The following is a 66,738-nucleotide window of genomic DNA, read 5'->3' as shown; positions in this document are numbered from 1 at the left end:
AATATTGTTTACTGCCAGAAGTTATTACAAGAATATACAGGGTCATTATTAAATCAAATTGTTTTTTATTTAATTATGTATATATGTATATGAATAACATAAAAATGAAAACTTGTTATAATAAAAGAGCTTGATTAATATTTGTTATTATTAGTCTTCTTATTAACTTTTTCTAGAGTAGGTTATAGTTATCATCCAAAAATCGATATAAAAATTTGTGATTTTATATCATACCATTTACTTTTCAAAGGTTTTGACATATTTGTTTCTACCGTTAGAAAAAACTGGTTGTATATATTGGAAACAGAAATTTGTATTAATTTATTTTTAATGAAAGGAAAACCTTTAGTTTGGAAAAAAACAGTTGAATATTTCATTCAAATAGCAAAACTCACGCTTTATTGTGTTGAGTACAGTATAGATTGTCCAAACAAGTTAGAGAGTCAGAGAGAGTAACATCAAAGTAACAAGATGTTACCTCAGACTAGTCCTGTGATAGAATAAGCAGAGATTCTGTCTGTCTGTAAATTTGTAACAAGAAAGAAGAATAAACTGTAAAATTACTCAAGTTGGACTTTTTATTCAACCAGTGTGCTAGAACAATCATCTTTCAGCTAATACCTAAATTGAAGTTCTCATGGATCGAAGAGACAGAGACAATACATACCAGTAATTCAAATTAACATGTACTGCTCGACCCAAGGCACCAGGTTAAAATAGGAGTTGGAAACATTTTACCAATTGGGACAATGGATCTACCAGTGGTCACATCATTAACTTCCCATAGGGTAAGTTATTGTAATCGTCCAAAAATCGAAATTGAAAATTTTTGCATTTCTCGACGTTTTGAAGGTTTCTGAACATTTTGACATACCTCAGAAAAAATGGATGTGCGTGTGTTTTGTGTGTCCGCATTTTTTCGTTCACATTTTCGGGCGCACGGATCAACCGATTTGAATGGTTCAAAAAACATTCGATTCCTATTGATAGGGAGATATGCTGATTAGTTTTTGGCAAGGGCAGGTCTAGCAGTTACGGAGATAAAGAGCAAAGAGTGCAGAAAATAGAAATCGAGTTTTTGAGAGAACGGAGCATCTGATTTGAACGATCTCTAAACATTCAATTAGTAATGATTGGGAGAAGTGGTTATTAGTTTTTGGCAAAGGCAGGCCCAGCCATTACAAAAATACAGAGCTAAATGTGCAAAAAATGGCAGTTTTTGAGAGAACTAAGCGTACGATTTAAATTATTCAAAAAACTTTCTGCTTGTTTTAACAAAATAATTGATTTTGGAAAAAAAACTATATCAGATTTTTTTTGTATATCGAAAATAATTCAGATTTTATTTTTAATTCGGACTAAAGTTCTAATATACTTTAAACAAATAATTTCAACTTTGCAATTCAGTTTATATAATTCTTATAAATATTAGACAATGTTACAATATTTATAATAATCTATTTGAAAACATTTAATATTCCTCGAACATTTCGTTACGGTACGGGAAGTTCCAGCAATTTGCCTTAAGGCACGATGCCATACACCCCACTAGTTGTTCTATTGGTAATATACGAGGCAGACGACAGAACTAGAACCTACTCCTATACCACAATGAAATTCATTTCAATGTACTTTTATCATCATTTTCATGTTGATTTGAAATATGAATAATTGTGTTTACTTTTTTGTTATTGTGTATTTAATCCATTCCACTCGGATGCCGCCGAGAAATTAATTAATTAATTTCATATCAATTACCATGTGCTAACTTAAGTTACTGTGTCTTATTTTTATACAAACAGTCATGTTATTTACAAAGGATTCAACGCTTACAATATTTATATTTATTCATTTATTTATATGTTTTAACACTCCATCTGCTTTATTATAAATATTTCATTTTAACTTCCCGTAGTAAATTTTGCATGTCTTCAAGTTTTAGAAGTTTCTGAACATGTTGGCATACCTTAGAAAAAATGGTTGTATGTATGTGTGTATATTCAAAAAGCAGTCGATTCTTATTGATAGTGAGACGTTGCTGATTAGTTTTTGGTGTGCTGATTAGTTTTTAGCAAAAGTCGGGCCAGCCGTTAAGGAGATAAAAAGAAAAAAGTGCAGAAAATAGAAATCGAGTTTTTGAGAGAACGGAGCATTCGATTTGAATGATCCAAAAAATATTCAATTCGTAATGATATGGAGGAGTAGTGATTAGTTGTTGGTAAAGGTAGGTTCAGGCGTTTCGGAGATACCGAGCTAAATGTGCAAATATTGCAGTTTTTGAGAAAACTAAGCATCCGAATCATTCAAAAAACATTCTGCTTGTGAAGAAGTGAAGAAACGATTAGTTTAGAAAAGCAAAAAAAAATTTCCCAAAATTTTAATGAAAAAAAATTAACTTCCCGTAGAGTAAATTATGGTAATGGTCCAAAAATTGAAAATAAAAATTTTTGAATATCTTCACGTTTTAGAGGTTCTGAACATTTTGGCATATCCCAATTCTGCAATTGGGAGCAGTCTGCAGTCTGCAATTGTTCGTACATGTTTTCGGGCGCACGGATCAACCGATTTGAATGGTTTACATAACATTCGATTCCTATCGATAGAGAGATGTGCTGATTAGTTTTGGGCAAAGACAGATCCAGCCGTTACGGAGGTACTAAGCAAAGAGTGCAGAAAATAGGAATCGAGTTTTTGAGAGAACGTCGTAGTTTCCGATTTGAATGATCCAAAAAACATTCTGCTTGTGTTGGCAATCCAATTGTTTTGGGGATTTTTTGTTATTTTAATTTTTTTTCACATTTTTTTTTGTATATCCAAAATAATCCAGATTTTAATTTTAATCCTGATTAAAGTTCTGATCATTTATGCTTATTTATCTATGGTTCTGATGCTTTGGCATACTTATAAATCAACAGAAAGTTTTAATTTTATAGAAAAGTGACTTTAGTTGAGTGTGAAAGTAAGAAAATGAGATAGAGCGAGCGAGAAATACAGATAAAACCAAAGAGAAAAATAAGAGACAGCGAGATAGATAAAATAGAGTGCGATAAAGATAGTGAGGGATAGAAAAAAAAATAGAGAGATATGTTGAGAGATGAGAGAGATAGGGCGGGAAAGAGGTAGTAAGGGATAAAGAGAGATAGAGTATAATAAACATAGAAAATTAATGTTAGATATTATGAGAGATAGAGACTGAATAAAAAATAAAGACATATAGTGAGAGATTAAGAAAGATATAGAGAATAGTGAGAGAAAGGGATAGAATGACATTTAGAAAGATATAGTAAGGAATAAAAATATCTCTTAAGAGATAGTCACATAATCCAATATGAATTCCTAACTGTAGATAGGAATTAAATAATTAATTTATATAATTTTTATAAATATTATACAATGTTACAGTATTTTTAATAATCTATTTGAAAACATTAAATATTCCTCGATCATTTTGTTAAGGTACGGGAAGTTCTAGCAATTTACCTTAAGGCACGATGCCATACATCACTAGTTTTCATTTTTTTTAAATATCAAAAATGATTCGGAATTTGATTTTAATTCAAGCTAAAATTCTAAATCTCTTTATATATGTACTATATATAATTCCTAAAAATATGAGATAAGTTCCTTCATTCTGTTCAAATTTAAATGTTTTCATCAAAAAATTCGATTCGCTAATTTTATGTTTTCTCGACGTTTTAAGCCATTCTGAATCGAATGAAACCAAATTTGGAAAAAGTATGTATGTATGTGTGTGTGTGAACAGATTTTTTGCCGTAAATCGACGTTTTCTCCGAAACGGCTGGACCGATTTCAAAAATTTAAAAGCCATTCCATGTATCTCGACAAGGATTAGCGTTTATCAATTTTGCGCGATGATCAGCAAAGCCATTTCTTTGTAAATCGCAGAAAAGTGAAAACTTTTTCGTCCACGTTTTAGCTCGCAATTCTGAATAGTAAAAAAAAAAATTTCGACGATTTTCATGATTTTTTTTGACGGTAAATACCATAGTCTTCTAGATCATACTAAAATATTACAGCCCTACGACAAGTCGTTTAATTTTAAAAATTCGTCAAAATTTGTCATTAGTATCGTTTTTTTGGCGTTTGTCAAAATTAGACCTGCCATCGACGTTTGCTCAGAAACGACTGAACCGATTTCAGAAATTTAAAAGCCATTTGATGTATCTCGATGCGGATTTTCGTTTCTCAGTTTTGTGCGACGATCAGCCGAGCCGTTTCTTTGTAATGTGGAAAAAGTGTTGAACTTTTTGTTCACATTTAAGCTCATTCCACCGAATCGATTTTAAACAATCAAAAACTGTTCGAAAGATATTAGTTGGGAATGATACTGATTAGTTTTAGGTGAAAATCTACCGAGCCGTTTTCTTGTAATTAACTGTTGATTATATTTTATAATATACTTAATTAACTATATAGCAATGTGGTTTAAATTGTATTTTGACATGAAGTTTGTCAAAATCAAGTTTGGGGACAAACGGTTTAGAATAACTTGAAACATCTACAAAACTCAAAATTAGCAAACCGTATTTCTTGGGGGGGAACATATACTTTGTACGAGTACATTTTAATATTGTCTAGGACGTTAATAGAAAAGTTAATAAACACCGTCACCGTAGACCGTCACTGTTGACAGTTTCAAGTCTACTAACATAAGAGTGCCAACATCAAGAAAACATAATTTATCTAAATCAAATAGATGCATCAAGATAGCTAATCTTCCGCTTATTTGAGATATGCGTTTCCAAGGAGACAAGTATTAATAAATAATATTGTTGCCCAAAAATTTGTCTATATACGTGAGTGATAAAATTTCACTATAACAAAATATTAAATTATTGATAAATATTGTGAGTGATATCTCTAAGAGTTTGTGAAATGTCTAAAGAGACTCCAATTACGATTTTAACAAACTTTTGCGTGGCCAGCAAACTGCCATTGCCTGAATTCACCTTGATTCATGACGGAGCGGGCACCAGGAACCCCATTTTCAAATTTGAAACGCGTCTGACATTGAAGGATACTAAAATAACAGTAGTTGGAAAGGAACTAGAAAGCAACGAGCTAAACATAATTCCGCAAGATTAGTAATCGAGAAGCTATCGGAAATGAATTTAAGTCACCCAAAAAAATTGGAGGTGAAGGACACCGTTGAGGTTAGTCCACCCACCAGTGCTAATTCGGCAGCAGTGGGACTGTTAGCTGAGTTTTGTGATAAAAAGGATTTACCAAGACCTAAATATAGTTTGGTCAAAGATAGAATTCCAGCTCATGCCAAAATGTTTACTATGCAATGTTCAGTGGTGGATTTTAAAGAAACTGCAACTGCTCCTTCCAAAAATGATGCCAAGCAGTTATCATCCGAGAAAATGTTAGATATGTTAGAAGCTTTGGAGCTTGACAATGTTAATAAGTATATTGATGAGGAACCAATCAATGAAGCAAAGGGTCCTTTTGACAATGTGGCGAGGAAAATTGTTAAACTTGCTATGATGATTTTGAATGATAAGTTTGCAGGAGAAGAAGCAAAATTTAATTTAGCTATGAATGCATTAAATCTAGATTATGAGATTACGGAACTGCCAGCAATAAATAATAACATCATCTACTTATTATCAATATGTGAAATGGAGCCCAGAATAATAGTGCGGGGCGATACTTTGCTAGAATTGTACAAAAAAACAAATGATTGTTTGAGCGCATTTTTGAAGTGATGTATATTTGTATATATATATATATATATATATATATATTACATATATAATAATTTTCTTACCATTATTATATAAATATAATATTGCTGAATTATTATAGTGTTTTTTTTAATGAGTTTTTCTTGAGTTTTTATATGATATTCTGAAATAGGTTAAGTTTATGCCTAATTAAAAAAATCTTGTATATAATTATAATGTATATATATATATATATATATATATATATATATATATAATATATAAATATAGGGTGTTTGTAGTGTTCCACACCTTGACGAAACTGGGTGACAGTATTGACTTTAACTGTCTTGGAAAAAATTAGAACTAGTGGTGCATGGCATCGTGCCTTAAGGCAAATTGCTGAAACTTTCCATACTGTATCTTTACAAGTAATTTGTTCAATTTTTCTTAAAAAGATATTTTTTTGGAATTCTTTTATAATTTTTCTTAAAAAATTGTTTTTTTTTAATTTTTGGAGAATTTGTATATTCTTTAAAATATTCGATTTTTTTTTTAAATTTGTGGGGCGCATGGCATCGTGCTTTAAGGCAAATTGCTGGAACATTCCGTACCAAACATTATTTTTTTTTAAAAGATTAACATTTTTGAAAAAAAATTACTCTGAAAAAATTAGAGAAACTATAAATTTTTGACAAAAATTTACTTTTTTTGAAAAAAAAAGACTTTTTGAAGAAAAATTTATTTTTGAAATATTTTGGAAACTGCTTAAACTGCATAGAGACGAAATATCCAAGCGCGTAAGCGACGCATCGCCGTCTAACGGATAAACATTGGTATGGAACCATAGGAATGTAAACAAAATTTATACTTATTGTTAAAATCTCTATAAAATATCTGATAATTTGATGTTCATATGTCTAATGATCATTTTTGACCGCCAAATGGCATTTTTTAACTTCCCGAAGGAGAAGTTTATGTTTTCATCAAAAAATCCGATTCGCTAATTTTATGTTTTCTCGACGTTTCAAGCCATTCTGAATCGAATGAGACCAAATTTGGAAAAAGTATGTGTGTGTGTGTGTGTGAACAGATTTTTGCCGTAAATCGACGATTTCTCCAAAACGGATGAACCGATTTCAAAAATTTAAAAGCCATTCGATGTATCTCGATTAGGACTAGCGTTTATCAATTTTGCGCGACGGTTAGCCAAGCCGTTTCTTTGTAAATAGCAGAAAAGTGAAAATTTTTTTGTCCACGTTTTAGCCCGCAGTTCTGAATCGATCTTGAAAATTCAAAAACCGTTTGAAAGATATTGATTGGGAATGGTGCTGATTAGTTTTTGGTAAAGATCGGCCGGGCCGTTTTCTTGTAATAAAGTGTTAAAAAAAATTTTTTTCGACGATTTTTATTATTATTTTTTTTGACGGTAGATACTATAGTCTACTAGATCATACTAAAATATTACGGCCCTACGACAACTGGTTTAGCTTTGAAAATTTGTCAAAGTTTGCAAAAATTGGTATCGTTTTTTTGGCATTTATCAAAATTAGGCCTTTCATCGACGTTTTCTCAAAACGTCTGCACCGATTTCAGAAATTTAAAAGCCAATTGATGTATTTCGATGAGGACTATCGTTTGTCAGTTTTGTGCAACGATCTGCCAAGCCGTTTTTTTGTAATTTGAGAAAAAGTGTTAAACCTTTCGTTCACATTTAAGCTCATCCTACCGAACCGATTTTAAAAAATCAAAAACTGTTCGAAAGATATTAGTTCGGAATGATACTGATTAGGTTTAGGTGAAAATCTACCGAGCCGTTTTCTTGTAATGAACTGTTGAAAAAAATTTAAGCCGATTTTCATGGAACCTTTTTTGGCGATATGGGTCATTCTTTTACAAACCGGACACTAATTAACCTTGACATTTTAGAATTGTCTGAAAATTTGTTTACAGATACTATTCATAAAATCATTTGACACGTATTTCAGGATTTTGCTGAAAAAAAATTTTTGACGTAAATATTTACGATTGAAATATGGATTTTTTGCTCAATTTCTATGAACATCATCTGCGGTAAATTAATTATCTCCGGATGTGCTGATCCGATCAGTATTATTTTTTTTTATTACACTCATATTGAAGTGAACTTTGTAATGATTAAACATTTTTTTTTTGTTTTTGAAATTTTCTTAACAATAACAACCCTTAAATATTTACAAAGGTTTTACTCGGCCTTTACCCGAATTGAATCGATCCAAAATAAAACATATAATTTCTTTTTTTCTCTGCAACAAAATTCTTTTTACAATTTGTTGGAGGTTTTGTTACATCGAAAGATATTAAATATTTTAAAGCGCGAGCCGCGCTTTTCACGTCGTGGACCTCAAAGACTTGTACTCATTTGTCACTTTCGAATGATGTTAAAAAATTTCTAACTTTACTTGTTTTGAGATATTGGCAGTGGATCTTTTTACCCACGAACTTTTAAGCTCCGCTCTCCCCTAATGTTTTTTTCGACTATATGTTCATTTTTCGCCAGAAGCAAAATTATAAAATATTTTTCAACCGAAAAACAATAAGATTGTCATTCGAAAGTGACAAATGAGTACAAGTCTTTGAGGTCCACGACGTGAAAAGCGCGGCTCGCGCTTGAAAATATTTAATATCTTTCGATTGTAACAAAACCTCCAACAAATTGTAAAAAGAATTTTGTTGCAGAGAAAAAAAGAAAATATATGTTTTTTTTTGGATCGATTCAATTCGGGTAAAGGCCGAGTAAAACTTTGTAAATATTTAAGGGTTGTTATTGTTAAGAAAATTTCAAAAACAAAAAAAAATGTTTAATCATTACAAAGTTCACTTCAATATGAGTGTAAAAAAAAAAATAATACTGATCGGATCAGCACATCCGGAGATAATTAATTTACCGCAGATGATGTTCATAGAAATTGAGCAAAAAATCCATATTTCAATCGTAAATGTTTACGTCAAAAATTTTTTTTCAGCAAAATCCTGAAATACGTGTCAAATGATTTTATGAATAGTATCTGTAAACAAATTTTCAGACAATTCTAAAATGTCAAGGTTAAAAAGTGTCCGGTTTGTAAAAAAATGACCCATATACGAGTACATCATGGTCTTATAGAACTTACTGAAATATTACGGCCTTACAACAAGTAGTTTAATTTTAAAAAATCATCAAAGTTTGAGAAAATGAGTAGTTTTTTTGACGTTAGCTAAAATTAAAATTAGACGATTTACTTTGTATAACAATATAGTACTTGGTCTTAATAAACATACTAAACCATTAAAATCCTACCGAAACTGGTTTAAATATAATAATTGTTGATTTTTGAAAATACTCCTAGTAAACGTGTTCGTTCGTTTTCAATTATGTGTAATAAATCCACTCATAAATCAATTTATTTTTTATTGATTAAGTCGATTATTTACACATATCGGGAAGTTCATGTAACTTGCTTAATTCAAGGCTAAATACCAAACGAACTAGTTTCTACTTTTTTTACTAGATCTCCGAAACCGCTAGGCCTGCCTTCATGAAAATTTGATCAGTTTTTGAATTATTCAAATCCTTAAAAACTGAGTTACCGTTTTTGGCACTTTTTGCCCCATATCTTCGGAACGGCTAGACCTGCTTTTGCCAAAAACTAATCAGCACCTTATCAATACGAATCGAATGTTTTTTGAATTATTCAAATCGCTTCATCCGTGTTCCCGAAATCGTCGATTGTATCCGAACACACACACATACACGCACATACACACACACGCGCATACATCCATTTTTTCTAAGGTATGCCAAAATGTTCAGAAGGTTTTGAAACGTAAAGATATATAAAAATTTTCATTTCGATTTTTTGCGTTTACTATAACTTGCCCTACGGGAAGTTCATTATGAAATATTTCGAAAATTTGATTTTTTTTTTTGAAAGTTTTCAATATTACGAAATTTCCGGTAAATTCATTTTTTTCACACCGTCTAAACAAGAAAAATATTTTTTGAATTAATCTAATCGGATGATCCGTTCTCTCAAAAACCGACAGACAATTTTTACACCCTTTGTGTTTCATTCCTCCGAAACGGCTAGACGTGCCTTTTGCAAAAACGCCTCGCGATCGAGTACAAACCAAATGTTTTCGCTCGTCTCCCTATCAATACGAATCAAACGTTTTTTGAATTACTGAAATCGGTTGATCCGCGTTCCAAAATTGACGCAAATTTGTATCCGCACACACACACACATACATTCATTTTTTAAGGTTTGCCAAAATTTTCAGAAGCGTCAAAGGTTAAAATATCTTTTTTTATACCGAAAATAATTTGGATTTTAATTTTAATTTTAGCTAAAATTCTAAAGCTTACTAATATACTTGAGATAAATAATTTTAACTTTGCAATTCTGTTTATATACTTCTTAGAAATATGAGATAAGATCCTTAATTCTAACACCGCTTGGTTAAGTTTTGTTTATTCACTTTTCATGTAAACTTATATAAACGTCATCGTCTTTTATAAGCTCTTATATTTCGTCTATAAAATAAAAATAATGAAAGTTACAGTATTTATAATAATCTATTTGATTTTTTTTAATATTTTTGAAATATCTCATTACGGTACGGGAAGTTCCAGTAATTTACCATATATCCCTAATTAACTTTCCGTAGGGCATGTTATAGTAAAGGGCCAAAAATCGAAAATGAAAATTTTTGCCTATCTTCACGTTTTAGATGTTTCTGAACATTTTGGCATACCTCAGAAAAATTCGATATGTGTGTGTGGAGACAATTTTTGACGACGATTTCGGGCGTACGATTTATCCGATTTGAATGGTTCAAAAAGCATTCGATTCCCATTGATGAGGTGACGTGCTGATTAGTTTTTGACGAAGACGGGTCAGCGTCTTCGGAGATATGGAGCAAAAAGTGCTAAAAATGACAGTTTTTATAAGAACGGATCAACCGATATGAATGATTTAAAAGAACATTTGATTTGTAATAATGCGGAGAAGTGTTGATAAGATTTTGGCAAAGGCAGGTCCAGCCGTTTCGGAGATATAGAGCTATATCAGCAAAAAATGGCAGTTTTTGAGAGAACTAAGCATCCGATTTGAATTATTTAAAAAAAAAACTGCTTGTGTTGACGAAACGAGTTTTTTTTATTACAATTTTTTAACTTCCCGAAAATCGAAAATTAAAATTTTTACATATCTTTACGTTGTGAACGTTTCTGAACATTTTGGCATACCTCAGAAAAAATGGATGTGTGTGTGTGCTTTATTTTCAAAAAAAAAAAATCCAAATATTTTTTTTTATAAAAACTTTTTTTTTGTATATTGAAAATAATTCAGATCTTAATTTTAATTCTGGGTAAAGTTCTAAAGCTCACTTATATACTTTAAATAAATAGTTTTAACTTTGTTCACCTTATAAAACTCTTATAAATATTAGACAGTGCTACAGTATTAATAATAATCTATTCGAAAACATTTAATATTCCTCGGACATTTCATTACGGTACGGAAAGTTCCAGCAATTTGCCTTAAGGCACGATGCCATACACCATAGATAAAAAAAGAGTATACACCACTAGCCATATACACCGCCACATAGTTTTAAAATGATTATAATTTGAACCAAATCCATCTTTTTTATTGAAATTATATAATCCATGACTTTAAATTTTGCCGCCGTCATATTTAAATTTGCAATTGAAATATTTTCAATGTTGTCCAACCTTTACCATTAAAATTTGAGGTTATAATTAAATAGAAATGTCAAAGTGTTTAATGAAATTGTGTTTTATATGCGAAAATAAAATAACAACAAAGTGTTAGCGTTAGTATTATTGTATTTAAACAAAACAAATTAATTATTAATAAAATATTTACTGTACATGAAAAACGTATATAGTAAATTTTAAACTTTCCAGTTTATGTGCAAGAACCATCCAAAGACGAAAATGTCTGAAGGAACAAACTCAAACCCAACAATTAAAATTGAACCAATCGAATATCCTCAAGATAAACAAGAATTTGATTGTTGTCTACGAGTCAAACAAAAATTAGATGATTATATAATATCAGAAGAATGTCCGGAAAACGAAGAAATGTCTCTACAGCGATTTTTAAAATCTGAGGTAAAAATTGAGGAAGATATAGAGCAGGAGGAGAATGAAAATGAAAATCAAGATGAAAAACCTTACATATGTAATGAAGAAATCCTTGGAAAACTTGAAACAACCCATGTCTTGAAACACAATGAAACATTCACGACAAAACAATCATTAAACCCAGATAAAATGACTCACACTGTAGACCGCCCTCATAAGTGCGAAATATGCAATAAAAGATTTTTAAAGCTATGTTATTTAAAAAGACATTTATCAGTGCATACTGTAAACACCACATGTGAGACATGTGGCAAAACATTTAGATCAAGATTCACATTAATGCAACATGCTAGAGTTCATACCGGAGAACGTCCTTACGGTTGTAGATTTTGCAATAAAGCATTTGCTACAACACAAGGATTAAACTACCATGAATTGACCCATTCTGGAGAACGTGATTATAATTGTGATATATGCAATAAAACATTTAAAACAAAACGAGCACTAATATCTCATGCAATTGTACATACTGAAGAACGTTCTTATACTTGTGGAATATGCAGTAAAGCATTCAAAAGAAAAAAATTATTAAAATATCATGAAATGCTGCATATCGGAGAATGTCCTTATAAGTGTGATGTATGCAATAAAGCATTTGTAACAAAACAACGATTGGACACACATAAAATAATTCACACTGGAGAACTGCCGTATAAATGTGAAATATGCAATAAGGGGTTTAATCAATTAATTAGTCTGAAAGGGCATTTACCTGTACACGCCAAAGAAAAACCTCATAAATGCACAGTATGCAATAAAACATTTTCAGTAAAGCATTCATTACACTTGCACGAAAAAAATCATAGTGAAGAACATTCTCTTAAATGTGAATTATGCAATAAAACTTTCAGATCAAAACTAGGATTAGAAAAACATAACATGATTCATACTGGAGAAAGTCCTTACAATTGCAAAATATGTAATAAACCATGCGGTACAGCACAAGCATTAAACGAACATGAAATAATCCATAGTGGAGAACGTACTTATAATTGTGAGACATGCAGTAAAACATTTAGAACAAAACAAGCATTAAGACGACACCGACTGATGCATTTTGCAGAACTTTCTTATAATTGCGAAATATGCAATAAAGTATTCAAAAGAAAACGATCATTAAAATCTCATATAATGACACATAATAAAGACCTTCCCTATAAGTGTGATATATGCAATAAAACATTTAGAATAATGCGAGATTTGATTCAGCATGAAGTAATTCACACTGAAGAAAGTCATTATAGTTGTGAGATATGCAATGAAACATTCGTAACAAAACTAGCGTTAGACCAGCATAAAAAGTTTTATCCTGAGGAACGCCTTATGAATGTGAAATATGCAATAAAAACTTTACACAACTATAGCTCATGAGAATACATTTATTCGCGCACAAAGAAGAGCTCCTTATAAATGTGGAATATGCAATGAAGGATTTATTGAATCAAATGATTTAAAAAGACATTCATTATAGTGCAGTAAACAGAGCGTTTAGGGTCTGAATTTTTTTACTGTGCTCCGAATTGAATGAAATTTTGGAATTAGGTTCATGTTACCCTCAAGTTCAAAAGTGAAAACAATTCGTGTTGCGCCATCACCCCCCGGGGGGATGACACCACTTCTCAATTGTGAAATTACATTTTTTCAAAATAACGTCGGAAATCGATAGAACTAATTATAAGAAAAAAATGTTTTTATAGTTTTTCAAAAAACTAATACTTTTCAAGTTACTGGCCACTAAAGATTCATATATTTTTGGCGTTTTTCTTCGTTTTTTTCCAAATATCTCCTAAAATATACATTCTAACGAAAATCATGTAATGAACAAAAAAAATGTCAATAAAAACCTTAATAAATTGTTATTACATAAAGTATTCTAGGAAAATATTAAGCAATATTTGAAAGAGCAAAGTCGTTTTTTATTTCGTTCAAGATTTAATTGTTGTATTTAAAGCCATCTCGTGTCGAGGTTTTACATTTTATGCATTTCGGAGAAATTGGGTTTTTGTAATGCTCAACATAAGCTTTAAAATGAGTGCTGTTACAAGTTTTTTACGTGTAAAATGAGTAAGAAGCATGTACGGTGTTTTTTTCTTTTAAATCATATGGTTTAATGAGCGCGCCATTTCCACCAGAATTAAAGTAATTCACATTCCATCTAGAATTCACTTCATTATAGGCATCTTGATGGATTCTAGCAGATTCACTGCTTTGGTACAAGAGGTTATACCCTTTTTTCCTCTCCGTTTACTGCACTATCAATGAGAATTGGCCAGGTAAATTTTTCACAAATACTATTATTAGCTAAGTTAAATTATTAATTTTTATCAATTTAATTTACTTTATATATATTATATATGATCCTTTATTTTAAGGACAATTATGTGTGCTTCTCAGTGTGAAATTTGCATATGTAACATTTAATTCTATATTATCAACTTTCCATAGGGTAAGTTATAGTAATTGCAAAAAAAATCGAAAATGGAAAGGGTATGGGCGTGTTTCCATACAGAATCGGTCCCACCGTCGTATTTAAACGATTTTATTTACAATTTATAAACCCCTACTCCATCCTTTTTTTTTATTAACTTCCCCTAAGATAAGTTATAGTAATGGGACAACAATCGAAATTGAAAATTTTTGCATATTTTTACGTTTCAGAGGTTTTTGGACATTTTGGTATACATCAGAGAAAATTGATGTGTGTGCATTTTTGTGTCCTCAATTTTTCGTCAACGTTTACGGGCGCACGGATCAACCGATTTGAGTGTTTCAAAAAACATTCGATTCCTATTGACAGGGAGATGTGCAGGTCCAGCCATTTCGTAGATACTCAAAAAACTTTATGCTTGTTTTAACAAAAAAAATTGCTTTTGGAAAAATTTTTTTGTTTCAATTTTTTTAAATGTTATTTTTTTGTATATCAAAAATACTAAAGATTTTAATTTTAAGTCTGGCTAAAGTTCTAAAGCTTACTTATATACTAATAAATAAATGATTTTATCTTTGCAATTCACATTGCATAATTCTTATAAATATTAAACAATATTACAGTATTTATAATGATTTTTTTTAAAACATTTAACCCTTTCGACGGCAAAATTCATATAAATCTCGGCAAAATTCGCGAGTGGAATGTGTTAATATTCCTCGAACATTTCGTTACTGCACGGGAAGTTCCAGCAATTTGTCTAAATGCACGATGCCATACACCACTAGTTGTCCTTTGTTTGGCATTTAAATTTTGATTTTTGTATCTTATATTGATAATTATTTATTTTAGTATTAAATAATTGTGAAATTCTTTTAGCTGAATGATGAGACACATCTGTCACAATTATTAACTTTTCGCAAAAGAAGTTGGTTTTCGCGAAAAAATATGATTTGCTAATTTTATGTATTCTCGACGTTTTAAGTCATTCTAAATCGAATGAGACCAAATCTGGAAAAAGTATATGAGCCGATTTTTGACTTGACCTTGGCTCAAAAACGTCTGGACCGATTTCAAAATTTCCGACTAGAGTCGGGCTGTTTTGTGCTATGATCGGCCAAGTCGTTTCTTTGTAGTTACTAGAAAAGTATAAAATTATTCGTCCACGTTTTAGCCCACAATGTTAAACCGATTTTGAAAGTTCAAAAACTGTTAGGAAGATATTGGTTGGGCATCGCGTTGATTAGTTTTTGGTGAAGATCGGTCGGGCCGTTTCTTTGTGAAACGATTTTTCGGCTAAAACAAAACTTCTCTTTCGGAAGTTAAAAATGATATATTTTATTTATAAATAAATATTTTATCATGTAATATTATTAACTTCCCGCAGGGTCAGTTATAGTAATTGCAAAAAAATCAAAAATGAAAAACCGTTTCAGAGGTATTGGAGAAAATTTGTACACACATACATACATATTCATTCATTTCTTTTAAGATATACTAAAATGTTAAGAAACCTTTGAAACGTTAAGATAAGATATAAATAAAAATTATAATTTTCGTTTTTTGGATGATTACTATAACCTACTCTATGCGTAGTTAATAAGTGACCAATAATAATAACAAATATTATTTATAACAAGTTTTCATTTTTATGTTATTCATATACATATGTACATAATTAAATAAAAAACGATTTGATTTATATAATAACACTCTATATTCATTTAATAACTTCTGCCAGTATACAATATTTGGTGAGCAATGAAGTAAAGTTTTATTAACAATATATACCAAAGTGTTCTAAACTAATGAGAACGTCTGCTATTTATAATTACAATGTCTTACTGTGTTTAAAATTATGAAAATTTAATCCTCTATTATAAATTCATTTGCCAAACTATTTTATCGGTATACTTTTATCAGCTCTCATGATTGTTTTGTTTTGAATGGCATTTTAATCCATGTTTAGATTTTAATGTTTTATTACATATTTGACGTTTATAAGGATGTTCTACAGTATGAACAATTTTATGTTGGTTTAATGATTGCGAAGCTGCGAATGTTTGCATGTGGCTCTTCAATGATTCCTTTCTCTCGTGTGGATAAATTCATGCCGTTTTAAATTTTGTTTTAAACTGAATGCTTTATTGCATATCCTGCATTTATGTGGTCGTTCTCCTGTATGAATCATTAGATGTTGGTTTAATATTACTTTTCTTGTGAATGATTTATTGCATAATGAACACTTATGAGGACGCTCAGCAGTGTGGATCATTTCATGCTGACTTAAATTTTGTTTGGTTGCAAATGTTTTTTTACATACTGCACATTCATGATTACTTTCTTTAGTATGGACAAAATAATGTTGTTTCAAATTGCTTTGTGTTATAAATGCTTTACTGCATATTAAGCATTTATGTGGTCGTTCTTCAGTATGAATAATTAAATGTCGGTTTAATTTTTTTTTTGCTATGAATGCTTTATTACATATTTTGCATTTGTAAGGACGTTCTCCTGTATGAATCCTTTTATGTTGAATTAATTCATGGTTTGTTATAAATGCTTTATTACATATTTCGCATTTGTAATGACGTTCTTCCGTATGAATCTTTTTATGTTGACTTAAATTACTATTTGTTGTAAATGCTTTGTTACATTTTTCACATTTGTAGGGACGTTCTCCCACATGAAATTTTTTATGTTGACTTAAATAATCATTTGTTCTAAATGCTTTATTACATGTTTCACATTTGTAAGGACGTTCTCCCGTATGAATCATTTTATGTCGACGTAAGGTGCTAATTGTTGAAAAATGTTTATTGCAAATTTTACATTTCAAGGGTTGTTTCAAGTTTAGGGTAGTTTTACGTTTTCCTAAAACTTTATTAAATGATTTATTGCATTCATTTATATTATCCACTAAATCACTTAACTCACCGACATTGTGAATATTTTTGTTCTTACTAGTGTCTGCAAGGTGCTCATCAATCGGTTCATGCTTAACTTCTTCGTCAAATGTTACTTCAGATTTTAAAAATCGCTGTAGGCATATTTCTTCATTTCCCGTGTAAGAATTCTCATCGAAACGAGCTTGATCTTGATCATCAATTGTTTCTTTCTTGATTTCTTCATCTATAGTGTCATCAGAATTTAAAAATCGCTGTTGATTTATTTCTTCGTTTTCCATGTAAGATTCCTCGCCGAAACTTGTTTCATCTTGATCATCAATTGTTTCTTGTTTTATTTTTTCGTTTATTTTCATCTCAAATTCTAAAAATTGCTGTAAATATATTACCTCATTTTCTAAAAATGTTTCTGGAGTAATATCGTTATCATCAAGTTCTTGTTTAACTGGAGGATATTCGTTTGGTTCAATTTTAATTGTTGGGTTTGAAATTGTTTCTTCGGACATTTTTGACGCTAGTTATATATATATATATATATATATATATATATATATATATATTTTATTTTTATCTATTAATTCGTTATGACTTTGACATTTCGATTTGAGCCTTACTTCGCATAAGATTGAGATCAGGTGTGACAACACTCAAATGTTTCATTTATCATGGTTGTCATGGTATCATGCATAGATAAGTAAACATAAATAGATCGCTATCTCAGGCCATTTGACATTACCTTCATTTTAATATTTTTAGCGATCTGAAGGAGGCAGCACTTGTTCAGTATATAAATCAACCGCTGGTATTATTCCTAGATATGGTTCGCATACGTAATTCAAAATAAGAAAACTTAAATAATTTCTTATATTGAAAATGAGAAAAAAAAACATACGAAGTACAAAATATATTTTCTAATATATCACAAACATTTTTACATAACAATTAAAATGTAATAATCAATATATACATAATAATAAGTATTATAATTTTACAATTATAAGTAACTAAAACTAGCTGTAAGTGGAATTCTGTTTTGAGCCAATTAAGGCATCGTGCCTTAAGGGAAATTGCTGGAACTTCTGTACCGCAACGAAATGTTCAAGGACTACTGAATGTTTTCAAATAGATTATTATAAATATTGTAACATTGTCTAATATTTAGATTTATACAAACTAAGTTAAAATTATTTGTTTAAAGTATATTAGAAATTTAGTCAGAATTAAAAATAAAATCTGAATTATTTTTGATATACAAAAAAACTAAAAAAAAAATTACATTTTTTTCCAAAATCAATTATTTTGTTAAAACAAGATGAAAGTTCTTTGAATCATTTAAATTGGACCCTTAGTTTTCTCAAAAACTGCCATTTTTTGCACATTTAGCTCTGTATCTTCGAAATGGCTGGGTCTGCCATCGCCAAAAACTAACAATCACTTCTCCCAATCATTACTAATTGAATGTTTTTTAGATCATTCAAATCGGATGCTCCGTTCTCTCAAAAACTTGATTTCTATTTTCTGCACTCTTTGCTTTTTATCTCCGTAACTGCTGGACCTGGCTTTGCCAAAAACTAATCAGTACATCTCCCTATCAACAGGAATCGAATGTTTTTTGAACCATTCAAATCGGTTGATCCGTGCGCCCGAAAACGTGGGCGAAAAATTGTATCATACATACATACACACACACATCCATTTTTTCTGAGGTATGCCAAAATGTTCAGAAACCTTCAAAACGTCGAGAAATGCAAAAAATTTTCTATTTCGATTTTCGGCCCATTACAATAACTTACCATACGGTAAGGACCAGATACTAAGCAAAGAGTGCAGGAAATAGAAATCGAGTTTTTGAGAGAACGGAGTATTCGATATGAATGATCCAAATAACATTCGATATGTAATATGATTGGGAGAAGTGGCGTTTAGTTTTTGGCAAAGGCAGCTCCAGCCATTTCGTAGATACAGAGCTAAATGTACAAAAATGGCAGTAACTAAGCATCAACTGATTTGAATGACTCAAAAAACTTTCTGCTTGTTTTAACAAAAAAAAATGCTTTTGGAAGTGGTAGTTACTAGAAAAGTATATGTTGTTCTTTCACGTTTTAGCCCACAATGTTAAACCGATTTTGAAAATTCAAAAACTGCTAGGAAGATATTGGTTGGCCATCGCGTTGATTAGTTTTTCCTGAAGATCGGTCGGGCCGTTTCTTTGTGGTGAATATTAAAGTTAAAAATGATTTTTCGGCTAAAACAAAACTTCTCTTTCGGAAAGTTAAAAATAATATATTTTATTTATAAATAAATATTTTACCATACAATATTATTAACTTCCCGCAGGGTCAGTTATAGTAATTGCAAAAAAATCAAAAATAAAAAACCGTTTCAGAGGTATCGGAGAAAATTTGTACACACATACAAACATATACATCCACTTATTTTAAGGTATACTAAAATGTTAAGAAACCTTTGAAACGTAAAGATATGATATAAATCAAAATTTTGATTTTCGTTTTTTGGACGATTACTATAACCTAGTCTATGCGTAGTTAATAAGTGACCAATAATAACAAATATTATTTATAACAAGTTTTAATTTTTATGTTATTCATATACATATATACATAATTAAATAAAAACAATTTGATTTAAATAATGACATTGTATATTCTTGTAACAACTTCTGACAGTAAACAATATTTGGTGAATAATATATCGTTAAATATTATATTTTATTAGTCAACACAAATATTTACAAAGATATTTTATAAACAATATTTACCAAAGTGTTCTACACTAATGAGAACGTCTGCTATTTATAATTATAATGTCTTACTGTGTTTAAAATTATGAAAATTTAATCCTCTATTATAAATTCATCTGCCAAACTATTTTATCGGCATACTTTTATCAGCTCTCATGATTGTTTTGTTTTGAATGGCATTTTAATCCATGTTTAGATTTTAATGTCTTACTACATATTTGACAGTATGAACAGTTTTATGTTGGTTTAATTGGTTGGTGTAGTTGCGAATGTTTCATTGCATGTGGCTCATTAATGATTGCTTTCTCTCGTGTGGATAAATTCATGTTGTTTTAAATGTTGTTTTAATTTGAATGCTTTATTGCATATCTTGCATTTATGTGGTCGTTCTCCAGTATGAATCATTAGATGTCGGTTTAATATTTCTTTAATTGTGAATGATTTATTGCATAATGCACACTTATGAGGAAGCTCACCAGTGTGGATCATTTCATGGTGATTTAAATTTTGTTTATTTGCGAATGTTTTTTTACATACTGCACATTTATGTTTACTTTCTTTAGTATGGACAAAATAATGTTGTTTCAATTTGCTGTGTGTTGTAAATGCTTTACTGCATATTAAGCATTTATGTGGTCGTTCTCCAGTATGAATCATTAAATGTCGGTTTAATGTTTCTTTTGCTATGAATGCTTTATTACATATTTTGCATTTGTAAGGACGTTCTCCTGTATGATTCCTTTTATGTTGAATTAATTCATGATTTGTTATAAATGCTTTATTACAGGTTTCACATTTGTAAGGACGTTCTCCTGTATGAATCATTTTATGTCGACGTAAGGTGCTAATTGTTGAAAAATGTTTATTGCAAATTTTACATTTCAAGGGTTGTTTCACATTTAGGGTAGTTTTACGTTTTCCTAAAACTTTTTTAAATGATTTATTGCATTCATTTATATTATCCACTAAATCACTTGACTTACCGACATTATCAATATTTTTGTTTTTACTGGTGTCTGCAACATGCTCATCAATCGGTTCATGCTTAACTTCTTCATCAATTGTTACTCCAGATTTTAAAAATCGCTGTAGACATATTTCTTCATTTCCCGTGTAAGAATTCTCATCGAAACGAGCTTCATCTTGATCATCAATTGTTTCTTTCTTGATTTCTTTATCTATAGTGTCATCAGAGTTTAAAAATCGCTGTTGATTTATTTCTTCGTTTTCTGTGTATGATCCCTCGCCAAAACTTGTTTCATCTTGATCATCAACTATTTCTTGTTTTATTTTTTGATTTATTTTTATCTCAAATTCTGAAAATTGCTGTAAATATTTTACCTCGTTTTCTAAATATGTTTCTGGAGTGATGTCATAATCATCAAGTTCTTGTTTAACTGGAGAATATTCCTTTGGTTCAGTTTTAATTATTGGGTTTGAAATTGTTTCTTCGAACATTTTCGGCGCTAGTCGTTTGTTTATAAACAAACAAACAGTAATTTATAAAAAGTTAAGAAAGCTTTCAATTTATATGCTTTGCATCAATGATAAATATGTTTTAATATACATATATCTATTAATTCGTTTTGACTTTGACATTTGATTTCGTTGATGATTTGAGTCTCACTTCGCATAAGATAGAGATCAGGTGTGACAACACTCGGTACTTTTCATTTATCATGGATGTCATGGTATCATGGATAGTCGCTATGGCTATTATAATTGAACAAGCATTTCAAAATGGGCACCATTCAAAAACTACAGCGTTTAATTTATTAGAACTTTTTACATACAAACTGCAAACCATGTGTTTACTTATCTATGCTGCAAACAAAAATTTTTGCAGTACCCCAAAGATTGTCAAGTGCGGGTTGAAACAGTCACCAGTTTCCCGCAAAGATATTTTTTATAATAATTGCAGCAATAACTAGTGGTGTATGGCATCGTGTCTTAAGGCAAATTGCTGGAACTTCCCGTACCGTAATGAATTATTCGAGAAATTTTAAACGTTTTCAAATTTATTATTACAAATACTGTAACTCCCATTATTTTTGCTATCTTGTTATATCTGAGCAAATCAAATGTAAATCATAAATCAATTTATGTCCAGACATTAACAATCGTCATTTTATTTCGAATTCAATTTCAAAAAAAAAGAGTGCGCGTAAGGATCACACGCGATTGAAGTAAAACTTTTAATATTGTATGAGTAGGCAATTAAGATAAAAATAAAAAAACATCATATTTGAATTTTAAAAATCATTTATTAATAATCACATAACATCAATAACACAGTTTAAAACAACAGCGATAGATTAATTGCTATCATATTTCATATATGATATAATAGGTTTGTGATAACTGAAATGAGAGACATAAATTTTGCTTTGTAAACTATGTACATTTCTGGAGAAAACTGCATCAATAGTCGTGCCATATCTTGTGGTTGATTCAAATGGAGAATTATTCATTGTTAAATTAAATTTATTATTTAAAAAATCAATTAATGGTTGAGATTCTTCTGAACGAAAATTGACATTGAAATCTCCAGCAAGAATTAATGGTATCTCGTTGTGATTAGTGTTTAAAAGTTTTGCACCCTCATTAGAAAAATGAAGTAACTGCTGATGAAGAAATTTAATAATATTTGATACGTTTTTATTGGGAGAAATTTAAAGGACGACTATAATTAATGTTTGATTCTGAGTGTTCACACAGCGGACAACTGCAATATCACCTACTTGTGTAATTTCATTAGGAATATCCAGTAATATTGTTGGCGCAAGAAACTGCATAGGAGTGGCATTATGAACAGTATCTGAACATGAATGATAGACAGCTACACCACCTGCTCTTGAGTTTGATCGTTTGTATTGAGTAACGCAGTAATAGTTCTGAATATCAATTCGTTCTTCATTATTAATCCAAGTTTCCGAAAATAACAAAAACGTACAACGTTGTAGCACTTTATCTTGCAGATCAGGCAAATGAGCTCGTAAACTTTGGCAGTTAAAGGAAAACAATGAAATGTCGTTCAAACTTATTCTCACTCAATTTTTTTTCTTGTGTTATTAATCTACAAGTTGAAAGTCTTTGGAATTCAGTTTGTAAGTCCATTAATCCTGCTGGCCGTTTTCTTCCATGATAAAATTTTTTGTCGTTGTTTTAGAAATGATGAACAATCCATTAATGCTGGTAACTCGTGATAATGCAACATATAGAAGCTGCTGATTATGTGTTTTATTGTATTCATATACAATTTCATCAAAAGTACCACCTTGTGATTTGTGTATTGTGAGTGCACAAGCAGACACTAAAGGAAAATGATTTCTTTTGGCAAATATGATTTTATTTCTATTCATTGGAATAGATAAAGATCTCCTGAGAATCGGCACAGCTGACCTACTGATATTAAGAGTTTGAATATGATGTGCAGCTTTCTTCCTAATTTTGTTACCTATCTTACCAGAAAATTCAAACCATAAACGTAGAAGTTCATCATTATCGCCACGTTCTATGTACACTAATTTTCCTACACAACCATTAGCTAAGCCATCACTTACATCAATATTAGTTGTTATTATGTAAAATTTATTCAGAACTGAAATTATTTCATACGGCAAACCCCGGTATCAATAACCGATTTTTGTGAAACTGCTGACGAATGTATGATTGTTGATCTGTCGCATGGCAACCTACATAAATATCCGTGGCAGTAGATATTATTTTGTCTTCAACGAGATTCAATATAAATTTATTATATTCCATGACACATTTATTCTCTAAGAAATGTCTTATTCCATGAGGACATAATACAGCAACCTCTTCTTTTGTAAAAAAACGTGATTCAATTAATGCAAGTTCATATAGGGTTTAGCGGGTTTAGCGTTCGACTTACGCGTGACATGACGGGAGTGGATCGCGACTCGCGACATCAGCGCTTACAGCGTCGTAGTGTTCAACTTCACGTTGGTGTTTTCGTTGCATTTGTACGGATTTACACCCGTGTCGCGCCTACAGAAATTTTTACACCCATATCGCGCCTAAAGAAGTTTTACTTCAATAGTTGCCTAATTTACACAAAATTGAAAAAGTGCTCCCGTATAGTCATAGTCTAAACGCATTTGCAAATAATTCTGTGCGACATTTTTACTATACTGTGCTTAGCTTGGCGGAATTTTCACATTTTTCAATAGTTTTCACAAATTTGGAAAAGTGTTCCAGTTTATAAACAGTCTGAACGCACTTGGATAAACATTTGTACTAGAGTGGCGCTTAGCCTGGGTAATTTTTTGAATCCAAAATTACAAAAATAGTTTATGGAAAATAAAAAAAATGATGTTTTTTACCCTCAAAAGCAATTGTTTTGTCAATACAAGCAGAAAGTTTTTTAGAATCATTCAAATCGGACGCTTAGTTCACTCAAAAACTGCAATTTTTTTTCACATTTAGCTCTGTATCTTCGAAATGGCAGGACCTGCCTTTGCCAAAAACTAATCAGCACATTTCCCTATCAATAGGGATCGAATGTTTTTTTAAACTATTCAAATCGGTAGATCCGTGCGCCCGAAAACGTGGACGAAAAAATGCGGACATACAAAACACACACGCACACACAACCATTTTTTCTGAGGTATGCCAAAATGTTCAGAAACCTTCAAAACGTCGAGAAATGCAAAAATTTTCATTTTCGATTTTTGGCCCATTACTTTAACTATACAGGAAGTTAATAATTAATTCATCAACTATGATATTATAACATTCTATTATGTTTAATAGAAGGCTTCGAGGGTAGCTGCAAATTGCTGCAGAATGCAGTGATTAAGCGTAGGAATGCCTTGACACCCAGAAGATGTAAGATGTATGATACATCAAAAATTTTGTTCCGGGAGGTAAGAAGGATTAATAAACAATGCAACAATTTAAGGGATAAATTGCAACAGAGTATACAATGTTCTGAAATGTTTTCAAATATTCCAGAAACATTTAATATTGGGGCAAGTAATTTTATATTGTCTTCATTAAGAGAGCATACTAAAAATCCGAAAGGAAGAAAATTTACAGACAAAGACAAAATTCTTGCTTTAAATCTGTATGAAAAGTCTCCAAAGGCTTATCATTTTTGGAGACAAATATTTATTTTGCCATCTCTTCAAACATTGAGGAAGTTGCTTTCAGAGATACCTTTGTATAGCAGTATTAATGAGTGTCTTTTTAATATAATAGGTTCAGCTATTTCTCATAAAAAGTATGAGAGTAGCAAATACTGTGTTTTGATGTTTGATGAAATATCACTATCTTCAGAATTGTCATATGATCGTAAAAAGGATCACATTGTCGGTTTTGTAAAACTAGCGAATGGCAGAAAAAGTTTATTTGCACATCATGCACTTGTTTTCATGATAAAAGGAATAAAGGATCGTTGAAAGCAACCAGTTGCTTTCTACTTTTCCGAAGGTGGAGTAAATAGTTCTGATTTAAAATCTCTTATTGTTGATGTGGCAAAAAAGTTATTTAGTATTGGTTTAAAGGTTGTTGCCACAGTTTGCGACCCGGATTGTACGGGTTGATCTTAGCTGCCTCAGCATATCCTCTTTTCCACATCATGTTTTTATCTTCAAGATAAAATATATTATGTAGTGCCAACATTTCGTTTTATTTCTTTATTTACTATAAAAAAATTGCATTCTTTGTCATTTGCTTGATGGTTTCCATGGCATACTGCACATATAAAGTATGATACGATATGGCAATTTTCATGAGAGTGTTTTTCTGAACCATTTCGGCATCTTATCTTGCTTTTGCATTGGTTTTTTATATGCGACCAATATGCGGCAAATTGTAAAGCAGGCTTTTAAATGATATAGAAGAGTATTATAAAACAAAAAACCTTCACTGGATTAAACTGTTTTTTGAAATAGATGGCCATGAGATTGTACCTTTATATGATCCTCCACATTTGTTAAAGTGTATGCGGAATAATTTTGCTAAGTACAATGTTATATTTATAGGTTTAGATGGGGACGAATATAAAGCATCTTGAAAAGACATCATAGATTATTACAATTATGATTTTACTTCAAGTATGTTTCGTCGTTGTCCTACATTAACCGAACACCACCTTAATCCAACAAAAATGAAACGTATGAAGTTCAGTCTTGCTGCGCAAGTATTTTCTCGACGGTTACCTCATGGACTTCAAAACTCTGGTTACCAAGTAGTAGCTGGAAACGTTACATCATATGGTAGCGGAGAATTTTTGATGTTCATGGACTATACTTATTTGAACTACTTATTGAAAAATTATTCCTTTAATGTTTCATTTATTTGATTTACCAAAACAGTATTGATAATGATTATTATACTGCTATTACTATAATAATACCAGCTTTTATTATATTTTTATTTTAGAAGTTTTTCAACTTTTTATATTTTTACGATTTTTATAAAACTAAATAAATGTTTAAAATGATATCAAAGCATTATTTTATAATTTACCGTACTTTTTATAACCTATCATAGACCTTATACAATACATGGACTGCTAGTTGAGCGCATAAAAAGTGTCAAAAGATGTTCTATGGCATGAGGGCATACGAGGGTAATTTTGCGGCCGAGATATGTCAAATACGAACACGAGCTTTACCAAGATTATTCGAATGCACTCGATCGCTTAAATTTTACAGTTACTTGGGTTCACGTGATGTTTGATCGCTCGGGTTTTTAAACTAAAAGAGGATAAAAATATACCTGTTGTAAAATTGTTAAAAGTAAAATGTCTTCTAAAATGTGTTTGGTCTGTGGTAAAGTTCCTGATTGCAGTAAAACCTGTTCTGAATGCTTCGCAAGTATTCCGGGAAATTCGCCATTCATCGATATAAAAAATGAAGGATATCTTTCAATATAGAAACCCTAATTCGAAATTCTTTAAATTTAATGTACAAAACTTCATATGAAAGCACAATTCTCCGAAAGTTGAATGACTTGGGACTTGCACATTTTTGAAGTAAAACTTCTTTAGGCGCGATATGGGTGTAAAAATTTCTTTAGGCGCGACACGGGTGTAAATCGTACAAATGCAACGAAAACGCCAACGTGAAGTTGAACACTACGACGCAGGTAGGCGCTGATGTCGCGAGTCGCGAGTCGCGATCCACTCCCGTCATGTCATGCGTAAGTCGAACAGTCGAACGCTAACTGAATCTTGTTGAAGACAAAATAATATCTACTGCCACGGATATTTATGTAGGTTGCCATGCGACATATCAACAATTATACATTCGTCAACAGTTTCACAAAAATCGGTTATTGATACCGGGGGTTTGCCGTATGAAATAATTTTAGTTTTGAATAAATTTTACATAATAACAACTAATATTGATGTAAGTGATGGCTTAGCTAATGGTTGTGTAGGAAAATTAGTGTACATAGAACGTGGCGATAATGATGAACTTCTGCGTTTATGGTTTGAATTTCCTGGTAAGATAGGTAACAAAATTAGGAATTGATAGAACGTGGCGATAATGATGAACTTCTACGTTTATGGTTTGAATTTCCTGGTAAGATAGGTAACAAAATTAGGAAGAAAGCTGCACATCATATTCAAACTCTTAATATCAGTAGGTCAGCTGTGCCGATTCTCAGGAGATCTTTATCTATTCCAATGAATAGAAATAAAATCATATTTGCCAAAAGAAATCATTTTCCTTTAGTGTCTGCTTGTGCACTCACAATACACAAATCACAAGGTGGTACTTTTGATGAAATTGTATATGAATACAATAAAACACATAATCAGCAGCTTCTATATGTTGCATGATCACGAGTTACCAGCATTAATGGATTGTTCATCATTGCTAAAACAACGACAAAAAAATTTATCATGGAAGAAAACGGCCAGCAGGATTAATGGACTTACAAACTGAATTCCAAAGACTTTCAACTTGTAGATTAATAACATAAGAAGAAAAATTGAGTGAGATAATAAGTTTGAACGACATTTCATTGTTTTCCTTTAACTGCCAAAGTTACGAGCTCATTTGCCTGATCTGTAAGATAAAGTGCTACAACGTTGTACGTTTTTGTTATTTTCGGAAACTTGGATTAATAATGAAGAACGAATTGATATTCAGAACTATTACTGCGTTACTCAATACAAACGATCAAACTCAAGAGCAGGTGGTGTAGCTGTCTATCATTCATGTTCAGATACTCTTTATAATGCGACTCCTATGCAGTTTCTTGCGCCAACGATATTACTGGATATTCCTAATGAAATTACACAAGTAGGTGATATTGCAGTTGTCCGCTGTGTGAACACTCAGAATCAAACATTAATTATAGTCGTCCTTTAAATTTCTCCCAATAAAAACGTATCAAATATTATTAAATTTCTTCATCAGCAGTTACTTCATTTTTCTAATGAGGGTGCAAAACTTTTAAACACTAATCACAACGAGATACCATTAATTCTTGCTGGAGATTTCAATGTCAATTTTCGTTCAGAAGAATCTCAACCATTAATTGATTTTTTAAATAATAAATTTAATTTAACAATGAATAATTCTCCATTTGAATCAACCACAAGATATGGCACGACTATTGATGCAGTTTTCTCCAGAAATGTACATAGTTTACAAAGCAAAATTTATGTCTCTCATTTCAGTTATCACAAACCTATTATATCATATATGAAATATGATAGCAATTAATCTATCGCTGTTGTTTTAAACTGTGTTATTGATATTATGTGATTATTAATAAATGATTTTTAAAATTCAAATATGATGTTTTTTTATTTTTATCTTAATTGCCTACTCATACAATATTAAAAGTTTTACTTCAATCGCGTGTGATCCATACGCGCACTCTTTTTTTAGATCAAGCCATTTCCAGCAATTTGTCCAGCATTATCATGACCTTATCAACTTTGTCGCAAAAATTTACTTAACAATTAGAATACACCATGAAGAAAGAAAGAAAAGCAAAGTTGATAAATATGTACTCCGCTTTCATACGAAAATTGCGCTTTTTAAACACCAATAATAAATATATTACATTTAAATAAATATTTCATTATTGCTTTCTAATTTCCCATAATAGCCTTAGCCAACTGTTCTTATTTTCAGTGAATTTTATAATAATGTTTGAATTTTATAATAATTATAATGTTTTATTTTTTTTTTCTAATTTCCCTTAAACACTTTGTATAACTAAAATAAATAAATAAATAAATAGTTCATTACATTCATTAGTTCAACATAAATTGTATATTATATATAATGTATATTATATATAATATTTTGCCAACAATTTCGAACACACAGACTTTCATTTGACGCTTAAGCGATCGAGTTTGACATATCTCGGCCGCGAAATTACCCTCGTATGCCCTCATACCATAGAACATCTTTTGACACTTTTTTACTTGAGAAATTGAGACTTGTATGGGGACTAGCAGTCCATGAAATTGTATAAGGTCTATGTGTCTATGTAACCTATTCAACTATATTCATCAAGGCAATACGATCAAAAATGTATGCTTCGAGCGCTATCACGGAATAGTGTACAGCAACTCCCGGCATTATATTCACGAACCGAATTTTATCACGGAATTAGAGACAAACGCGTAGTTCACCAAAATGCCGATTATTTCTATAAATAACGTTCTACGACGAAAAAATCTTGTTTTATAATAATCTTAAAGGTCTAATTAATAAAATATAACAGATTTAGTTCGTCCACTTTCCTATTTTCTCTAAAATACGTCTTTAAAGTCAAACGTCCCTTAACATCCCGTAATATGGTACGTTTACCTTAATTAAAATTTTAACTAAATCGCCTTGCATTAAAAATTGGATTAACACGATAGAGGGTTTGAGTTACATTTGGCACAAATCAAAAGTAGTTTAGGGTTTTAGTTACTTGAACCAGAAATTTTAACCAAGATTCGTTGAAGAATATTTTTAGTTGCATAAGGAGTCAAGGGGCTTCGAATACTAATCCAAGTTGTTACTCTTTTGTGCCTGCCTTTAGAACTTTGCTAGTCAACAATTTATCATCTCGTCATTCACCTTCTGCTAATTGCGAAATCGATGATACAACCGGGTTACTTGCCACATTTTGAGTGTTTTTGCATAATGAAGATGTTTTGGATACGGACTCTCTGATCAATAATGTCTAAAACAAAACCTCTCTCTGGAAGTTAAAAATAATGAAATATTTTAACATGCAATATTGTTACGAAACCCCTCTCCATATATGTCTAAACTAGTGATGTGCCGACTCGAAAATTTCCTGATTCGAGTGATTTTCCTGATCAGAAAAAAACCTGATTCGAATTATGATTCGAATCAATTCGAATCAAGTTCATATATGAACAATTATAATTTAAGACAAGAAATAATATCACTTTAATAATTTTAAGTTGAAAATAATAAAATATTTTAACATGCAATATTGTTACGAATGTGTGGGTGACAGCCCATACACACATGAAAATTACATAAAGCCACCCCTCTCCATATATGTGTAAACCATCCCTGATGAAGAGTGTGGAAGAGTCCGCAAGTGGAAGTAGTAGAATATACGCCCTCAGGGGTGACAGTCGGAAGAATCCTTCTTAAGCATTAGTCCCTAACAGTTGTTTTGGTAGTGGTAGTAATAGCCCAAGAGCATGAGTCCGATATGAGTCGAAGGGATGAGCTCGGTGTTGTGCGCGAAGTGTTTTATAATTGATGTTGTGATAATATAAGCTAAAGGAATGTTATGAGGGACAGCGCATCGAAAGCTGTCCCCAAACCGAAAGTAAACTATTAATTAAAATGTGACTAGTGTGTGATGTGAATCGGGAGCCCGAAGTATGGACACGATAGACAATGGTGGTTACAGATAAGTCTAGATTCAAGTTGTATAGTTCAGATTGAGATTAGTATAAGTATGTAAATATGTGAATATAAAATATTGTTTAGTTAAGTCACGAACAAAAGCTCTAATATTTAGTTTTTCAGCAGTGCGGGATAGAAGATAAAAGTAATATTTAAGTAACAAATGATCAAATAATTAAATAATCCGCAACTAGCAATAAAATAATTCATAACAAAAGGGTTATAAATAAAAGAATCCGTAACAATAATTTTAACTTCCCGCAGGGTAAGTTATAGTAATTGCAAAAAAAATCGAAAATGAAAAACCGTTTCAAAGGTTTCAGAGAAAATTTGTACACACATACATACATATACATCCATTTATTTTAAGGTATGTTGAAATATTAAGGTATGTTGATGATTTTATTTTTTGCATGATTACTATAACCTACTCTATGCGTAGTTAATAAGTGACCAATAATAACAAATATTATTTATAACAAGTTTTAATTTTTATGTTATACATATGTACATAATTAAATAAAAAACAATTTAATTTAAATAATAACACTATATATTCATTTAATAACTTCTGCCAGTATACAATATTTGGTGAGCAATGAAGTAAATATTATATTTTATTAGTCACCACAAATATTTTCAAAGATATTTTATAAACAATATTTACCAAAGCATCCTGCACGAATGAGAACGTCTGCTATTTATAATTATAATGTCTTACTGTGTTTAAAATGATCAGTTCTCATGATTGTTTTGGTTTGAATGGCATTTTAATCGATGTTTAGATTTTAATGTTTTATTACATATTTCACTTTTATAAGGATGTTCTACAGTATGAACAGTTTTATGTTGGTTTAATTGGTTGGTGTAGTTGCGAATGTTTCATTGCATGTGGCTCATTAATGATTGCTTTCTCTTGTGTGTACAAATTCATGTTGTTTCAAATGTTCTTTTAATCTGAATGCATAATTGCATATCTTGCATTTATGCAGTCGTTCTCCAGTATGAATCATTAGATGTCGGATTTTATGCTGATTTAAACTTTGTTTAGTTGCGAAAGTTTTTTTACATACTGCACATTCATGATTACTTTCTTTAGTATGGACAAAATAATGTTGTTTTAATTGGCTTTGTCTTGTAAATGCTTTACTGCATATTAAGCATTTATGTGGTCGTTCTCCAGTATGAATCATTAAATGTTGTATTAATATTTTTTTCTTGTGAATGATTTATTGCATAATGCACACTTTTGAGGATGTTCTCCAGTGTGGATCATTTCATGCTGACTTACACTATGTTTAGTTGCGAATGTTTTTTTACATACTGCACATTCATGATTACTTTCTTTAGTATGGACAAATTCATGTCGCTTTAAATTGTGTTTTAATCTGAATGCTTTATTGCATATCTTGCATTTATGTGGTTTTTCTCCAGTATGATTAATTAAATGTTGGTTTAATGGTTGTTTTGCTATGAATGCTTTATTACATATTTCACATTTGTAAGGACGTTCTTCCGTATGAATCTTTTTATGTTGGCTTAAATTACTATTTGTTATAAATGCTTTAGTGCATATTTCACATTTGTAATGACGTTCTTCTGTGTGAATCTTTTTATGTTGACTTAAATTACCATTAGTTATAAATGCTTTATTACATATTTCACATTTGTAGTGACGTTCTCTTGCATGAAATTTTTTATGCTGACCTAAACAACTATTTGTTATAAATGCTTTATTACAGGTTTCACATTTGTAAGGACGTTCTCCTGTATGAATCATTTTATGTCGATGTAAGGTGCTAATTCTTGAGAAATTTTTATTGCAAATTTCACATGTCAAGGGTTGTTTCAAGTTTAGGGTAGCTTTACGTTTTTCTAAAACTTTTTTAAATGATTTATTACATTCACTTGTATTATCCACTAAATCACTTAACTCACCAAAATGATCAATATTTTTGTTTTTACTGGTGTCTGCAAGGTGCTCATCAATCGATTCATGCTTAACCTCTTCGTCAATTGTTACTTCAGATTTTAAAAATTGCTGTAGACATATTTCTTCATTTTCCGTGTAAGAATTCTCATGGAAACGAGCTTCATCTTGATCATCAATTTCTTTTTTGATTTTTTCGTCTATAGTGACTTCAGAATCTAAAAATCGCTGTTGATATATCTCCTCGTTTTCCATGTAAGATTCCACGCCGAAACTTCTTTCATCTTGATCATCAACTGTTTCTTGTTTTATTTTTTCGCTTATTTTTATCTCAAATTCTGAAAATTGCTGTAGATATATTACCTCGTTTTCTAAATATGTTTCTGGAGTAATGTCATAATCATCAAGTTCTTGTTTAACTGGAGAATATTCCTTTGGTTCAGTTTTAATTATTGGGTTTGAAATTGTTTCTTCGGACATTTTCGGCGCTAGTCGTTTTTTATAAACAAACCAACAGTAATTTATAAAAAATTAAGAAAGCTTTCAATTTGTATGCTTTGCATCAATGATAAATATGTTTTAATATACACATATCTATTAATTCGTTTTGACTTTGACATTTGATTTGAGTCTCACTTCGCATAGGATTGAGATCAGGTGTGACAACACTCAGTACGTTTCATTTATCATGGACCATGGACCATGGACCTACATCCTCAGTACAAATCCGCGTTCACAACGCTTAGTTCCAGTCACGAACGCAAGGTGCAAATTTGGCGCTAGTGAGCCGATGTCATGTTTGACAGGTAAGTAATCCACGAGCAATATATACAAGAAATGTCAAAACATGAAAACTTTCATATAGGTTATCGTATATGAGACATCCATTTTGTTTTGATTCTTATTGTGAATGTTGTGTTTACAAGTGTTTTATAATTGTTTATAAGGTTTTATTTGTGATTCAATCAGATCTATAACTCTTAAATGAAGAGGATATAAAGCAGTTGCTAAAGCTGTGTATATAATAAAATTTTAATCACAATACATTTTAGGAGCAAGCTACGGCTCTTTTATAAGAAAGGCAAGGCTCCTCTAACTTTTCAGAATTGTATTAAATTTGGAGGCTCTTAAATATATATGGAAAAGCATAAATAGACTAGATTTTACATTGTTTAAGAACGCCACTGAGTTAATGAACGAAATCCAATTTCAGTGCAAGTTGACAAAATAAGTTAATTTAATGCAGCGGTTTTTTGAATATTCAAGATAATGTCAAGAGCCATTTAGCATGACTGGATTTATCGCAAAGAATGTGCTGAAAAGTGGCAAATCTTACTTACTGACACTATAATTTACACACCATGTTTTGTGTTCACGTCATTATTGGTAGTGAATAATGAATGATTATCCACTTGAAGGCAGGAATCCTGTAATTTGTTAAACTTTATATTTTTCTTGATTTATTTAAATAAATATGTTTGTTGCAATATATTGCTATTTACTTTGATATCTATTTTAATATATGTATTATCATGGGGAGTTATCTCCGAACAAATGTATATTACCCTGTTTTGGAAAGGACTACTATTTGTAGCGAAAAAAAGATACACGTCAAAATTACTCGCTTAGATTTGCCATTTGCCATTTTGTATCAAAGTTTGTGGTTCGATGTTGTTTCTGTAATTAATTGTATTCAAGTAAGCGTTTATGTGAAATTTAATATGGCAAAATGTAACGCACCAACTTGTGGTATCTTCAGAAATAATATAAAAATGCACTTCTTTGCGGCTTTATGAAGTGAACAAATTAGAAATGTCCAATTATATTTCACAGAATAGTTCTCATGTCTATAGTTCACAGTGATATAAGAAGAGAAAGACAATCTGATATATGACCAGGAGAATACTCCGGAACTCCAGTGGAAAAGGTAATAATAATTCTGAATAATTTAATACCATTTGCTATTACGACTTGATATTATATTACAACATGTTATGTTTATTAGATGTTCTTGGGAATACAAATTGCAGCAGAATCTAGTGACTGAGGATAGGAGTGTCTTGATGCCGAGGGCATGTAAAATGTATGACACACCCCATAGATAAACAAGTATAATAGATCGCTATGTCTGGCGGTTTGACGTTACCTCGATTGGAATACAAATTTTTAAAAATAGATGGCAGCACATGTATAATATTTAAATTACCCCTGGTTTTACTTCTTAATTTGTACGTATCGTATACAGCCCCAAAAACCTGAATAATTTTTAATATTGGAAATAAGAACAAATCATACGAAATACAAAATATATATTTTCAAAGATATTACATATGTTTAAAGAACAATTAAAATTATGTTTATATTAACAATTATAATTACAGTTATGGAATGTTTGAAAATATAATAATTATTATACATAATTATAAAAGTATTATAATTTCACAATTATGCTTAAATAATATTTCAAAAACTAAATATCTAAGTGAAGAAAATCACAGAAGTATTTAACTAAACTAAGCACAAATAACTGACTAATATTAATTACTTAATGACTAATATTAATATATTAAAATCTTAAAAACTAAGAAGAAACTACAAGCACAGGAGCACGCAATGAAATTACAAATTTAAAAGGAATGACAAATAATACAAAAATTTAAAGCGTTAAGAAAAAAACAAATAATTTGTTAAAAAGTACAAATACTTCACAAACAAAAAAGTCCTAAAAACATAAAATATATATATTGATATCAAAATTGAGAGAAATTCAAATTCCTAGGATTAAAACTCATTTACGAGACATTGTTCTTTATTAATTCTGCATGTAATAGTTATTTCGCTATCTAATGAATTAATAGTAAAGTTGCATTTAACAAAACCTTTGAATAGTTTCTGTACGAGTGTTTTATAACATTACATTTAGCCATGTTCCATCATGAAAACATTATCATTGAAATTGCCATAAAAGATCAACAAAGTGTTTACAATGAACAGAATAATGTTTTATGCACATACAATTGTTTATGAATCAAAAGATAAAAGCAATATTTTTGATTCCCAAGGTCGGTAACAAATATATCTTGAATTTAAACATTATATTGGGATGTTACACAAGTTTTATTTGAAGAATATTATAACACTAATCTTCAATCAAAATACATTAAAATATTATGTATGGTATAGACTCTCTTTATAAGTGTTTACATTTGCTAATGTAATAGATAATCTTATTAAATATAACAATGAACTTACGTTGATGAACATTTAAACCAATACTAGTTTACTTTATAAGTGTTTACATTTGCTAATGTAATAGATAATCTTATTAAATATAACAATGAACTTACGTTGATGAACATTTAAATTAAACCATACTAGCTGAATAACTGTTTTTGAATAACTTCAACAATATGAGATTCAATCCAATCATATAACAATTCCGAAGATAATGGTATTTCATCAAACATCAAAACACAGTATCTGCTACTAATACTTTTTAAAAGAAATAGCTGAACCTAATGTTTTAAATAGACACTCATAAATACCGCTATACACTTGTATCTCTGAATGCAACTTTCTCAATGTTTGAGGACATGGCAAAATAAATATTAGTCTCCAAAAATAGTAGACCTTTGGAGACTTTTTGTACGACTTATTCCTTAAATTATTGCATTGTTTATGAATCCTTCTTGTCATTACATATTGCATTCCTTGGTTGTCAAAAGTACTCCTGCGCTTTGTTCGTGCATTTTGCAGCAATTTGCAGGTACCCCCAAGACACCTATTCAATATAATAACATGTTGACATATCTTGATTATATATAATTATTGCAGCAATTATTATTAAAAAATACCTTTGCGGAAACTTGTATTGGAATAGCTAAATATTTTAACCCGCACTTGACACTTTTTTGGGTACTATAAAAACACTTTGCCATATTAAATTTCACAAATGTTCACTTAAACAAAATTAATTAATTAGAAACAACACGAGTTCAAAAAGTTAGGTTATTCGTACAGCCATACAGCGATCAAATACTTGACAGCCACTTGCATGAACCACGAACAATTTGTAGTTGAAATTGAGTGCATATGAGCCATCTGTTTTTAAAAATTGAAACTACTCAGGACCAAAACAGTGCAACGCGCATTTGTTCGAAGATAACTCCCCATGACACACCCATTATATGTTGAGGGAGTTAAGAAGTGGATAAATATGTTTTTAATTTGAATTTCGCGCTACTATTTGTATGGCTTCTCCCACTACCGGGCAAAGCGTCCATCTTGCGCATAGGTTTCGACTATGCTTTGTACAAAATATATGTTCTCTTCTATACAAACAACCTAACCTACAACATCGTGTATTTTGAGTGATTTCTAATTATATATTAAATAAAGATATTCTACTACTGTTCAACGTGTTTGTTTAACTTTTGTACCATAAGTTTTGGTCCTTCGAGCCGGATTTTAAGAAAAAAACATCATTAAAATTTGGTATAAAAGAACTTCGTATTTGCTGTCACAAAATTTGGTGTTGAAGCCGAGTGGAATATCCAAACGTGAAACTATTCACAGTAATCAAAAGTATTAATATCACTCAATCACGTCAGAAGAAGAGCAATTTCTATTATCGTTGATCTGAGTGGATGGACTCAGATTCAATTTGAAAGGAGGTTACGAGGCTACATACACGAGGTACTAATATTTGCCATCGCTGTCGCTCGTGTTACTGGGGTCATCTGAGAGCATCAAGATCTTACATTACATGATGTTATCCTGTCCAGGCCGTGAAATACCAGGCACAAGAAGCAGTATAGAGGCCAAGGCACCACGTGTTGTGAGGTTAGGATACTCATTACATACACAACAAGGTTTTGGAGCACCCGAGTCTGCATCATCTACGATTATCGGATGTTATCCTACCCGAGGTTATGTACTAGTATTAGATTAATTATAATTAGTTGTTACTGATCACCATCGTATACTGTTAATATCATAGGGTGATTCAGGCACTTAAGGCACAATTCTTAGCTTATTATTAGCTTTGGCGGAATTGGATTGCAAATTATACGTTATATTATATTTACTTAGTTATATACTATTAAGTTAGCAGACTACATTGAAAACTTGGAAGTCATCTGCTTTTAACTTATTGAGATAACTTATATACACTAAAACATGGCTGATGTAAGTTCTTTAATTGTGAAACATAATACTGTAAAGGCTCATTTTGATACTATATTTAAATTTGTAGCTTCGGGTCAGAATGATAGTAACATTGAGGCATTAAAAAGAAGGAAACAGCGTTTAGTAGAACTATGTCATCAGTGGAAGACTAATTATATAGAGTTAGAGGTGGCCCAACCTGGAGAGTTTTCGAAAGAGTACTTCGAGTATTCTGATAGGTATTTGGACATGATGTCGCAATTGGATGCTCTCACAAATAATGGTACCCCCTCACCTTCTAGGGCTGTAGATAGTCATTCTGTGTTAGACGTTAAGTTACCTGATATCACCTTACCAAAATTTAATGGTGATTATAGTGAGTGGACACAGTTTATAGATTTATATAATTCATTAATTCACAATAATACTAAATTACCTCCTGTGACTAAGTTGCACTATTTAAAGGGAGCTCTAATATCATCTGCTGCAAAATTAATTTCATCACTAAGCTTAACTAATGAAAATTACATGGTCGCCTATGATCTGTTATGCAAAACATATGATAATAAATTTTTAATTCTAAATTCACTTTTGCAGCAGATTGATAACATAGCTCAAGTACACAGAGGTACGCATGAATCCTTAGGCAATTTCTTGTGCACCGCTAGGCAGCAAATACGTGCTCTTTTAGCAGTGTATGAGCCAACAAAATACTGGGATCTTGTTCTCTTGTATATGTTAAACAAGAAAGTAGATAGCAGCACTAGAATGGCATGGAATTTAGCTAGGAATGGGAATGTGCTTCCAACGGTCAATGAATTTTTTTCGTTTTTAGAATCAAGAGTGTGTGCGTTGGAAAACTCTTTCAAATTAAAAAATAAGGCTAGTCAGGGAAGTTCCAAAATGGTGCATGTTGGAACTGTGAAAAGAGTACCATCTCCTTGTTGCTGTTGTAAGGGAAATCATCCACTATATAAATATTCGAAATTTAAACAGTTAGAGGTTACAGGTCGCAAAGAATTAGTGTCGAAACATTCCCTCTGTACTCGTTGCTTACTGCCTGCTCATGATGTTAAGAAATGTAGTTTCAAAGGTACGTGTTACAGATGTAGAGAACCTCACAATACATTAATTCATGATGATGTTAATCCTTCAGATTCAAATAGCCTACCCCATTCTGGCAACAACGTCCTTCTAGCTAGTCACAATAATATTCAAACACTTTTTTCAACAGTTTCCCTTTATGTCTTTGATGCAAATGGCAAAACCCACCAGATGAGGGCTCTACTGGACAGTGGTTCCCAAATAAACTTAATAACCAATTCATTAATACAAAAATTGAAATGTCCTACAATAGCTTCTTTAAGTAAAATGAATGTTACAAGGGCAATCATGTGTGAGTCAGAAAGCTGGGAAAATTAAAATTAAATCTAGACTTTCAGAATATCAACGGACCATTCATTGCGTAGTTGTTGATCACATTACCCAAAATTTACCGAGTAGTTGCATAGATTATAAGGATTGGAAAATACCCAGTTATGTAGACTTAGCCGATCCAGAATTTAATGTCGCGTTACCTGTAGAATTATTAATAGGGGCTGAGTTATACTTCGATATCTTGCAACAGGGCTGTGTTCGGTTAGGGCATTGTCTACCAGTACTCAGAAAAAGTCACTTTGGTTGGTTGTTGTCAGGGATTTATAAACAGTCGGATGCTGTAGCTCATGTTGGCTTTGTTTCGAATGAAGACCTGCACAATAACCTAACAAGGTTTTGGCAAATTGAGGAGGTATCTTCAAGCAATGTCACAATGAATGGGTCGGATAAGTTGTGCGAAGAGCATTTTGTGTCCAATGTAAGTAGAAAAAATAATGGCATATTCGAGGTTGCCTTACCCTTTAAATCAGATAAGGAGGGCAGCTTAGGAGAATCATTTAATAGGGCAAAAGGTAGATTGGAAAATTTAGAAAGACGTTTTACTCGAGACCCAAAACTAGCTAAGGCATACAATGAATTTATTCAGGAATATATAAGATTAGGACATGCAGAGCTTATTGATTTGAAGAATGTTCCAGTAGGGTCATACTTTATACCGCATCATGCAGTATTAAAGGATGGGCGGTATGAAAAAATTAGGGTTGTATTTGATGCATCTTGTAAGACAAGTTCTGGCCTATCTTTAAATGAGACGTTACATACTGGAGCTAAACTTCAGCAAGACTTATTTTCCATCTTAATTAGATTTCGCTTACACCTGTATGTTTTTTTTGCTGACATAGTAAAAATGTATAGGCAAATACGAGTTCGGGAAATAGATCAGTACTATCAACTCATTCTGTGGAGAACAGCACCAGAGAATGAAATAGAAGTATTTAAGCTTACTACTGTTACGTATGGAACCGCATGTGCTCCTTTCTTAGCGATGCGTTGTTTAAAAATGTTGGCGTCTGATGAAAATTTGATATACCCTCGAGCTGCTGAAGTCTTAGATAGGGACTGCTACGTGGATGATATAATATAAATAAATCACAGGTACAAATTCCGTAGCAGATTTAATTAGTTTACAGAAAGACATAACTCATTTAATGGGGGGGGGAGGCTTTGCGTTGCATAAATGGGCAAGCAACTCCAGTGAACTAATCAATTCTATACCACATCACAAACTAGACATGACAATTTCAAATTTTCAACCTGAGACCGTAAAGACATTGGGAATAGTGTGGAACCCAACAAGTGACATATTTAAAATAAATAAGACTGACGCAACACAAAACTCCAGGACAGTACCAAGTGACACGAAAAGATTTGTGTTATCTTCAATAGCGCAAATCTATGACCCGATAGGACTGATTGCACCCATAACAATCACTGCAAAAATAATCATGCAGAATCTTTGGAAAGAGAAAATTGACTGGGATGATGTGATCCCAGAGGCTATTCAAAAGGATTGGAACAAATTTCGTGATGGGTTATCACATCTCATAGAGATTTCTATTCCACGCTGTATCTTCATTACAAGTCCCATTTTAATTCAGTGCCATGGCTACGCTTTAAGGCTACCACAGCGGAGCAATTAATGGGGAACTTACCAATGGATCGTGTCACTAAGCAAAGACCTTTTCAGGCTGTAGGGGTGGATTTCGCCGGACCAGTTATTCTGAGAGCAAGCCGTTTACGAAAGGCTCCACGCGTGAAGGCATATATAGCTCTGTTTGTATGCATGGTGACAAAGGCTGTACATCTAGACCTTGTCTCAAGTTTATCTACTGATGCGTTTCTTGCAACATTGCGGCGCTTTGTTTCTCGTCGAGGGTGTTGTAGTGTTATCCATAGTGATAATGGTAGGAACTTTGTAGGTGCAAGTAGGGAGTTAAGTGATTTGTATCGTTTTTTCAAACAGGATCTGGTAAAACAGACCCTAATCGAAGTTAGTGCACAGTTAGGGATTAGATGGCAGTTTATTCCTTCCTATTCACCACATTTTGGAGGTTTGTGGGAAGGGTCCATTAAATGTATGAAGCATCATATACGCAGGGTAATTGGATCGTATTGTCTTACTTATGAGGAATATTTCACAGTGTTAGTCCAGATTGAGGCCGTCTTAAACTCTAGACCGTTGTTGGCAACCACTGATGACAGTTCTGATTTGTCATACATTAGTCCGGGACATTTTTTGATAGGTGAGCCTTTAACAGCAATTCCAGAAGCATATCTTTCAGACAAGGTTGTGAATCTCAATAAGATTTATAAGCAAATGACTGCCATGAGAGACCGGTTTTGGAAACTCTGGTCAACGCAATATTTAAGTACGTTACAACGTAGGAATAAGTGGGCAAAGACCCAAGTTAATGTTAAGGTCAATGATCTAGTGTTAATTAAAGAAGACAATTCTCCACCACTTCAATGGCCTACGGGTCGTGTGATGGAAATTAAGATAGGTCAAATGGAAAAGTTAGGGTAGTGGTGGTTAAAACCAATTCTGGTATTCACACTAGACCTATTGTAAAAATTGTACCTTTACCATGTACCGATTAATCAAATTTTTATAATTAAGCAATTAAGATAATTAAGGATTATATCACAAGTTGCTTCATTATACTGTAATAATTTTAATTAAGGTTATATAATTAGTTATTATTGTTTACTCAATTGCACCATATTCGCATTTCTATGTATTATTATTCATTTCATATACACTAATAAAAATTGACTTATAATACTACTTATGTCAATAGTTTTTAAGTATACTAGTTTCTAAGCATTACTACTTCATTTAATACAGTCCGCTTTTCATTCATATGTTATCGATTTAAGAAAAATGTCACCTATGATTACGTTGAAATATGTTCAATATAGTTTAAGTTAAATAAGAATTTAGAATTGTATTCATTCATGTGGCATTGTGTGTATCTTTATTGTAAAAATTGTAGATGCTTGGCATCGCCCGGGAGGATGGATAAATATGTTTTTAATTTGAATTTCGCGCTACTATTTGTATGGCTTCTCCCACTACCGGGCAAAGCGTCCATCTTGCGCATAGGTTTCGACTATGCTTTGTACAAAATATATGTTCTCCATAGACCTTATACAGTTACTGTAACTGTATAAGGTCTATGATGTTCTCTTCTATACAAACAACCTAACCTACAACATCGTGTATTTTGAGTGATTTCTAATTATATATTAGATAAAGATATTCTACTACTGTTCAACGTGTTTGTTTAACTTTTGTACCAAGAAGGATAGACAAACAATGCAATAATTTAAGGTAATTAATGCTCAGAAATATTCTTAACATTCCATCCGAAATGTTAAAATTATTTCTGAGCATTTTATACTCTGTTGCAATTTATACCTTAAATTATTGCATTGTTTGTCTATCCTTCTGCTGCAATTTGTAAAAGACAATTTTCTTTTATTTCTAATCTTGGCGCTTTAATTTGAATGCATTTAGGAGCACGAGGCTGCCGAGCGACATGCGATTAAAGTGCCATCACCCATTGCGTTCGTGACTCTCCCTAGCTCTCTGAACGCAAATACCGCGAGAGAGAAACGTCTATATTAGTATACTCTTCTTTTATCTATGGATAGCATGGTATTATGGATAGTCGCTATATTAATTTAATAAGCATTTCAAAATGGGCACCATTCAAAAACTACAGCGTTTAATTTATTAGAACGTTTTACATACAAACTGCAAACCATGTGTTTACTATCTATGCTGCAAACAAAAATTTTTGCAGTACCCCAAAGATTGTCAAGTGCGGGTTGAAACAGTCACCAGTTTCCCGCAAAGATATTTTTTTATAATAATTGCAGCAATAACTAGTGGTGTATGGCATCGTGTCTTAAGGCAAATTGCTGGAACTTCCCGTACTGTAATGAATTATTCGAGAAATTTTAAACGTTTTCAAATTTATTATTACAAATATTGTAACTCCCATTATTTTTGCTATCTTGTTATATCTGAGCAAATCAAATGTAAATCATAAATCAATTTATGTCCAGAACATTAACAATCGTCATTTTTTTCGAATTCAATTTCAAAAAAAATAGTTGCCTAATTTACACAAAATTGAAAAAGTGCTCCCGTATAGTCATAGTCTAAACGCATTTGCAAATAATTCTGTGCGACATTATTACTATACTGTGCTTAGCTTGGCGGCATTTTCACATTTTTCAATAGTTTTCACAAATTTGGAAAAGTGTTCCAGTTCATAAACAGTCTTAACGCACTTGGATAAACATTTTTACTAGAGTGGCGCTTAGCCTGGGTAATTTTTTGAATCCAAAATTACAAAAATATTTTATGGAAAATAAAAAAAAGTAATATTTTTTACCCTCAAAAGCAATTGTTTTGTCAATACAAGCAGAAAGTTTTTTAGATCATTCAAATCGGACGCTTAGTTCACTCAAAAACTGCCATTTTTTTCACATTTAGCTCTGTATCTTCGAAATGGCAGGACCTGCCTTTGCCAAAAACTAATCAGCACATTTCCCTATCAATAGGGATCGAATGTTTTTTTAAACTATTCAAATCGGTAGATCCGTGCGCCCGAAAACGTGGACGAAAAAATGCGGACATACAAAACACACACGCACACACAACCATTTTTTCTGATGTATGCCAAAATGTTCAGAAACCTTCAAAACGTCGAGAAATGCAAAAATTTTCATTTTCGATTTTTGGCCCATTACTTTAACTATACAGGAAGTTAATAATTAATTCATCAACTATGATATTATAACATTCTATTATGTTTAATAGAAGGCCTCGAGGGTAGCTGCAAATTGCTGCAGAATGCAGTGATTAAGCGTAGGAATGCCTTAACACCCAGAAGATGTAAGATGTATGATACATCAAAAATTTTGTTCCGGGAGGTAAGAAGGATTAATAAACAATGCAACAATTTAAGGGATAAATTGCAACAGAGTATACAATGTTCTGAAATGTTTTCAAATATTCCAGAAACATTTAATATTGGGGCAAGTAATTTTATATTGTCTTCATTAAGAGAGCATACTAAAAATCCGAAAGGAAGAAAATTTACAGACAAAGACAAAATTCTTGCTTTAAATCTGTATGAAAAGTCTCCAAAGGCTTATCATTTTTGGAGACAAATATTTATTTTGCCATCTCTTCAAACATTGAGGAAGTTGCTTTCAGAGATACCTTTGTATAGCGGTATTAATGAGTGTCTTTTTAATATAATAGGTTCAGCTATTTCTCATAAAAAGTATGAGAGTAGCAAATACTGTGTTTTGATGTTTGATGAAATATCACTATCTTCAAAATTGTCATATGATCGTAAAAAGGATTGTTGGTTTTGTGGAACTAGCGAATGGCATAAAAAGTTTATTTGCAGATCATGCATTTGTTTTCATGATAAAAGGAATAAAGGATAGTTGGAAGCAACCATTTGATTTCTACTTTTCCGAAGGTGGAGTAAATAGTTCTGATTTAAAATCTCTTATTGTTGATGTGGCAAAAAAGTTATTTAGTATTGGTTTAAAGGTTGTTGCCACAGTTTGCGACCCGGATTGTACGGGTTGATCTTAGCTGCCTCAGCATATCCTCTTTTCCACATCATGTTTTTAGCTTCAAGATAAAATATATTATGTAGTGCCAACATTTCGTTTTATTTCTTTATTTACTTTAAAGAATTTGCATTCTTTGTCATTTGCTTGATGGTTCCATGGCATACTGCACATATAAAGTCTGATACGATATGGCAATTTTCATGAGAGTGTTTTTCTGAATAATTTCGGCATCTTATCTTGCTTTTGCATTGGTTTTTTTGTATGCGACCAATATGCGGCAAATTGTAAAGCAGTTAATGTGCTTTTAAATGATACAGAAGAGTATTATAAAACAAAAAACCTTCACCGGATTAAACTGATTTTTGAAATAGATGGCCATGGAATTGTACCTTTATATGATCCTCCACATTTGTTAAAGTGTATGCGGAATAATTTTGCTAAGTACAATGTTAATTTTATAGGATTAGATGGGGACGAATATGAAGCATTTTGGAAAGACATCATAGATTATTACAATTATGATTCTACTTCAAGTATGTTTCGTCGTTGTCCTAACCGAACACCACCTTGATCAAACAAAAATTAAACGTATGAAAGTCAGTCTTGCTGCGCAAGTACTTTCTCAACGGTTAGCACATGGACTTCAAAACTCTGGTTACCAAGTAGTAGCTGCAAACGTTACTTCATATGGTACCGGAGAATTTTTGATGTTCATAGACTACTTATTTGATCGTGTCAATGGTTTATCAAAATTGCCATTTATTGGTAAACAATTTCGATGTGCAATTTCAAATAAATTGGCTCACACTATATTTTAGCGTGAAGCCAATTTAGTTTTGAATTCAATGCAGTTCATAAAAAGCAATAAGGGCTTAGTTACAGTTTTAACTAAATCTCCTTGCATTAAAAATTGGATTAAAACGATAGAGGGTCTGATTTGGCAGAAATCAAAAGTAGTTCAGGGTTTTATAGTTACTTATGAACCAGAAATTTTAACCAAGATTTGTTGGAGAATTTTTTCGGTTGCATAAGGAGTCAAGGGGCTTCGAATACTAATCCAAGTTGTTACTCTTTTGGGTCTGCCTTTAGAACTTTGCTAGTCAACAATTTATCATCTCGTCATTCACCTACTGCTAATTGTGAAATCGATGATACAACCGGGTTACTTGCCACATTTCGAGTGTTTTTGAATAATGAAGATATATCTATTGATATGCCTATTGATTCAGAGCCGTTTCATTTCCAAGACATGTCATTGTACTAAGAAACTTCTCGGATTTGTTGGTGAATACCATGTTTGTGCATCTGAACTATTAGCAGATCCAATTGGCAGGGATGAAGCTTCAGGGATTGCATCTAGAGATTACACTGGCCATTCGCTTTTGGCCCCAGGAATTGTATTTTTTGGTCTATTTATTAAATGCAGTCAAGTACTTGATCATTTCATTAAATATTTATGTATTGATGATAAACTAAAGATCAAGTTTTAAATATTATTAAAAAAAACATGTATTATATAATTTTAATTTCCTTTGCCAAAAGCATAATTTGATACATTTTTTTTAGATTCATTTATTTTATTTTTTATTAACACTTGGAATAGAAGTGTTAATAGATATCTCACAGAGGAAAGTATATAAATGAAAATGAGCAGGACCCTATAAAGAGAATGGCTTTAAAAAAAGTCTCCGATCTTATAGTGCTAGTTTGAGACACAAAAGTCCAAATATTTTCTCGGTAAAAATTCATTAATTTGCATTCCCATCATAATTGTTTATTTATTCAATTTATCCAATTTTTTATTCCTCTCATTTTCAACTTCCCGAAGGAGAAGTTTGTTTTCATCAAAAAATCCGATTCGCTAATTTTATGTTTTCTCGACATTTCAAGCCATTCTGAATCGAATGAGACCAAGTTTGGAAAAAGTATGTTTGTGTGTGTGTATGTGAACAGAAATTTGACCGTAAATCGACGTTTTCTCGAAAACCGCTGGGCCGATTTCAAAAATTTAAAAGCCATTTGATGTATCTCGACGAGGACTATCGTTTATCAGTTTTGTCGGACGATCGGCCGAGACGTTTCTTTATAAATAGCAGAATAGTGAAAAAATTTTCGTTTTTTCGTTTTGAACCGATTAAGAAAATTCAAAAACCATTCGACAGATATTGGTTGGGAATCGTGCTGATTAGTTTTTGGTAAAGATGGGCCGGGCCGTTTTCTTGTAATAAAGTGTTAAAAAAATTTTTTTCGACGATTTTTGTTATTATTTTTTTGACGGTAGATACTATAGTCTCCTAGATTATACTAAAATATTACGGCCCTACGACAATTGGTTTAACATTAAAAATTCGTCAAAGTTTGTAAAAATTGGTATCGTTTTTTTGACATTTGTCAAAATTAGACCTTTCATCGACGTTTTCTCAAAAACGCCTGAACCGATTTCAGAATTTAAAAACCATTTGATGTATTTCGATGAGGACTATCGTTTGTTAGCTTTGTGCGACGATCGGCCAAACCGTTTCTTTGATATTTGAAAAAAAGTGTTAAACTTTTCGTCCACATTTAAGCTCATCCTACCGAACCGATTTTAAAAAATCAAAAACTGTTCGAAAGATATTAGTTGGGAATGGTACTGATTAGTTTTAGGTGAAAATCTACCGATCCGTTTTCTTGTAATTAACTGTTGAAAAAAAATTTAAGCCGATTTTTATGGATTTTTTTTAGCGATATATATCATGGTCTTATAGAACTTACTGTAATATTACGGCCTTACGACAAGTAGTTTAAGTAATTTTAAAAAATCATCAAAGTTTGAGAAAATGAGTAGTTTTTTGGCGTTTGTTAAAATTAAAATTAGACGATTTACTCACTTGGTATAACGATAGACTACTTGGTCTTAATGAACATACTAAATTATTATATTAAATTCCTACAAAAACTGGATCAATTATAAAAATTATTGATTTTTGAAAATTTGCTTTTATAAAATACTCCGAGTTAACGTGTTTGTTCGTTTTCAATTATGTGTAATAAATACACTCGGAGAACTTTTAATCACTCATAAATTAATTTATATTTTATTAATTATGTCAATTATTTAGACATATCGGGAAGTTCATGTAACTTACGTCAAGGCTAAATACCAAACCAACTAGTTATTAAATATTTTCCTGGTTAATATTCATTTAATCATTATACTCTTCTTTTATCTATGCATTTAATGATGTTTCCATTATAATTTTATTCATTACTAGCTGACCCGGCAAACGTTGTTTCGCTAAATAAGGTATATTCTAAGCCATTTCTAGAGAATCAAAAATATTAATACTTTAAGTGCATAAGGATGTGTTGTTTGAATGCTGTATACAATTAGGTATTATAAAAACAATAAACCCTATTAGTTTGTCTATATTTTGTCAATACAATCAAACTGCAAGTTTTATACACTTTCTATAGAAAACATCGTATAATCCAATCCGAGTCTTTTTTGGTCTTTCGGCTTATTAATTACGTTTCAAGTATTTCAGATTCTTTTTGGATTCTGGATTTTGTGTATAATTGTAAATAATACTATTGAGCTTATACAAAATTTTCAAATTTTTGCGAGGAGAGATAAAAAATGAATTAAGTATTTCTTCTTTGACCAGCTTTTTGAAAAGTTTCGAATTACATTCGATGAATTAAAGTAAATTAAATAAAACGTATATATGTAGAGCAGGGCGAGGCACGAAGGTCCAATTTGACTTTGAGCAAATATAAACTATATTGTGAAAACCATAACAATTATATCACAACAAATAAGACATATCAAACGAACAATTATCTGACTACGTTCAGTAAACTGACTTCTACTTCATCATTGTAGAAATGTGCTTTTTTTATATCTTCCAAAAATTTGTTATCTAGACCTTTTTACCCTATAGGCGGGGTAACTTGTAACGGGCAGGTGGCAAAAGGTTTAAAGCCTTATTATAATTTTAAAGGTATTTTACAAAATAATTACATGTTTAACTAATGCTAAAACTACCAACAGAAGAAAATACTTTTATTATGGATTTTCAAAGATTACCGTTTATCCCCCCATTTCAAAGATTATCGTTTTCAAATTAAGTTTGTAGCTGGCTATACATCTTTTTTCCTCTACTTTCAAATATTTTTGTTAAATAATGCTTAACTTTACTGATTTTTGGCACATCGGTGGTGGACCTTTTTATTCCAGGACCTTCATATATTAATATCTATTCTACGATAAATTCTGGGAAATTATAATTGGAAAAATGTTATTCGACAAAATGTCCATTTGATCGATACCAAATTTAGGTTCTGAATTTAAATATGATAAATAAAAAATAATATAACCTAGTAAATGTTTTATAAATACCTTTGAGTATAAAATTATACAAATGAGATCTTTCAGAGCACCGTGTTTGAGAAAAATATGCCAAAAAGTGCATTTTCATATTAACATATCAAAAAAGTTTATATTTTGAGTCTCTAGTAACACTTGCGGCCCGTTTACTAACGTTTTTGTATATAAATGAAACTACAAACAAATCTATTTACTACAAATTTATCATAAATAAATAATATTCGCGTAAAACATCCTATTAAACGTAATTAAACATCATCTGTCAAAAGCGTTTGACATTTCACCGTCGATTGTTTTATTTAAATTACGCTTCTACAAAAATTTTCAAATTAAAAATGTAAAGTTTCTACGCGGATTTGAAATAATTTCTCACCTTTTGGACTTTCTCTGGATTGGCACGAATTTTTCAAGACTAAGACTGGCCAAAAAGATTCAGCCGTCTTCGAGTTTTATTCGGACATTTGAAAGAGAGCTCCATTTTTATATATAAGATTATCAATCTATTATGGCTCTCGTTGTTATTTTGCTGAACATGTTTTTCTAATTTATTTATAATTAATTCAAGTTTTCGTCAATATTACAATATATGAAGTGGTTTCAGTATGAAGCATTTTATAAATATTTTAAGTATTACATCCTGTTACTTTCTGGTTGTGGTTTATGTAATTTCTATATCAATTCAAAGATTCTTTTTCTCGATTTTTTTTTTTTTTTAATTTCATTTTTAGTTATTTTTCTTTATTTTTTATGTTATTCTTTCTTTTTAATTTAATTATATTTTATGTTATTTTTATTTATTTATTTTTGTTTTTTCTTTCATGGTCTGCATTGAATACATAACTATTTTATTGACACTATTAAATTATAGATTATTACTTTGCATCTTTGTGGTATTCATGATTTTATTTTTGTTTGATGAAAATGGTTTTGATGTAAGATATAAGATTATTTATTACATAAACAAATGTGAAGACATATAAAGTGAATCTATATCATGCCTAATATCTTAATGTTTTTCCCTTGAAGGTTAGTGTTATAATATTCTTTTCTAAATAACTTGAGCAACATCCGAATATAGTGCTTAAATTCAGGTTAATTTTCTTAGTTACTTGTAATTGTGAAATACTTTTTATTATGTATAATAATTTTTACATTTATAACATGTCACTACTAATTTTTATTGTTATGTAAAAAATTGGTCTGTGATGTATTTGAAAATATATTTTGTACTTCTTATACTTTGTTCTCATTTCTAATGTAAGAAATTATTTGGGTTTCCTTTTACTGTATTATGTATACGAACCATATCAAGAAAAAATACCAGCGGTTAATTTACATACTGTACAAGTGCTGCCATGTTGTGATCAATTCGTAAATTAAAATGGGTGTAACGTCAAATCGGCCGAGATAGCGATCTATTTATGCTAACTTATCTATGTAGCCCAGTGCCTTGTACATTCCTGAATTCTGGCCCAGAGAGTAATTTGAGTTGGACATGCCTGAGCTAGATCAATGAAATTGGAAATCGTAGCGCCATCCTTCGATCAATTCGAATACCAATCCATTTCAAAACACAGTAATCTACATTTGTTCGGAGATTACCGGTCATGGTCGGAAGAATCCTTCTTAAGCGTTAGTACCTAACAGTTGTTTTGGTAAGTGGTAGTAATAGCCCAAGAGCGTGAGTCCGATATGAGTCGAAGGGATGAGCGCGGTGTAGTGCACGAAGTGTTTTATAATTGATGTTGTGATAATGTAAGCAAGGAATGCTGTGGGGGACAGCGCATCGGAAGCTGTCCCCAAACCGAAAGTAAACTATTAGTTAAAATGTGACTAGTGTGTGATGTGAATCGGGAGTCCGAAGTATGGACACGATAGACAATGGTGGTTACAGATAAGTCCAGATTCAAGTAGTATAGTTCAGATTGAGATTAGAATAAGTATGTAAATATGTGAATATAAAATATTGTTTAGTTAAGTCATGAACAAAAGCCTCTCATTTGTAGTAGCTCTAATATTTAGTCTTTCAGCAGTACGGGATGAAAGATAAAAGTAATATTTAAGTAACAAATGATCGAATAATTGAATGAATTGGAATAATCCGCAACTAGCAATAAAGTGAATCATAACAAAAGGGTTATAAATAAAAGAACCCGTAACAATATTTTTAACTTCCCGCAGGGTAAGTTATAGTAATTGCAAGTAAATCGAAAATGAAAAACCGTTTCATAGGTTTCAGAGAAAATTTGTACACACATACATACATATCCATTTATTTTAAGGTATTTTAAAATGTTACTTTTGATTTTCGTTTTTGGATGATTACTATAACCTACTCTATGCGTAGTTATTAAGTGACCAATAATAACAAATATTATTTATAACAAGTTTTCATTTTTATGTTATTCATATACATATGTACATAATTGAATAAAAGACAATTTGATTTAGATAAAAATAAATAATACAATATTTGAGCAATGAAGTAAATATTATATTTTATTAGTCGCCACAAATATTTTCAAAGATATTTTATAAACAATATTTACCAAAGTGTTCTACACTAATGAGAACGTCTGCTATTTAAAATTATAATGTCTTAGTGTGTTTAAAATTATGAAAATTTAATCCTCTATTATAAATTCATCTGCCAAACTATTCTATCGGTATACTTTTATCAGTTCTCATGATTGTTTTGTTTTGAATGGCATTTTAATCCATGTTTAGATTTTAATGTTTTATTACATATTTGACGTTTATAAGGATGTTCTACAGTATGAACAGTTTTATGTTGGTTTAATTGGTTGGTGTAGTTGCAAATGTTTTATTGCATGTGGCTCATTAATGATTGCTTTCTCTCGTGTGGACAAATTCATGTTGTTTTAAATGTTGTTTTAATCTGAATGCTTTATTGCATATCTTGCATTTATGTGGTCGTTCTCCAGTATGAATCATTAAATGCTGCTTTAATATTTCTTTTCTTGTGAATGATTTATTGCATAATGCACACTTTTGAGGACGTTCTCCAGTGTGGATCATTTCATGCTGACTTAAATTTTGTTTGTTTGCGAATGTTTTTTTACATACTGCACATTCATGATTACTTTCTTTAGTATGGACAAAATAATGTTGTTTTAATTGGCTTTGTCTTGCAAATGCTTTACAGCATATTAAGCATTTATGTGGTCGTTCTCCAGTATGAATCATTAAATGCTGCTTTAATATTTCTTTTCTTGTGAATGATTTATTGCATAATGGACACTTTTGAGGACGTTCTCCAGTGTGGATCATTTCATGCATTCTTAATTTTTTTTTTCTTGCGAATGTTTTTTTACATACTGCACATTTATGATTGCTTTCTTTAGTGTGGACAAATTCATGTAGTTTTAAATCTTGCTTTGCTCTAAATCCTTTATTACATATTTGGCATTTGTAAGGACGTTCTTCCGTATGAATCTTTTTATGCTGACTTAAATTACCATTTGTTGTAAATGCTTTATTACAAGTTTCACATTTGTAAGGACGTTCTCCTGTATGAATCATTTTATGTCGTCGTAAGGTGCTAATTCTTGAGAAATTTTTATTGCAAATTTTACATTTCAAGGGTTGTTTCAAGTTTAGGGTAGTTTTACGTTTTCCTAAAACTTTTTTAAATGAATTATTGCATTCATTTATATTATCCACTAAATCACTTGACTCACCGACATTATCAATATTTTTGTTTTTATTGGTGTCTGCAACATGCTCATCAATCGGTTCACACTTAACCTCTTCGTCAATTGTTACTTCAGATTTTAAAAATCGCTGTAGGCATATTTCTTCATTTTCCGTGTAAGAATTCTCATCGAAACGAGCTTCATCTTGATCATCAATTGTTTCTTTCTTGATTTCTTCATCTATAGTGACATCAGAATTTAAAAATCGCTGTTGATGTATTTCTTCGATTTCCACATAAGACCCCTCGCCGAAACTTGTTTCATCTTGATCATCAATTGTTTCTTGTTTTATTTTTTCGTTTATTTTCATCTCAAATTCTGAAAATTGCTGTAAATATATTACCTCGTTTTCTAAATATGTTTCTGGAGTAATGTCATAATCATCAAGTTCTTGTTTAACTGGAGAATACTGCCTTGGTTCAATTTTAATTATTGGGTTTGAAATTGTTTCTTCGGACATTTTCGGCGCTAGTCGTTTTTCATAAACAAACCAACAGTAATTTATAAAAAGTTAAGAAAGCTTTCAATTTAAATGCTTTGCATCAATGATAAATATGTTTTAATATACATATATCTATTAATTCGTTTTGACTTTGACATTTCGATTTGAGTCTCACTTCGCATAAGATTGAGATCAGGTGTGACAACACTCGGTATGTTTCATTCATAGATAAATAAGCATAAATAGATCGCTATCTCGGGCCATTTGACGTTACACTCATTTTAAATTACGAATAGATCACTACATGGCAGCACATGTACATACAGTATGTAAATGAACCCCTGGTATTACTTCTACATTTGTACATAAAATCAATACAGCCCAAAAAATCTGAAAAAAATTATTACTTGAAATAAAAACAAAACATATGAAATACAAAATATATTTTCAAATATATCACAGACATATTTTTGAAGAATTATAAACTAAGCAGAAATAACTGACTACTATTAATTAAAGTATATTACAGACATATTTTTAAAGTACTTATTCTATTAATATTCTAGAAATAACTTATTCATATTAATTACTTAATGACTAATAATAATATATTAAAAACTTAAAAACTAAGAAGTAAAAAGCGCAGGAGTATTGATGATGGAATGACAAATTTAGAAGGAATGACACGTAATGCAATAATTTAAAAGGATAAAAAGAACAGCACATTTTTAAAAAAGAATGAATACTTTCCAAACAAAATAATCCTAAAAACAAAATATATATATATATTGATATCCAAATTGAGATAAAACTAAATTCCTAGGATTAAAATTCATTTACGAGTTATTCTTGTTTGTTATCTCTCCATTTAATAGTTATTTTGCTATCTAATCAATCATTAATAAAGTTATATTTCACGAAATCTTTGAATAGTTTCTGTATAAGTTTTTTTAAACAAATTTAACCAAAACCCTGAACTACTTTTAATTTATACCAATTGTAGCTCAAATCTATCTATCGTTTTAATCCAGTTTTTATTGCAAGGAGGTTTAGTTAAAACTATAACTAAACCCTTGCGCTTTATAAACTGTCTGGTCTTTGAGTATCTCTCTTAATTGAGACATCAAATTATCAAAAAGACATTATCAAAATTCTTGCCCTTACATTTTAAGTTTCCGGAATATTTGAAAACTTCTCAAAACATTGTATACTCTGTTGGAATTTATCCTTTAAATTATTGCATTGCATTTTAATCCCGAAACAAAATTTGATGTATCATACATCTTCTGGGTGTTAAGGCACTCCTACGCCTTATCATTGCATTCTGCGGCAATTTGCAGCTACCATCAAGGACTTCTATTGAATATATTGTTATATCATATTAATTGAAGATATTGTAATTATCATATTAAATATTTTTGCTGCAATTAGTATGAAAAAATACCTTGTCGGAAAACTGGTGTCAGAATGGGTGACTTTTAACCTGCACTTCACAATCTTAGAGGTGCTGCAAAAATCTTTTTCAAGGTGTTTAGGCTTCCATCTCCTAAGAACATAAGATTCATTTATTAATATTTTTTTTGCAAATTGTATTAAAGTATTTAGAGTTCTAATTACTTGGCCTTGTCCTTGGAGTTGCAGATTGTTCTTCTGGTTCTGTATCAGAGCATTCTCCAGTGACTTGAAAACTATTCTGTTATTGCCGTAAAGGAGACACTTCTAATTGGTTCCGATTTCAAATTATCTTCGATTTGTGCCACAAACCAGAGAGTTAGGTCATACATTAAAGGATTATTCGCTCTCTGCATCCAAATTGAAAGCATCTTTTTACACACAAATATATTGAATTGGATTTGATAGCGGGAGCACGACTGTTTGCTTCGGACACCTTGGGTGTTTATATATATATATAGTTATATATATATATATATATATATATATAGTATAGACAACACCCTTTCCTTCGGATACCTTTGGTTCTTTTCCTTGGTATTGATAATACACTTTCTACTTAATATTTTCTTTATTGAATAATACGTACAATAACTCCAGTTGGCGACTGTACTGAATGACCTCGACTAGGCCCATTGCACCGGTTTTATACTCGGTCCTTAACGGTACATGTCAGGGTTACACAACCTGCTGCAATGGGCAGGGATATGAAACCTTTACATAATTTTAAGTTTTTATAAAATAAGGTTCGTTACATATCAATATATATAATATATATTTACACAAATATATATATATATATATATATATAACATTTTAATATTATTTTCATGATACATATTTATTCTATGCATAATACACATAGACCTTATACAATTTCAATTTGTATTGTATAAGGTCTATGATAATACATCATTATATACATACCTGCATAGATAAGTAAACATAAATAGATCGCTATCTCGGGCCATTTGACATTACCTCCATTTTAATATTTTTAGCGATCTGAAGGAGGCAGCACTTGTTCAGTATATAAATCAACTATTGCATTATTCCTAGATATGGTTCGCATACGTAATTCAAAATAAGAAAACCTAAATAATTTCTTGAAAATGAGAAAAAAAACATACGAAGTACAAAATATTTTTTCAAATATATCACAAACATTTTAACATAACAATTAAAATTTTTATAAATGTAATAATCAATATATACATAATAATAAGTATTATAATTTTACAATTATAAGTAACTAAAAAATGTATTCACAATGGTCTGATAAATTTACAAGGAACGATCACGATAAACTTGAAAGGAACGGTCAATATGAATTACTTAATGATCAATAATATATAACAACTAGACAGATTATGTAGAAGCATTTACAATAAAATGTTAAACTTAAAAGGAACGATCAATATGAATTACTGAATGATCAGAATATATAACAACTACACAGAAATATTGTAAAAGTTTTCATAAGTATAATTAATTTACACGAACTGACTAATATTAATATCTTAATGACTAAAAATAATATATTAAAAAGAGAAGAGAAAAGTATAGAGTCTAAGTATGTAGTATATAGAGTATATACTATAGATAATTGAATAGTATAATTAGAAGAAATGACAAATAATGAACAAATTTAAAAAGTTAAATCCTACAGACATAAAATATAAATATTGATATCAAAATTGATAGAAAACTGAATTCCAAGAATTAAAATTAATTTATGAGTCATTTTTCTTTAACATTAACTTTGCATTTAATAGTTATTTTGCTTATTAATCAATCATTAATAAAGTTGCATTCTACAAAATCTTGAATTTCTTATGATTCGATTGTGTCAATAGAACAGTGCAGCAGTCCTTTCGGATGGAATGTTAAGAATATTTCTGAGCATTTTATACTCTGTTGCAATTTATACCTTAAATTATTGCATTGTTTGTCTATCCTTCTTAGCTCCCTCAACATATAATGGATGTGTCATACATTATATGCCCTCGGCATCAAGACACTCCTATCCTCAGTCACTAGATTCTGCTGCAATTTGTATTCCCAAGAACATCTAATAAACATAACATGTTGTAATATAATATCAAGTCATAATAGCAAATGGTATTAAAATATTCAGAATTATTATTATTTTTTCCACTAGAGTTGCAGAGTGTTCTCCTGGTCATATATCAGATTGTCTTTCTCTTCTTATATCACTGTGAACTATAGACATGAGAACTATTCTGTGAAATATAATTGGACATTTCTAATTTGCTCATTTCATAAAGCCGGAGAGAAGTGCATTTTTATATTATTTCTGAAGTTACCACAAGTTGGTGCGTTACATTTTGCCATATTAAATTTCATATAAATGCTTACTTGAATACAATGAATACAATTAATTACAGAAACAACATCGAACCACAAACTTTGATACGAAATGGCGAATGGCAAATCTAAGCGAGTCATTTTGACGTTTTTTTCATATTTTGAAACTAGTAGCGACATCTTTTTTTCGCTAAAAATAGTAGTCCTTTCCAAAACAGGATAATATACATTAGTTCGGAGATAACTCCCCATGCACTATCTTCAGAATTGTCATATGATAGTAAAAAGGATCACATTGTCGGTTTTGTAAAACTAGCGAATGGCAGAAAAAGTTTATTTGCAGATCATGCACTTGTTTTCATGATAAAAGGAATAAAGGATCGTTGAAAGCAACCAGTTGCTTTCTACTTTTCCGAAGGTGGAGTAAATAGTTCTGATTTAAAATCTCTTATTGTTGATGTGGCAAAAAAGTTATTTAGTATTGGTTTAAAGGTTGTTGCCACAGTTTGCGACCCGGATTGTACGGGTTGATCTTAGCTGCCTCAGCATATCCTCTTTTCCACATCATGTTTTTAGCTTCAAGATAAAATATATTATGTAGTGCCAACATTTCGTTTTATTTCTTTATTTACTTTAAAGAATTTGCATTCTTTGTCATTTGCTTGATGGTTTCCATGGCATACTGCACATATAAAGTCTGATACGATATGGCAATTTTCATGAGAGTGTTTTTCTGAATAATTTCGGCATCTTATCTTGCTTTTGCATTGGTTTTTTATATGCGACCAATATGCGGCAAATTGTAAAGCAGTTAATGTGCTTTTAAATGATACAGAAGAGTATTATAAAACAAAAAACCTTCACCGGATTAAACTGTTTTTTGAAATAGATGGCCATGGAATTGTACTTTTATATGATCCTCCACATTTGTTAAAGTGTATGCGGAATAATTTTGCTAAGTACAATGTTAAATTTATAGGATTAGATGGGGACGAATATGAAGCATTTTGGAAAGACATCATAGATTATTACAATTATGATTCTACTTCAAGTATGTTTCGTCGTTGTCCTATATTAACCGAACACCACCTTGATCAAACAAAAATTAAACGTATGAAAGTCAGTCTTGCTGCGCAAGTATTTTCTCAACGGGTAGCACATGGACTTCAAAACTCTGGTTACCAAGTAGTAACTGGAAGTGTTACTTTATATGGTACCGGAGAATTTTTGATATTCATGGACTACTTATTTGATAGTGTCAATGATTTATCAAAATTGCCATTGAATGGTAAACAATTTCGATGTGCAATTTTAAATAAATCGGCTCACACTATATTTTGAATTCAATGCAATTCATAACAAGCAATGAGGGCTTAGTTAAAGTTTTAATTAAATCTCCTTGCATTGAAAATTGGATTAAAACGATAGAGGGTTTGAGCTACATTTGGCACAAATCAAAAGTAGTTCAGGGTTTCAGTTACTTATGAACCAGAAATTTTAACCAAGATTCGTTGAAGAATATTGTTAGTTGCATAAGGAGTCAAGGGGCTTCGAATACTAATCCAAGTTGTTACTCTTTTGTGTCTGCCTTTAGAACTTTGCTAGTCAACAATTTATCATCTCGTCATTCACCTTCTACTAATTGCGAAATAGATGATACAACCGGGTTACTTGCCACATTTCGAGTGTTTTTACATAATGAAGATGTTTTGGAAACTGACTCTCTGATCAATATATTTATTAATGCAGAGCCGTTTCATTTCCAAGACATGTCATTGTTCAGTAAAACTGCTAACGCTTATGTTGCAGGATATTGTACTAAGAAACTTCTCGGATATTTTGGTTAATGCCATGTTTGTGCATCTGAACTATTAGCAGATCCAATTGGCAGGGATGTTATTTTTGTGTGAGTTTACAAAATGGCGATTCTTGTTTGTTTGTGTTTGTATATTTTTAATAAAGATTTCATTAGAAATTGCTCTCAAATTATGCATTTAACAATATGAATGAAACAGCTTCAAACTCATATGGAGGACATATTTACTACGTAGTGCATTGACACATTAGTCTAATCATAATACACTTTTAAGGAAAGAGGCCAGTTCTAGGAAATTATGTAAGAAATCAAGTATAAGCTTCAACAAGAAAGACATATTAAGGTGCGTCCACACCTAACGAACGAACACGAACGAACATAAAAGAACGTACCAGAACGAACGGCAACAGCATAGTGTGGAGCCACGACGATCACGAACGAACATAAACAAACATGGCGAGCAATGTTCCGCAACTTGTCGGTACATCAAAGGGAATTGTTCGTTCATGTTTGAACTCGTATGTGCAGTGTGGACGTCTCAACGAACGCAAACGAACATTTTTGTTTTAATAATTTTAATAATTTAATAATAATTTTTTAATAATTTAATGTTAATAATTTTAATGTTTGAAAATTTTAATAATATTTACTTTTAATTATTGTGTACAGTTTGAAAATTTTGAATAAATTATGGAATGGTCAAATGACGTAGTTTTATCATTCATAAATGAAATAGAAAAGTTTCCTATAATATGGGAGACTAAAGACCCTTTTATAAAATTATTAGAAAAAAAACGATGCTGGGAAGTGTAGGCAAAACGTTTGGGATGTCAGAAGCTGCAGTAAAGAAGAAATTGCAGTCATAGATAAAAGAAGAGTATGATTGCAGTCTTTACAAGTAAATATCAAACTTGTTATCATAAAAAGACATTCAACATACGAGTATATGCTGAGGATGAGAGTATGAAAATAAACAGCTTGAAGATTTCCATTTGTGTAAAGGTGCGTCCACACCTAACGAACGAACATGTCGAACAAGAAAATACAAAGAAGAACGAACAGGAACACGAACGAACGCGAAAAATTCCAAACGAACTTGAACAAGCGCTTAAAAGCAGTGAGCGCTTGAATTTTCGTTGTTCGTAGATGTTCCGTGAAACGTCAGTTTTATTATTGATATGGATGTAAGCTTTAATCATACGGCATTTTCGCTGGTTTTTGTGTGATTTTTGTTCGTGTATATTTTGTAAATATACTGTAAATAAATTATTCAATTAATTTCACTCAGTTTTTGTATTTAATATTTATATTTTGAGTCGTTTTCTTTCCTCAGCATTCATATTCGGAGCAAGCTGAACATTCCAGGCTTGAGCTAACTATACTCAATTTGGATTACCACTTCACACGGATCTGAATATACTTGGGAGAAAATGAATTGCTTAAGAATGTCAAATTTTGCACGGGATGATTATTAGTTATTTAGAGTTAAGAATGACATACGATGTAATGAACTTACACTATAATGCATTATTCACTAAATTTATCTAAATATTTATATTAATAAGTAGAAAAAGTGTAGAAGTTATTCCAGTAAATTAGATGTGATAGGGATGTAACGTCAAATCGCCAGACATAGCAATCTATTTATACTTGTTTATCTATGTGTGCAGTGTGGATGCTGCTACCGCGAATGTAGGCAAAAATTTTTTCTTACTCTTTTTTTATCTATGCATTTTTCTTTTTTTATGTTAAAATATGCTCGCTATGTTTGTTTGTGCACGTTCGTATTCGTTGTGGCGCCACACTATGCTCGTTGCTGTTCGTTCTGGTACGTACATTATTACTTGTTCACGTTAGTTCGTTATGGGCTCGTCTCCATTGCACGAATTTGTACGGCGAATCTGTTCGCAAAGTGCGCAGACAAAATTATTGCAAGCAAAAGCAAACCACGCCCATTTGAGAACGCGATTCGCCGTGCGCGTTTGTGCAATGGAGAGGTACCATTAAGGTGCGCCACACCTAACGAACGAACACGAACGAACATAAATGAACGTACCAGAACGAACGGCAACAGCATAGTGTGGACGCCATAACGATCACGAACGAACATAAACAAACATGGCGAGCAATGTTCCGCAACTTGTCGGTACATCAAAGGAATTGTTCGTTCATGTTTGAACTCGTATGTGCAGTGTGGACGCTACCACGAATTTAGACAAACATTTTTCACATTTTACCATTCACATTTTAACATCAAAAAAGAAAATTCTTTGTCTACTATTAACAATGCCGCGACCAAGACGATCGAATCTTTCCAAACAAAGTCGTAATGCAAGAAGAATGCGAAAAATTGTAAATAAAAGGACTGAAGAAGAAAAAGAAATTATACGTAAACAGAACCGGGATAGAATGGCTCGACTTCGTGCTTCTCAATCACGAGAGCAAAGAGAAGCAGCTCGTGAAGCAGCTCAGTTGACAATGCAGAATCGTCGAACGAACAAGAGACACAGAGGTCAACAAGTTGATAATTTGCAATGCAGAACAAGGTATTTATCAAGTGCTGATTTGAATCAAGCAGCCTTTCAATACGATTGCAGAAATGATTGCAGTTTGCATCCTAGCGTTTGCATTGGGCAAATGGACATACTTTTGCCATCATTGTGGTGTATTAAGGTGCATATATTTTAACTAAACGTTATTTAATTGTTTTATAAAATGTAATGTAAATTTTAAATTTTTTTATATCTTCACTTTAAAAGCTTACATCTGGAATGGGGCTCTTATTGTTTTTGTATTACCTCATTGTTTCTACTGCTCATAAATCATATCCTTACAATGAATTAGTAAGTTTTCGGCTTATTCAAACAAATCTAGCTAGTTAATAATAAAACATTGATTGTACATGAAAAACATATACAGTATACACATATATATATATATATATATATATATATATATATAGTAAATTTAAAACTTTCCAGTTTGTGTGCAAGAACCAACAAAATGTCTGAAGAAGCAAACTCAAACCCAACAATTAAAATAGAACCGGTGGAATATCCTCAAGTTAAACAAGAATTTGATGATTATGATATGTCAGAAGAATGTCCGGAAAACGAAGAGATACCTCTACAGCAATATTTAAAATCTGAGGTAAAAATTGAGAAAGAAATAATTCAAGAAGCAATTGAAAATCAATATGCAAAATCTTACAACTCCCTAGCCCATCATTTTTTTTTATTAACTTCCCGTAGGGTAAGTTATAGTAATGGACCAAAAATCAAAAATGAAATTTTTTGCATATTTTCAATTCTGCATATTGCCAATTTTTTTTGGCATACCTCAGAAAAAAATTATGTGTGTGTGTGCGGATACAAATTTTCGTCGACGATTTTGAGAACACGGATCAACCGATTTGAACGGTTCAAAATGCATTTGATTCCTATTGATAGGGAGATGTGCTGATTAGTTTTTGGCAAGGGCAGTTCCAGCCGTTACGGAGATACAGAGCAAAGAGTGCAGAAAATAGAAATTGAATTTTCGAAATAATGGAGTATCCAACATGAATGATCCAAAAAACATTCAATTTATAATGACGGGGGGAAGTGGTGATTAGTTTTTGGCAAATGCAGGTCGAGCCATTTCAGAGATACCTAATGTGCAAAAAATGGTAGTTTTTGAGAAAACTAATATCAGATTTGAATGACTCAAAAAACTTTCTGCTTGTTTTAACAAACTAATTGCTTTTGGAAAAATTTGTTTTTTTTTTTTTGTTTATCGAAAATAATTCAGATTTTATATTTAATTCTGACTAAAGTTCTAAAGATCACTTATATACTTTAAATAAATTATTTTAACTTTGCAATTTAGTTTACAAAATTCTTATAAATATAGTAAATGATGTTACAGTATTTATGATAATCTTTTTGAAAACATTTAATATTTCTCAAACATTTCGCTACGCTGCGGGAAGTTTCAGTAATTTGCCTTAAGACACGATGCCATACAACAATAGTTGTTCTTTGTTTTTGGTTTCTGTATCTTCCGTATATTGATAATTTTGTATTTTTGTATTAAATAGTTGTGAAATTCTTTTAGCTGAATAATGAAACACATGTGGTCTCGAAACGTATAAACTAAAATAAATTTTATATTTTTTTGTTTTTTCTGTTTAATTGGATGTTTCTACTACCCCAATTTATGTCACTATAAATTTCAGAAGCTACATCTACTATAATAGTATACTATTTATTAGTAACCTAATAATATTTATCAACTCGAATATTCTCTTGATGAAAATATTTGTAATATAAGTCGCATTGAAATTATTAACTTTTTGCATAAGAAGTTGGTTTTCGAGAAAAAATCCGATTTGCTAATTGTATGTATTCTCGACGTTGCAAGTCATTCTAAATCGAATGAGACCAAATTTGGAAAAAGTATGTGAACCGATATTTGACTCTTATTCGACGTTTGCTTAAAAACGTCTGGACCGATTTGAAAAATTGAGAAGCCTTTCGATGTAACTTTAAAAGTACTAGAGTCGGTCAGTTTTGTGCCATGATCGGCCAAGTTGTTTCTTTGTAATTAATATTAAAGTTATAAATGATTTTTTGAAAACAAAACCTCTCTCGAGAAATTAAAAATAATGAGATATTTTAACATGCAATATTGTTACAAATGTGTGGGTGATAACCCATACACATACGTAAATTTCATAAAGCCAGCACTCTTCATATATGTGTAAACCATCCCTGATAAAGAGTGTGGCAGAGTCCGCAAGTGGAAGTAGTAGAATATAGGCCCTAGGGGGGGACAGTCGGAAGAATCCTTCTTAAGCATTAGTCCCTAACAGTTGTTTTGGTAGTGGTAGTAATAGCCTAAGAACATGAGTTCGATATGAGTCGAAAGGATTAGCGCGGTGTAGTGCACGAAGTGTATTATAATTGATGTTGTGATAATGTAAGCTAAAGGAATGTTATGAGGGACAGCGCATCGAAAACTGTCCCCAAACTGAAAGTAAACTATTAATTAAAATGTGACTAGTGTGTGATGTGAATTGGGAAACGATAGACAATGGTGGTTACAGATAAGTCTAGATTCAAGTTGTATAGTTCAGATTGAGATTAGTATAAGTATGTAAATATGTGAATATAAAATATTGTTTAGTTAAGTCACGAACAAATGCCTCTCATTCGTAGTAGCTCTAACATTTAGTCTTTCAGCAGTGCGGGATAGAAGATAAAAGTAATATTTAAGTAACAAATGATCAAATAATTGAATGAATTGGAATAATCCGCAACTAGCAATAAAGTGAATCATAACAAAAGAGTTATAAATAAAAGAATCCGTAACAATATTTTTAACTTCCCGCAGGGTAAGTTATAGTAATTGCAAGTAAATCGAAAATGAAAAACCGTTTCATATTTTCATCCATTTATTTTAAGGTATTTTAAAATAATAATTTTGATTTTCGTTTTTGGATGATTACCATAACCTAACTCTATGCGTAGTTAATAAGTGACCAATAATAACAAATATTATTTATAACAAGTTTTCATTTTTATGTTATTCATATACATATGTACATAATTAAATAAAAGACAATTTGATTTAAATAAAAATAAATAATACAATATTTGAGCAATGAAGTAAATATTATATTTTATTAGTCACCACAAATATTTTCAAAGATATTTTATGAACAATATTTACCAAAGTGTTCTACACTAATGAGAACGTCTGCTATTTATAATTACAATGTCTTACTGTGTTTAAAATTATGAAAATTTAATCCTCTATTATAAATTCATTTGCCAACTATTTTATCGGTATACTTTATCAGTTCTCATGATTGTTTTGTTTTGAATGGCATTTTAATCCATGTTTAGATTTTAATGTTTTATTACATATTTCACTTTTATAAGGATGTTCTACAGTATGAACAATTTTATGTTGGTTTAATGATTGCGAAGCTGCGAATGTTTTATTGCATGTGGCTCTTCAATGATTGCTTTCTCTCGTGTGGATAAATTCATGTCGTTTTAATTTTGTTTTAAACTGAATGCTTTATGGCATATCCTGCATTTATGTGGTCGTTCTCCTGTATGGATCATTAGATGTTGGTTTAATATTACTTTTCTTATGAATGATTTATTGCATAATGAACACTTATGAGGACGCTCAGCAGCGTGGATCATTTCATGCTGACTTAAATTTTGTTTGGTTGCAAATGTTTTTTACATACTGCACATTTGTTTACTTTCTTTAGTATGGACAAAATAATGTTGTTTCAATTTGCTTTGTGTGTTAAATGCTTTACTGCATATTAAGCATTTATGTGGTCGTTCTTCAGTATGAATAATTGAATGTCGGTTTAATTTTTTTTTGCTATGAATGCTTTATTACATATTTTGCATTGTAAGGACGTTCTCCTGTATGAATCCTTTTATGTTGAATTAATTCATGGTTTGTTATAAATGCTTTATTACATATTTCGCATTTGTAATGACGTTCTTCCGTATGAATCTTTTTATGTTGACTTAAATTACCATTTGTTGTATATGCTTTGTTACATATTTCACATTTGTAGGGACGTTCTCCCACATGAAATTTTTTATGTTGACTTAAATAATCATTTGTTCTAAATGCTTATTACATGTTTCACATTTGTAAGGGCGTTCTCCCGTATGAATCATTTTATGACGACGTAAGGTGCTAATTCTTGAGAAATTTTTATTGCAAATTTTACATTTCAAGGGTTGTTTTCAAGTTTAGGGTAGCTTTACATTTTTTGAAAACTTTTTTAAATGACTCATTGCATTCACTTGTATTATCTACTAAATCACTTAACTCACCGACATTGTAAATACTTTTGTTCTTACAAGTGTCTGCAAGGTGCTCATCGATTGGTTCATGCTTAACTTCTTCGTCAATTGTTACTTCAGATTTTAAAAATTGCTGTAGACATATTTCATCGTTTTCCATATAAGAATACTCATCAAAAAGCTTTATCTGGATCATCAATTGTTTCTTTCTTGATTAATTCACCTATAGTGACTTCTGAATTTAAAATTTCTACGTTTTCCATATAAGATCCCTCGTCGAAACTTGTTTTATCTTGATTATCAATTGTTTCTTGTTTTATTTTTTTGTTTATTTTCATCTCAAATTCTAAAAATTGCTGTAAATATATTACCTCATTCTCTAAAAATGTTTCTGGAGTAATGTCATAATCATCAAGTGCTTGTTTAACTGGAGAATATTCCTTTGGTTCAGTTTTAATTATTGGGTTTGAAATTGTTTCTTCGGACATTTTCGGCGCTAGTAGTTTTTCATAAACAAACCAACAGTAATTTATAAAAAATTAACAAAGCTTTCAATTTATATGCTTTGCATTAATGATAAATATGTTTTAATATACACATATCTGTTAATTCGTTTTGACTTTGACATTTGATTTGAGTCTCACTTCGCATAAGATTGAGATCAGGTGTGACAACACTCAAACGTTTCATTTATCATGGATTTCATGGTCATAGATAAATAAGCATAATAGATCGCTATCTAGGGCCATTTGACATTACACCCATTTTAATTTACGAATTGATCACAATATGG

At 31.1% G+C, this 66,738-nt stretch overlaps 6 protein-coding genes and 1 pseudogene across 6 annotated transcripts; 3 read left to right on the top strand and 4 right to left on the bottom strand.

Annotated features, from left to right (window-relative positions):
• Positions 1-11,507: 11,507 nt before the first annotated feature.
• Positions 11,508-13,265, top strand: LOC113391121 (zinc finger protein 883-like). Its single transcript, XM_026627086.1, has 2 exons — positions 11,508-11,546; positions 11,641-13,265. Exon 2 carries the CDS (start codon positions 11,644-11,646, stop codon positions 13,249-13,251), a length of 1,608 nt encoding a protein of 535 aa, XP_026482871.1. The 5' UTR covers positions 11,508-11,546; positions 11,641-11,643; the 3' UTR covers positions 13,252-13,265.
• A 3,120-nt stretch (positions 13,266-16,385) lies between these two features.
• Positions 16,386-17,720, bottom strand: LOC113391120 (annotated as a pseudogene).
• A 2,546-nt stretch (positions 17,721-20,266) lies between these two features.
• Positions 20,267-21,433, bottom strand: LOC113391119 (zinc finger protein 525-like). The gene is made up of 2 exons (XM_026627085.1): positions 21,317-21,433; positions 20,267-21,217 (listed from the first exon to the last, which is right to left on the bottom strand). The coding sequence occupies exons 1-2, from the start codon at positions 21,431-21,433 to the stop codon at positions 20,267-20,269; spliced, it is 1,068 nt and encodes a 355-aa protein (XP_026482870.1).
• A 10,632-nt stretch (positions 21,434-32,065) lies between these two features.
• On the bottom strand, positions 32,066-33,271 carry LOC113391118 (zinc finger protein 583-like). Its single transcript, XM_026627083.1, has one exon. It carries the CDS (start codon positions 33,269-33,271, stop codon positions 32,066-32,068), a length of 1,206 nt encoding a protein of 401 aa, XP_026482868.1.
• Positions 33,272-37,969: 4,698 nt separating this feature from the next.
• Positions 37,970-40,478, top strand: LOC113391117. Its single transcript, XM_026627082.1, has 3 exons — positions 37,970-39,050; positions 39,114-39,353; positions 39,427-40,478. Exons 1-3 carry the CDS (start codon positions 37,970-37,972, stop codon positions 40,476-40,478), a joined length of 2,373 nt encoding a protein of 790 aa, XP_026482867.1.
• Positions 40,479-41,048: 570 nt separating this feature from the next.
• On the top strand, positions 41,049-41,918 carry LOC113391116. The gene has a single exon (XM_026627081.1). It carries the CDS (start codon positions 41,049-41,051, stop codon positions 41,916-41,918), a length of 870 nt encoding a protein of 289 aa, XP_026482866.1.
• Positions 41,919-52,208: 10,290 nt separating this feature from the next.
• Positions 52,209-53,543, bottom strand: LOC113391114 (zinc finger protein 888-like). Its single transcript, XM_026627080.1, has 2 exons — positions 53,427-53,543; positions 52,209-53,291 (listed from the first exon to the last, which is right to left on the bottom strand). The coding sequence occupies exons 1-2, from the start codon at positions 53,541-53,543 to the stop codon at positions 52,209-52,211; spliced, it is 1,200 nt and encodes a 399-aa protein (XP_026482865.1).
• Between the last annotated feature and the right edge of the window lie 13,195 nt (positions 53,544-66,738).

The sequence above is a fragment of the Ctenocephalides felis genome, unplaced genomic scaffold (assembly GCF_003426905.1).
Source record: "Ctenocephalides felis isolate EL2017-DRISC unplaced genomic scaffold, ASM342690v1 CF-g0.4_SCAFFOLD_00845, whole genome shotgun sequence".
Classification (NCBI taxonomy): Eukaryota; Metazoa; Arthropoda; class Insecta; order Siphonaptera; family Pulicidae; genus Ctenocephalides; species Ctenocephalides felis.
This window is presented reverse-complemented; position numbering and strand designations above follow the sequence as displayed.

Coding starts and splice junctions, on each gene's coding strand:
- LOC113391121 (XM_026627086.1), top strand. CDS start 11,644: ATGTGCAAGAACCATCCAAAGACGAAAATGTCTGAAGGAACAAACTCA.
- LOC113391119 (XM_026627085.1), bottom strand. CDS start 21,433: ATGTTCGAAGAAACAATTTCAAACCCAATAATTAAAACTGAACCAAAG. Junction 21,218..21,316: donor AAACATATTTAGAAAACGAG/GTAAAATATTTA, acceptor AGTTTTGGCGAG/GGATCATACACAGAAAACGA.
- LOC113391118 (XM_026627083.1), bottom strand. CDS start 33,271: ATGTCCGAAGAAACAATTTCAAACCCAATAATTAAAACTGAACCAAAG.
- LOC113391117 (XM_026627082.1), top strand. CDS start 37,970: ATGGCTGATGTAAGTTCTTTAATTGTGAAACATAATACTGTAAAGGCT. Junction 39,051..39,113: donor TAAGAAATGTAGTTTCAAAG/GTACGTGTTACA, acceptor TTAATCCTTCAG/ATTCAAATAGCCTACCCCAT. Junction 39,354..39,426: donor TGTTACAAGGGCAATCATGT/GTGAGTCAGAAA, acceptor TTCATTGCGTAG/TTGTTGATCACATTACCCAA.
- LOC113391116 (XM_026627081.1), top strand. CDS start 41,049: ATGGATCGTGTCACTAAGCAAAGACCTTTTCAGGCTGTAGGGGTGGAT.
- LOC113391114 (XM_026627080.1), bottom strand. CDS start 53,543: ATGTCCGAAGAAACAATTTCAAACCCAATAATTAAAATTGAACCAAGG. Junction 53,292..53,426: donor AAACATATTTAGAAAACGAG/GTAATATATTTA, acceptor ATACATCAACAG/CGATTTTTAAATTCTGATGT.